General features: G+C 38.2%; 1 long non-coding RNA gene, 1 other non-coding gene and 1 pseudogene across 2 annotated transcripts; 2 read left to right on the top strand and 1 right to left on the bottom strand.

Moving 5' to 3' along the window:
- Positions 1 to 6,784: 6,784 nt before the first annotated feature.
- LOC120605635 (uncharacterized) lies at positions 6,785 to 6,903 on the top strand (annotated as a pseudogene).
- Positions 6,904 to 23,314: 16,411 nt separating this feature from the next.
- LOC120605564 (uncharacterized) lies at positions 23,315 to 58,106 on the top strand. Its single transcript, XR_005653654.1, has 3 exons — positions 23,315 to 23,385; positions 37,845 to 38,091; positions 58,050 to 58,106. It is a non-coding gene; the product is annotated as an uncharacterized LOC120605564 (long non-coding RNA).
- A 2,776-nt stretch (positions 58,107 to 60,882) lies between these two features.
- Positions 60,883 to 60,986, bottom strand: LOC120605626 (U6 spliceosomal RNA). The gene has a single exon (XR_005653670.1). It is a non-coding gene; the product is annotated as a U6 spliceosomal RNA (small nuclear RNA).
- Positions 60,987 to 72,089: the final 11,103 nt, after the last annotated feature.

The following is a 72,089-nucleotide window of genomic DNA, read 5'->3' as shown; positions in this document are numbered from 1 at the left end:
TTCATACATGTGACACCAAAAGTACAGGCAACAAAAGAAAAATGAAGGTAAATAGGACCTCATTAAAATTAAGAACTTTTGTGCTTCAAAGGACATGAAGAAAGCAAAAAGACAACCTACATAATGGAAGAAAATATTTGCTATTCATATCTTTGACAAAGATTGATATCCAGAATATATACAGAACTCCTGTAACTCAACAACCAAAATGAAAACAACCCAATTAAAAATGTCTAAAGGACTTGAATAGATATTTCTTCAAAGATACACACATGTCCAATAAGCATGTGAAAGGATGCTCAACATCATTAGTCAAAAGCAAATCAAATCACAATGAGATATTTATACCTATTAGGATGGCTGTCATCAAAAAAAAAAATCAGAAAATAACAAAAATAACAAATGTTGACGAGGATATAAAGAAGTTGGAACTCTTACACATTGTTGGTGGAAATGTAAAATGGTGCAGCCACTGTGGAAAATATTTTGGTAATCCTTCAAAATTTAAACCTACCATATGACAGCAATTTCACTCTTGCTTATGTAGCCAAAAGAGTTGAAAGTAGGGACTCCAACAGATATCTGTGTCCCATGCTCACAGCAGCATTATTCACAATAGCCAAAAAGGTGGAAACAACCCAAGTGTCCATTGATGGATGAATGCATAAACAAAATGTAGTATATGCATACAATGTAATATTACCCAGCCTTAAAAAGGAGTGAAGTTTGATACATGCTACAACATGGATGAATTTTGAAAACATTAACCTTAGTAACAAACAAATCAACAAACAAACAAAGAAAGATATTATATAATATCACTTGTATGAGGTACCCAGAATAGACAAATTCACCAAGACAGAAAGTAGAATAGAGGTTACCAGGAACCGAAGGAAATAGGAAAAGGGGAGTTATTTTTAATGGGTACAGAGTTTCTGTTGGGTATGATGAAAAGATTTTATAGGTAGATACTGGCGATGGTAACACAACACTGTAAATGTATTTGATGCCACTAAATTATATACTTTAAATGGTTAACATGATAAACATTATGTTATGCATATTTTACCAACATAAAAAGGTATTATAGTATAAAAGTACATGCTGAATTTGAGAACAGTGTATCTAGAGTAAAGGATCTATAGGGAAGTGACTGGAAATTAGACTAAGAAATGAGCTCAGATCACATCGTGAAGGGTTTTGATGCCATTCTAAGGAATCTAGACTTTCTTCCATAGTCAAGGAAGCACCACTGTAAGCTTCTAAAAAGCTTTCTAAATTTTGCAGGCTCTGAAGAGATTGCTGTCTGGAAAGATAAGCAGTGATGATGTGAGGACACTTTCAGAAACATGAAAGGTAACCACTTTCTCAGAGACCATGAAGCAAAGCTTAGGGAGGGTTAAATCTCTGCCCTTGGATTTGAGTTCTTTATCTCCTTCCAAGATTCTAAATCTGTCCATTCCCAGGAGAGTTATTAGCAAGCCTCTCAGTTTAGCTAGTTGGTGGTGGTTCTTGTCATTGCTATTCCTGACACTGGGATTGCTGATACTGGAGGTTGGTTTGTTTTACAATTGTTGCTGTCATACATAACTAAAGCAGGATGTGTGGATCCCCATTATTTTAATTAAGAAAGTGCCTCAGTAAGAGTCAGGCTCTTATTTTTGAGTTCAGCATCTTTGATCCTTAATCTTTGCTTTGGCACTTCCACACTGAGTAGTTTCTAGGGACCTAGCAACCCTCTATCCCTCCGGCACCTGCTACTTTCTCTGCTTATCAACTGTGATTAAAATGAGCAACTCAGCTTTCCAGTTTTGATCTTCTGTATCTCAAATTCTGTTAATACACCTGTTCAGTTAAGAATTCATATGTTCTATTATCGATGAAGGGATCTGAGTACTTAACAACAACAAAAAACCACCCGTGAAAACTATCCTAGGCCATGATCTTAGGGAACAGATGCTCCTGGTTTTTTGTTTCTAATTTTTTTTTAGCCAATATGATTTCTGTAACCTTACTTGGTAACATCATTTAAGATGTAAGGGAAGGAGTTCTGCTGCCCTAGACACCAATTCATGATTTACTACCCCCAATTCTAAACTTCACAAGACAACTCGGAATTCCTGATTATTGGCTAATCGAAGTGTTAAAACTTGTCATGTCTACAAGACTAGAAAAAGCAGACTGTAATTTAGTCTCAACATCATGTTTTGAGCCTGAGTAAGTAAACCTGATTATAGTATAGTCTCTCACCCAGCCAACAATGGTGAATAGTCAATATCACGGCTCATTTGTTTCCATATTTGAGAGTAAAAGCAGAAGTCAAACAGAAAACAAACCAGAAGATGGAGCTTATGGAGTCTGGTCCCATCTAGAGGACGTAAAGGATCTTTTAAAAACCTTTTTTTAAAAGACAAAACATTCAGGCTGGGTTGGGTGGTTTTCTCATTTAAGAGAGTAATCTGGAAACCTCCAAAGGAGGGTTTGCTGTATAGCTGTTGCCCTTGACCTCTTCTCACTTTTCATGATTTTATATCTTTTTCGCCTCTGATTCTCCAACAGTTTTTCTTTTCCCACATTCTTCCTACGTTTAGGATCTCTAACCCCATCCATGTAGAGTAAGATTCTCAAGCCTCCAATTCAGACTCCTCTTTTTCCTTCTTAACAGAACATCCTCCAAGAATTTTGAAGTTAGAAAGGTTGAAAGTTCTAAAGCAATCTTACAAAAAGTAAAAGTTGGTTAGATGCCAGTCTAAAAAATTTAATCTTATCAAACCAGTTTTTCCTTGGGCAATGAGAATTGCACAAGCGACAAGAAAATTCAGTAGCTAAAACTGTTGTATTTCATTCAGGTTGAAGAATATTTTTAATGCCTTTAGATATACAAATCAAAAGGAAAGTGGAAGGGAAAGCAATTTAACACCAGCTTTCCCTCACGCTATGTGGCAAAGTCAAGCTGTCTATCTGAGGAGCTGCAGTAACTCCAATTAATATAAAAAGCAAAACCTGTGGCAACCCAACACTTAAGTCACAAATGTAAATTCCCAGAAAGTCACCACCAGCTGCCTTCTGGTAATCAACCCTAAATAGCCTCTGTTTCTCTGTAATCTGTTAGGTAGTTTAAACTTTCTTACAATAATTTCTGAAATTTGAGTCGAGATATGAGTGGGTTGCATAGAAAGGTTGCCGTTCTTCAACACTTGATAAAAAGGAATCAGTGCGTCTCTCCATTTCACCTGGAACCTGGTCTTATTTGAAAAGGCAGGGGCGGCAAGGCCTACAGGTTAGCCTAGAATAAGAGCAGGAGGGGCTCATAGAGACCACGAAGTTGGACCCTCTTATTTTATAGATGGCAAAACCGAGGCTAGGAGGAGTTAAGTGACTTGTCTAAGGCCACCCCCCTAGTTTGGAGCATTTCTAAACAAGGACCCCAAGTGTTTTCCTTGGTGCTGAGATGCTTTGGGGTGAAACTCTGGATTTAACCTGCGTCCAGAACTGTATAACAAATCAGTGCATCACTTGAGGTCCCCCTCACAGCTAAGACAATGCCATGCAGCCCATTTCCAGAGGTGTCCCCCTGCTGTCTCCATCCCCTGAGTTCTTAGTCCCAACCCCACAGAGAAGGCAGTGGTGTATGCTGGGTTGAACTGACCCAGATCGCCTTTTCTCTCCACTGGAATGGGGTTAGAAAAAGCTGTTACAAAAAGGAATTCATATTCCTTACACTCCTGAGTTGATATACTCGTTACAATTGCATTATATTTTATAACATAGTGATCATATCTCTTGATTTTAGGCACCAGATCTGGAATCCCTCCCTTCTCCACTCCCAGAGCAGTGCAGACCTTTCTATTTTCCTTCTAAGACTGACCTAATGGCCCCATTTACTCTCCACCTTTGAGGGGAGAGTACCTTTGGTACCTTTGAGGAGGCCAGATTCCCTGCAGCAGCTTCAGACTGCTCAGCACATGCAGGTTACAGACCACCCGCTCGAGTCACTTACAGCTCCAAGAGCCAGAACTCCCCAGTATTTCAGGGGCTGGTTATCTCACTCTACAGTTCCGCTACCATAAACGTTGCCTTTCATTCTATACAGCTTTAAACAATAAAGCATCCTAACTCATCCTCTATCAGCACTTAGTAATTGACTGGAGCTAGGAAGCGCCCTCTGAGGCAACGAGAGAACACGCCTAAGCCCCAGTAGTCAGAGTTTCGGTTTGATTGTTGGAGCAGGAATAGGAAGCCAATGCCGAAATCCAGGAATGGAGATTGCAGGAGGAATAAGGAGAAGGGTCCTGGATGACTACTTTGGAGGAAGCGGAAGTCATTGTAATTTGCAGTTATCCGGTTTTGGAAATCACGTTTGAGGGTTGGTTGAGGTGGCACAAGAGCTAAAAATAACTTTGATGCAGATAAACAGTAATAGTAATCATAAGTAATAACATCATCATCATCCTCAGCACCATCATAATAGCTACCATTAACTAGAGCCAGGTACTTTCCCAAGCACTTTAAACATATTAGCTCATTTAATCCTCAAAGTCTCACTGAAGAAAGAGCTATTATTCTAAATGAGGAAACTGAGGCATAAAGAGGTGAATTATCAAAGGCCATTAGCTGATAAGATTTGGTCATTAGCCAGATTATAACCCAGGCAATGTGGTTCCAGACTTCACCAGTTTGCTTTACTGCTCTCGAGCAAGAGGCTGTAGGGCCTGCAGTGTACATTAGCATGAGTCGGACAGGCAGACAAGTGGGTGGGTGGGCGGGGCACCAGCAGATGCACTGAGTCCGTGAACATAGGTAGCTCAGCACTTAGGAGGCGCTAAATGTAATATGAGGGCACTGGGAGAAACAATCCCTCGGGAATTCTGGATGAAGACTTTTGAAGGGAAAAGACTTGGCATATGTTTGGTGAGTGCTCGCTCTGTGCCATAGTCAGTGCTTGGCATCGGGATTTTAAAAAGTTAGCAAGATAGACCCTTTCTCTACCTTTGTGAAGCCTGGGGGGCCATTTGTAACACAGCTACTTGAGGTAGAAAATACAGGGATTTATCAGAGCATGGGCAGGATATCTCAAGCCGATGAGGGAGATCCTTGGGGGCTTTTCACAGGAAGGAAGAGCCCACCGATGACTGAGACAAAGAATACTAAGTATATCAAAGGGGCAAGGGCAGGTGCCATGAGACCATGGGGCAAACAAGGCGTATAAACCAGATTGCTGAAAGATGAGTGGATTTAGCCAGGCGAGAGGTGGGGTCAAGTTCTGGGGAGATGGGAGTGGAGGATTGGGAAGGGGTGACGAGAAATTTGCCCTACAAATCATCAAATGAGGAAAAGCCCAAGTCTGAGTTTTCTCTAATGTCTAAGGCAAAAAAGCAATGCCACAGACCTTATTTTCCTAAGTAATTATATTTAGCCCCCTTGCTTTCCTTTTCTTACCCTCCATAGAAAAAAAATAATTTCAGAACTACTTAATACTTGTCAGAACTTCCCCATCTTCAGAGGATGGAAGGTAACAGGTCCTTCCCTTGCAGATAATTTTCTCTGTCTCTCGATGTTTTGTAATCAGATGTGGTAGCTCCAAATTCTCTTTATTCCAAACATAGCCAGGAAGCAATTTCTCAGACAGTTTAACTTTGATAGCAGGCAATTTTAATCCATTGTGAACATCAACCTGACATGGACTTGCTATCTTCATTATTTTAATTACTCTTTGGGGCCACTTTTCACCCTCCCCTCCTTTTCAGGAAGGAGTGAATAGAAATTGGCAGCTTTTAATCTTATCATGCCATGGACCAGATAATTTTTGGCTTAATAATGACATCATTTAGCTGCATACCTTAAGTAATGAAATTTGTTTGTGAAACTCTTTATCTTAACCAAGAAAAGAGAAAAAGTTACCTTTTTTGATGGGAGGTCACCCACCTCTGTCACATTGCTGTCTGTGCTGTTCTGAACAGCTGACAGTTTCTGTTAATTTGCTTTCGCTCCCCAGTTCAACTCCCCATATGGAAAGCTGGAGTGATTTTTGAATAACAGCAAGTAATATCTGATGTGGCAGCAACTGGCAACTCTGACATTGAGCTTGGCTGTGGCCATTACCCAGGGTTCCTCGCTTCTCCTTGAGAAGCAATTACAATTTCACAGGCTGGAATTAAAATTCCCTGTGGTATGCAATAGAGCAACTGACACTGTCAAAGTGATTTCAAGCTGCTAATCTCTTGCTGGGGTATGAGTGAAAATAGGGTTCCTCCTCATGGAAACGAAGCTCTGACAACTTTAAAACTTGGACGCTCTGATATATTTTAATTCGCACTGAGGTCAGCAGGCACTGCTTCCTCCCAGCAAAACTTGTTATAGCACTAGATTGTGGAAGATGGGTGTTTTCAAAATAATGGAGGTGAACTTGGGTTCATTCCCAGACGGAAGAAGAAGTGTTCAGCCTGGGAATGAAAATAACAAAAAAAGGCCCCGGCTCTTGCATGAATCAAATGAGGAGAGACAGAAATATGGACAACCTCTGAGATCTAAGCTGGGGACGCGAAGGGTAAATGCCCTTCATGGCAGATCTCCAATGTACTAAAATTTGGTCTGATCCTCCAAGGCCTTCGTGGAGATCCTCTTCTCACAACTCAGATGAGACAATCCCTGCTCTGCAAAGAACACAGAAGCAGTGTGCTATAACGGAAAGCTCAGAACTCTGGGCATTAGACCTGAATCAGATCCTGGCTTGTCTCAGCGAATGATCTTCCACAACAGAATTTAACCTCAAGACTCATTTTCCATCTATGGCCATACCACCCTGAACAAGCCTGATCCCATCTGATCTCTGAAGCTAAGCAGCATCGGGCCTGGTTAGTACTTGGATGGGAGACCACCTAGGAAGACCAGGTGCTGTAGGCATAAAAATATAAATACATACATACATACATATCTACCTACAAACATACATAAAAATAAAAAGATAAGGGATTGTAAGCTGACAGGGTCCCTGCAATCTGTGAGGTCAACCAAGGGTTGCCTCACTAAAAAAAAAGAAAAGAAAAGAAAAGAAAAGACTCACCTTCCTTCTCTGTCAAATGGGGTGCATAATACCTCCCTGGCAGGTTATGTGGAGCAGGTGTGAAAAGTGCTCTTCACAGTGGCCTATTCATAGTATGTGCTGATTTAATATGAGCTGCCAATAACAAATAAAAATGCTTTGTCCCATCATAAGGTTTCTCAAACCTCATGATTTTTGTCACAGCCAAGTACCTTCGCATCATTGTTTTCTTAATAGTTCGCTTCCAGTCACTCATTTTAGAAACTTAAATTTATCAATTTTAAAAGAAAACTTTATGTCATAAATGGAAAATCTGTATCACTTGCTATGCATGGAAGGTTGCCATTTTAAAAGTAAAAAATGAAAAATGTTAATAAATGCCACTTAGCATTGCTCGAAGAAGGCTTTGGGCTTGAGGCTTACAGGAGTCAGTTGAAAAACAAAACAGAAAAGAGGAGACAGAGAAATGGTAGTAGCATCACGGCCATACTTGCCCAGACTGAGCCTTTTCCTTCAGCTGAGGGCTGAGTCCCCCTTCCTCACGAGCTGCCCACCCTAGTCTGCATGTATGGGCCTGATTAATCTCCATTAGACGGTCCATTCCATTTCCTGTAGACTCCTTCTTACACTTGAAAGTAGAGAAAGACGTTATTTAGCAGGGAAGTGCATCCAAGGTCCTTGAGTTTAGTTCCTATAGTTTTTCTTTCACTTTACTCCCTGGACCCCGATTTGAGTTTACGCGTGAAAACACATGGATAAATTCATTTTTCTTTCTTTCTGGTGAAGAAACGTGCAGCACCTATGAATGAGAGTTGGCAATAATCCAGAAATATCCCTTCCACTCCTGGTTTTCTCAGTGGTCAGGGACCTTGGTGGGGCAGAGCCAAGAGACCCTGGTTTCGTTCCCTCTTTCCTGAGTACTGGGCTCCGTGACACAGGCCTCAACACTCAAACCTCTCATTCATTTGCATGTTGTTCAATTACACCCTAGGTTAGTTTGACTCTGACCAGTTTTTCTGAGAAAGATTATAAAGCAGGTCTTTTCTCTATAGCTACCAAATCAGTCTGTGTGATTTTGTCATCTTATTTTCCAGTTTAGTATTTTTCTTTTGAAAGTGATTTTCTATAATTTTCCCACTAAGCCCATGTTCATTTGCAAAATAACACTCTATTTTAGTTACATTTTTAAAACTGTATTTAATGAAAAGATTATCTACAGGCAAAAGTCCAAGGCTAGCTTTAGGGTGCCTACATCAGTATTCTGAGGGACAAAGGAGGATTCAGATGATAAGAAATTTAAATTTCTAAGGCACCCTTTCCATCCAGCTCATGTTATCACCTCTTGGCATGCTCCAGAAGCTCACACACTCCAGGTTACCAATGAAGACCAACCCCTTAGAATGTATCATCTGCTCATTCTCAATCATATTGCCTACAATCTGACCTCAAGATAAATCCAGAAGAAAATAATTAGCAAAGGAATGGAAGTATTTATGACATTGAATAAAAATTAGATTAAGGAGGGAAGAAAGATAATGAAATTGTCCTGTAAGAAGGCATACAAAGACAAAGAAATTGTTGAAATGAATTAACAAATGAAATGTAATTCTTGGATTCATTTTTTTATGTAGGATTATCACTTAACATCAGGCAGTGACTTGGGCCAGTGGTTTCCATGAGTACAGAAGTAGGACAGCTTTTATTTTTCAACTTCTTTTTGGCTGGCTTAGTGTCAAGACAGTGTCTGGACTTCAAAGAGGGCTTATTTGTTTTGGGGAAGGCATGTCTGCTGACAGTTATTGCCACCCTTACTCCACTGTCTGCCGGGTCTAATTGTTAAGTAGAATAATGATGTCAATGATAATCTACAATATATTAAAGTTTAGTCTGATTCTATAGATTTAATTCAATTAAAACTTCAACAGGAGGTTTCCCTGAGTAAAGACTCTAGAACTAAGATAATATAATCACACAAAAAATTCCCCTCTAAGGAATCAAAGAAGCTCCTGTGGGCAAAATGTTGGTAGGCTTATAAAATATAGTATCCTATAAATGTAAGGAGTCATTTGTTACCTTTTCCCTTGTTCATATACCATTTCCGCAGGTCGTGGAGATAACAGCTGTGTTTACAGCTGCAGTTCACCAATGCTTACAAGACAAACCCTGGCATTGCACCTCAAAATCTTTCCTCCTGATGGCTAGAATTTTACCTTTTATTTTTTTAATTAATCAATTTATTATTTTTTTAAATTTTATTTTTACTTTTATTTTTCCCCCTCCTCTCTCCCCTCTGGTAACCACTATCCACGTCCATTATCCACGTCCATGAGTCTCTGTTTGTTTGTCCTGTTCATTTATTGCTCTTAGTTTTATATCCCACATATAAGTGATATCGTGGTTTTCAGCTTTTTCTGTCTGGCTTATTTCGCTTAGTATGATTAGTTCAAGGTCCATCCATGTTGTCGCAAATGGCAGTATTTCATCTCTTCTTATGGCTGAGTAATATTCCATTGTATATATGCACCACAGCTTCTTTAGCCAGTCACCTATCGTAGTACACTTCGGTTGCTTCCATGTCCTGGCCACTGTGAATAATGCTGCTATGAACATTGTTGTGCAAGTATCTTTTTGGATATGAGTTTTCAAGTCTTTGGGGTAAATACCCAGTAGAAGGATTGCTGGATCATATGGTAGATCAATTCTTAGTTTTTTGAGAAACCTCCAAACTGTTTTCCATAGTGGCTGTACCAACTGGCAGTCCCACCAGCAATGTATGAGGGTTCCTATTTCTCCACATCCTCTCCAACATTTGTTATTACTTGTCCTGTTCATTATAGCTATTCTAACAGTTGTGAGATGGTATCTCATTGTGGTTTTGATTTGCATTTCCCTAACAGCTAGCGACATTGAGCATCTTTTCACACATTTTTTGGCCATTTGTATGTCCTCTAGGGAGAAGTGTCTGTTCAGGTCCTCTACCAATTTTTTTATGAGATCGTTTGTTTTTTGTTTTTTTATGAGTCATATGAGTTCTTTGTATATTTTGGATATTAGGCCCTTATCGGCGTCACTTGCAATTATACTTTCCCATTTGGATGGTTGTCTCTTTACCTTGTTGACGATGTCCTTTGCTGAGCAGAAGCTTTTTAGTTTGATATAGTCATATTCATTTATTTTTGTTTTTACTTCCCCTGCCTTTGAGGTCAAATTCATAAAATCCTCTTTAAGTCCAAGGTCCTTGAGTTTAGTTCCTATGTTTTCTTCTATGCATTTTATTGTTTCAGGTCTTATATTCAGGTCCTTAATCCATTTTGAGTTAATTTGGGTGTGTGGTGATAGACAACAGTGTAGTTTCATTCTTTTGCAGGTGGCTTTCCAGTTTTCCCAGCACCATTTATTGAAGAGGCTTTCCTTTCTCCACTGTAAGTTTTTGGCTTTTTTGTTGAAAATTATTTGCCTATATAAGCATGGGTTTACTTCTGGATTCTCAGTTCTGTTCCACTGGTCCATGTGTCTGTTTTGCTGCCATCATCATGCAATTTTGATTATTGTCACTTTGTAGTATAATTTGAAGTCGGTCAGACTGATGTCTCCAGCCTCATTCTTTTTTCTCAGGATGGTGTTGGCATTTTGGGGTCTTTTGTGGTTCCATACAAATCTGATGGATTTAGATGGGGATTGCATTAAATCTGTATTATGCTTTAGGTAATATGGACATTTTAACTATGTTGATTCTTCCAATCCATGAACAAGGAATATCTTTCCATTTCTTTGTATCTTCTCCGATTTCTTTTAATAGAGTCTTATAGTTTTTATTATATAGGTCCTTCACATTCATTAGATTTATTCCTAGGTATTTTATTCTTTGTGTTGCAATTGCAAAAGGAATTATTTTTCCACTTCTTTTTCTGACACTTCATTATTAGACTATAGGAATACTATGGGTTTTTGAACATTGATTTTGTATCCAGAGACTTTACTGTATTTGCTTATTATTTCTAGTAGTGTTCTTGTGGAGTCTTTAGGGTTTTCTATATAGAGAATCATGTCATCCACAAATAGTGACAGTTTGACTCTTCGTTTCTTATCTGGATGCCTTTTATATCTTTTTCTTGTCTGATTGCACTTACTAGGACCTCCAATTTTATATTGAATAACAGTGGCGATAGTGGACAGCCTTGTCTTGTTCCTGATCTTAGAGGGAAGGTTTTTAGTTTTTCACCATTAAGTATAATGTTGGCTGAGGGTTTGTCATAGATGGCCTTTATTATGTTAAGGTACTTTCCTTCTATACCAATTTTATTAAGTGTTTTGATCATAAATGGATGCTGTATCTTGTTGAAGGCTTTTTCTGCATCTATTGATATGATCATATAATTCTTATTTTTTAATTTGTTTATGTAATGTATCACATTAATCGATTTGTATATGTTGAACCATCCCTGTGCCCCTGGGATGAAGCCCACTCGATCTTGGTGTATAATCTTTTTAATAGGTTGCTGTATTTAGTTCGCTAGTATCTTATTTAGGATTTTTGCATCTGTGTTCATGAGAGATATTGGTCTGTAGTTTTCTTTTTTTGTATTATCTTTACCAAGTTTTGAAATCTGGGTAATATTGGCCTCATAAAATGAGTTGGGAAGTACCGCCTCCTCTTTGATTTTTGGGAAGAGTTTAAGGAGAATAGGTATTAAATCTTTGTTGAATGTTTGGTAGAATTCACTGGTGAAGCCATCTGATCCTGGACTTTTACTTTTTGGTAGGTTTTTGATGATTGTTTCAATTTCCATACTGCTGATCTGTCTATTTATATATTCTAGATCTTCTTGATTCAGTCTAGGAAGATTGTATTTTTCTAAGTACTGGTCTATTTCTTCTAGGTTATTAAATTGGCGTTATATACTTTTTCATAGTATTCTTGTATGATCCTTTGTTTTTCTGCAGTGTCTTTTGTAATTTCCCCTCTTTCATCCCTGATTTTGTTTATTTGTGTCCTTTCTCTTTTTCCTTTAGTGAGTCTAGCCAGGAGTTTGTCAATTTTATTAACCTTCTCAAAGAACCAGCTCTTTGTTGCATTTATTTTTTCTATTTTTTTTGTTTGTTTGTTTTTAATTTTATTTATTTCTGCTCTAATTTTGATTATTTCTTTCCTTCTGCTGACTCTAGGCTTCCTTTATTCTTCCTTTCCTAGTTTTTTAAGATGAAGTGTTAGGTTGTTTATTTGGGTTCGTTCTTGTTTTTGGAGGTAGGCCTGTAATGATAACAACTTTCTCTTTAGGACCGCTTTCGCCATGTCCCAAAAGTTTTGATATATTGTACTATCATTATCATTCATTTCTATGTATTTCTTGATCTCTCTTTTTATTTTTTTCTCTGACCCAGTTATTCTTCAGTAGTATCTTGTTTAATCTCCATGTATTTGTGGTTCTTCCTGCTTTTCTCTTACAGTTGATCTCTAGTTTCAAAACATTATGATCAGAGAATATGGTTGGTATGATTTCAACCCTCTTATATTTTTTGAGGCTATCTCTGTGTCCTACTATGTGGTCGATTCTTGAGAATGTTCCATGTGCACTAGAGAAGAATGTATTTTTAAGTTTAGGTGCCTTTCACATAACATTGAACTATTTTAGAGTGCACATTTCAGTGGCATTTAGTACATCTACAATGCTGTGCAACCACCACCTCTATATATTTCTAAAACTTTTCATCATGGAGATAGAAACCCTGTGCCCATTGAGCAATACTCTTCTTTCTCTCTTCTCCCAGCCCCTGGGAGCCTCTAACCTACTTTCTGTCTCTATGAATTTCCCCGTTCTATATTCCTCGCATAAGTGGAATCATAAATATTTGTCCTTTTGTGTCTGGTTTATTTCACTTACCATCATGTTTTCAATTCAATATGTAACGTATCAAAACTTTATAACTTTTATGGCTGAATAATATTCAATTGTATGTATATACCACAGTTTTTATTCATTTATCTGTTGATGGATATTTGGGCTGTTTCCCTTTTTGGCTATTGTGACTAGTTCTGCTATGAATTTGTATATGCCTGTATTTGTCTGAGTCCCTGTTTTCAATACTTTTGGGTATATACATAGGAAAGGAATTGCCAGGTCATATGCTAATTCTATGTTTAATTTTTTGAGGAACCATCAAGCTGCTTTCCTAGAATTCCACCTTTGGCAACTAATTCTGTTAGATTATGCATTTGTTTCCTTAGATCCTCAACAATTTGCTATAAAAATTTTCAAACATACTCAAATGTTTAGAGTACAATGAACTCCATGTACCTTATCTTCAATAGCCATCAGCCTTCTGCCATACCTATTTCATCCATTTCCCCCCACCTACTGCCCCACTTTTTAATTTTTGCTGGAGCATTTTAAAATAAATACCAGATATCATGTAATTCTGCACCCCCAGAAAAAAACCTTAAGTATACAGCTAACAATAGGGAGCAGCATCTTCTTATGTAATCCCCATAACAAAATTAACATTCATTCTTCAGTGTCAGCCAATACATAGTCTATGTTTACATTTCCACAATTGTCTTAAAATACTGTCTTGCCTCAGATTTGTGTGAATCAGCATCCAAACAAGATTCATTGATTAGTTTATATTGGAAGTATCATTTAAGTTGGTTTTCATCTCTTTTCCTTTTATCTGTCATTGACTTGTGAAAGAAACCACGTCAGATGTCTTATAGAATGTCCTCATTCTGAAATAGACTAATTTTACGATTCATCTTCTGTGAATGAATGCAGCATTGAACTGATGGAAAGCTTTAAAATAGCTTTGGCGATAATTTTCAACTTACCAATGGAGATTTGCTTTAAATCGCAGTTCATTTCTCTGGGCAAAAAATATATTTTAATAAGCTCTTAAAATTATTCAGATTCTCTAAAGTAACTTTCCTTAAACATTAGTTTTTGCATTTTATTGTCATAAGGAATAATACCAGCATTGGTGTTTGCTACTACTGTCTAACTATGAATTTTCGAAAGGAGAATTATCTGTGAGGTCATTTAATTTCTTTAATATTTATTCTTTCACCTACTTTCTAAAAGGATCCGAGGCTACTGGGTTTTTGTATCCTACCGTTATCACTTTCCCTGGCATTTACAAAATAATGAATTTACTTTTTTTATTTGTCATTAGCTTTTTCCTAAGAGGTTTCAATATCAGCAAATTTCTGATATCACGAGCCACAAAACATTAATTAAGAAAAAAGAGAAGCCATAAGTTCACTGCCTATTCACATGAGGAAAATACCAGGAGAGTGAGACCTAGGCTTACTGTCATTCATGAAGACAACTGCCAATCACTTTCTTTCTTCCTACTCTAGAATTGATTATAACCAGTCATATCCTATCAGAAAGGATTCAACAAAAAGAAATAATACAGATAAAGAGGAGAAAAGGAAAAATATTGGAAACATGGGAAATCCAATTTACTATTTAATTATAATAATTGCTTTTGACAATTTTTCAAAGAATTTGAAATAACACATGGCAGGATGAGAAGAATTTCTCAGCAGTTCTCAGTTCTTGCCACTAGCTAGAACCAACATTTATGAAACAGCTCTGGGAAAACATGTATTGTTTTTAATCAAAAGAGAGCAGAAAGAAACCAACATACGCTTTTTTCATTTTGCCAGGCACCGTGGAAGGCGCTTTCAGGAATCATGTCACTGAATATAATTAATAGTCTTTAGAGTATCAATATTTGGAAATAGTTCACTAATCTATACAGAGTTGAGATGGATCTGCTAATAATGAGACAAATTAAAGATGGGCATATTTTCTTTAAGGAAATCTCCAGGAATCCTTGATAAAATTTAGAGAAGAAACCCCGCAGTGGAGAGGAATTGAACTCCATAATGAAATACTACTACTTACAATGACCCAACTTTTGAAAAGTCTCATACATAATTAATCATTTTATCTGCATTCTTGAGTAACAACAAAACTGTCGTAAGCCAACTTCACCACCTAGTGACCAGCTCAGAAGTTTTTTAAAAACTGTTTTTTCCCATTAAAATTTCTCTCCCACTAAGGAGAGGGTCCTGCTCCCCTCTTGGCATATCCATCCTTCCTCCCTTCTTTCTTCCAGATATCTATCTATGTCTATTAAAGATATCTATTATGTCCTATGCTCTGTTAAGTCATTGAGGATGTGAAGGTGAAAGAGACACAATTTCATGCACAAGACACTAACAGTCTTTAGCCAGAAAGGAAGCTCTGTAAACTACCATTTGAGTGGCAAGGAAGGGGCAGTGGTGTTTAAAGAAAACGCTCTGTGCTCAAAAATGCTAGAAAAACAATGGTTTCACTTGTTTTGCATCTATCTATATTTTATATATGCTGACAATAAATAGCACAGTCCTTAATTCTAGAGTCGTGAAGATTGATAAGCAGCCAAATTCGAGACAACTTCAAAACGAGACATAGAACTAACAAGTGATGAACCAAGAAGGGGGAAAAAAAAACCTAATGGCATTTCTCAAGCAGGTTATCCCTAGAATATAAATGTTCCCTTCCATGATGCTTCTGACTCTTCTCACTTTGTTTTAAATTCACACCTTCTGCCTCGACTTCCTTGTTACTTTTGCAATGGCTACCTTCTTCTATTAGCTTTATCTTATCTTTTTCTTCTTTGGGTGGTGTATCATTCAGTACAGAAAAAGAGGAGGAGACCTTAAACAAGTTAGGGGGTAATTGTGTCACATACAAGAAGTCTGTAGATAGGCTGATAGGATGGGTTTCTATGCCTGCAGAAACCCAGTTTTTTTCTAGCTTTTTACTCCAATATTCTTAGTTTGTATTGATTACATCCTCTTGGTTGTGAGATGGCTGTCTAATCTCCAGTCTCCTATTTGTGTTTCAGGCAGGAATAAGGAGAAGGACAAAGGCCAAAAGCACCTCTAATTGAGTTGGCTCCTTTTAACGAGGTTTTACAGAATCCTCGCTTTTGACTTCCACTTATATCTCATTAGTCAGAAATTTATCACATGTTAACCATACTTGCAAGAAGCTGGGAAATGTAGTGTTTTAAAGCTGGACACATTGCCAGCAGAACAATATTGGTATTCCGTTTGTAAAGAATAAAGAGAAACTTGCACATTGTGCAGGCAACTAGCAGTGGATGCCAAAATTGTGTCCACCTTAAGTCACTCAGGCCATCCAGGACTGACGTGACTGTCCTTTCTCACAGTATTCCTTCATGTGAATACATCCTTGATCTGCACCATCTCCTTCATCCTTGTTTGATCTCATTGCTCAGGGCTTCATTGGGTCATGGCTCTGCCTATGGGAATCTCCTAGGGAACTTTAAAAATCCCACTGCCAGCTCACGCCCTAGACCATTCCCAGCAGAATCTCTAGCACACTGGTTCACAACTCTGGCACGAAGGAATCACCTGAGAAGTTTAAGAAATACTGATACCTGGTGCCACCTCCAGAGAAAATATCATTGGTCTGAGTGAAGTCTGGGCATTAGGATTCTTAAAAGCTTCCCCAGATGATTCTAATATGTAGCAGTTTGGGAACCACTGTGCTACGAGTAAGACCCAGCCATCAGTAGATTTTAACGCCAGCCCCCCACCCCCAGGTGATTCCAATCTGTGAGCAAGACTGGGAACCATTCTATCAAGACAGTCTCCTTTTTAGAAGAAAGCTTTGGGTTTGGGAGCATCTGTGGGTTGCCCTGCCTGTTTTTAACAGCTGGAATTTGGGTGTCTGTATCACTTGGACCTGTAGACAAACCGCAGAGAGGCAGCTATTCAGAGATAATGATGAAGAAAAAGGAATAATTTAATCTCTACAGGCTTATAAAGATTTGTGAAGAACTTTGTAAGGAAATTTCCATGCTTCAACATTTTTACATCTTCCATCCCTTGTCTGTGTGAGGGCCTTCTCGACAGCTGGGTGAGATTTGCATGTTTTAATTGTGGGCAGTGGGGCAAGAGGGTGCTGTGGGTAGGCTGAGGGAAAGGGAGTGACCCCTCTGGATTTAATAAATTTTCTTCCCAGGGATGGTCTGCTGGGTGTGTTGTTCAAACTCTTACTAGGGATTTTGTTTTCAGCAAATCTTTGTCTGTGGTCATACTATCCTGCTAATTCCAGAAGGGTGAAAGAGTGTGTTATGTTTACAACCTGCCTTCTTAGAATTTAAAACAAGGTCAGAACAAATATGAGATTACTTTTTCCACTTTTTTATAATTAATACCAATTAAAATTTTAATATTATCGCTTCGTATATGTTTGAGCTAAATAATTTCATCTGTGGCAGAATGTATTGTTTCAGAAGATTTGTTAGTGATTTTTAAATGTTTTTAAAGCATTTCCAGAGCTTGACCACTGACCTAAAAGCTTCCTTTAGGGACAGGCTAAGCTCAGGCCACTTTTGGGAAACACAGTCCATTCTATAGCAAAGACAAAAGAGAGTAAAACTGGAGACTCACTGATAATTACTATGAAAGGAAGTTTTGCAATTGAGAAGATAGATCTGGCTGTCAGTGTCAAGTATAAAGAGGAGCTTCCTGGACAGTTTCTCCAAATGTTACCTTGACGCACTCTATATGTGTTGGTTCTTCTTGGAATTCATCCAAAGGTTTTAGAGATTGAAGTATCAAAATGAGTTTGTGTAATAGATACCATTAAGAACCTATTTTGTACAGGTGCCATTCTCGGCCCTTTCTGCACATTATCTAATTTTTACAACAGCTTATTTTACAGAAAAACAATTGAGGCTTAGAGAAGTAAAGTGACTTGACTGAGGTCACATGGCTAGTAAGTGACAGAGCTGGGATTTAAAACCAGAGCGAAGACTGACTTTCAGGCCTGTAGCTCTCGGGAACCAGCCTTGTGGAAAGGTTGACACGTGGCCGTGTAGAACTGGTAGCTGTGCTTAAAGGCGGTCAGAAGAAGTCTCTGGAAGAGGAGGCAGGATCCACCAAGGGGTTGGAATGTGTCAGTTATCTGTCAAGGCCAGCTGCATCAAGTCTAAAGGTAGCCTGGAGTGTTTGGGACAAGTCCCCTCCTTTATCTGAATTTATGAAGGATTCGATAACCCCCCGTAACCTCCAATATTAGCAGAATCATAGTATATGAGTTGAAAAGTAGTGGATGACCAACTATTCCAACCCTCTTATTTTACAAATGAAAAACCAGAGGCCAAGAGGGATTCTCTGTCAGCCTTACAGTTTGATTGCATGTTCGGAAAACATCATAAATCTCTGCAGTTGTTCTGTGGTGACACTCAAAAGACTATCCTTGTCATTTTCAAATGGCGTCGGGTTTTGGATGTGGGACAGAAACCTGTGATTTACAAGCACGCCTCTTCACATTATAACCTCTTTCAGATTCATCATTGGCTACTGAAAATTTAAGGTCACCGCGGTGTTAAAGAAGTGTTAAACTATACAGTTAATGGAAGTAGGTTGTGCTAAATTGGCTATCTGCAAGCAGCTTTATGAGCCATAAAAGTCAACATCTTTCTTTCATTACCTTTAAAGTCTGTTTATGTAAAAGATAAGGGAAGGCCCAGCTCAGGATACTCATAGGGAATTAGTGGGAGGGTCCAGCAGGAAGGAATAACAGGAAGTCTGATCATAACATAAGTGACCAGACTGTTGAGAAAGCAGCCTACAGACAGGAGACCTAGCACTTTGTTTATTTTTTTAGAACTCACGTGTCATGCTAATGTGGGGCCAGGCTTAACACAGAGGACACAGTGAGGAAAGGACTTTGTGGCTGTGCTTCATTCTTCCTCAACTCTGTTTGGTTTAACAAACAGCTTTCCTTCTACAGAGGGCACACCACAGATTGGCACCATCAGCACCCAGACAAAATTGGAAAACGGGCTGGTTTCTATGCCATACATATTTTCAGGGTCTTATTTGTAAGTCTTCAGCATTTTTAGCCTTGCTCCCTGCTGAAGTCTGAATGTGGACCCACAATTCGTGTGTTGCATCTTAACCCCAAAAGGTGATGGTATTTGGAAGTAGAGCTTTTGGGCAGAGCCTTCATGAATGGGATTAGTGCTATTTTTTTCCAGCTTTATTGAGATAGAATCGACATATAACACTGTGTAACTTTAAAGTGTACAATGTGATGATTCAATACATGTATGTATTGCAAAATATTTACGACAAAGAGGTTAGTTAACACATCTTTCACCTCATATAAATATCATTTTGTTGTTTTTATGATGAGAACATTAAAGCTCTAATAGCAACTTTCAAGCATACTATTCAGTATTGTCAACTATAGGTACCACGCTCAGTACATTAGATCTCTGGAACTTATCCTTGTTATAACTGAAAGTTTGTACCTTTTGCCAGTATCTCCCCCTTTGACTTAGCTAGACCTCAGCACCTAGCAACTGCTATTCTACTATCTGTTTCTATGAGTTTCATGCTTTTAGATTCCACTTGTGAGTGAACATACAGTATTTATCTTTCTCTGTCTGACTGTAGGTTGCCTTTCCATTTTGATTGTTTCTTTTGCTATGCAGAAGCTTTTAGTTTGATGTAGTCCCACTTATTTATTTTTGCTTTTGTTGCCATCACTTTAGGTGTTGTATCCTAAAATTCATTACCAAGATTAATATGGAGGAGCTTCTTTCACATGTTTTCCTCTAGGAGAGTTATGGTTTCAAGTCTTACATTCAAGTCCATATCCATTTCAAGTTAATTTTTGTGAGCGGTGTAATACAGGGGTCCAATTTCATCCTTTTGCATGTAGGTGTCCAGTTTTCTCACCACCATTTATTGAAGACACTGTCCTTTTCTCATTATATAATCTTGGCTCCCTAGTCTAATATTAGTTGACTATATAAGAATGGGTTTATTTATGAGCTCTCAATTTTGTTACATTGGTCTGTATGTCTGTTTTTATGTTAGTACCATACTGTTTTGATGATTTTACCTTTGTCGTATACTTTAAAATAAAAAAAAAATTTGATGCTTCTAGCTCTGTTCTTTCTCAAGATTGCTTTAGATATTTGGAGTCTTTTGCAATTCCACACAAATTTTAGGATTTTTTTTTTATTTCTATGAAAAATGCCATTGGAATTTTAATAGAAATTTGATTAAATCTGTAGATGGTTTTGGATAGTATGGACATTTTAAGAGTATTAACTCTTCTAATCACCAACATGGCATAGTTTTTCATTTATTTATGTCTGTCTTCTTCAATTTCTTTTATTAATTTCTTATAGTTTTCAGTATATAGATCTTTTATTTCCTTGGATAAATTTAGTGCTAAGCATTTTGTTGTTTTGATGCCATTGGAAATGAGATTATTTTCTTAATTTCTTTTTCAGATAGTTCATTGTAGATATACAGAAATGCAAATGATTTTTTATGTTGCTTTTGTATCTTGCAGCTTTACGAAATTCCTTTATTAAGTCTAAAATTTCTTTTGTGGAGTCTTTAGGATTTTTATATACAAGATTATATTATCAGAAAACAGACCATTCTTACTTTCTGATTTGGATGGCTTTTATTACTTTGTTTTACCTAATTGCTGTGGAACGACTTCCAGTACTATGTTGAATAGGAATGTTGAGAGTGGGCAAGTTTGTCATGTTCCTGATATTAGAGGCAAAGCTTTCAACCTTTCACCATTGAGAATGATGTTAATTGTGGGTTTGTCATATACATCCTTTATTATGTTGAGGTATGTTCCTTTTGTAGCCAATTTGTTGAGAGTTTTTATTATGAATAGATATTTAATTTTGTTGAATGCTTTTTCTTCATCTATTGAGATGATCATATGATTTTTATCTTTTATTCTATTAATATACTATATCACATTTATTGATTGACATATGTCGAACCATCCTTGCATTCCAGAGATAAATCCTACTCGATCACGGTATATGTTCCTTTTAATGTGGTGTTGAATTTGGTTTGCTAGTGTTATGTTGAGAATTTTTGCATCTATATTCATCAGGAATATTTGCCTTAGTTTGCTTTTCTTATAGTGTCCCAATCTTAGCTTTGGTATCAGTTAATACTGGCCTTGTAAAATGAGTTTGGTAGTGTTTTCTCATTTTCAATTTTTTGGAAGAGTTTGAGAAGAACTGGTATTAATTCTTTTTTAAATGCTTGGTAGAATTTACTTGTGAAGCCATCTGTTCCAGGCTTTTCTTTTGGGAGTAATTTTTGATTACAGATTCAGTCTCCATACTTGTTATTAGTCTGTTCAGACTTTCTATTCTTTCTGATTCAGACTTGGTAGGTTATATGTTCCTAGGAATTTATCCCTTTTCTTTAAGTTGTCCAACGTTTTGGCATATAATTGTTCATAGTAATGTTTTATGATCCTTTGTATTTCTATGCTATCAGTTGTAATTTTATTTATTCAAATGCATTCTTTTATTCTTGGTAAGTATAGCTAAAGTTTTATGAATTTTATTTTTTCAAAAAAAATTAGTTTTTTATCATTTCTATTATTTTTGTATTCTCTGTTTCATTTATTTCTGCTCTGATCTTTGTTATCTACCTTCTCTGTTAACTTTGGACTTAGTTTGTTCTTGTTTTTTTTTAGTTATTTGAGATGTAAAGTTAGATTGTTTATGTGAGATCTTCCTTTTTTTTTAATGTAGGCATTTATCACTATAAACTTTCCTCAGCCCTGCTTTTGCTGCATCCTATAAGTTTTGGGATGTTGTGTTTTTATTTTTGTTTGTTTCATGAAATTTTTTAAATTTCCCTTTTAATTTCATCTTTGACCCAGCAGCTGTTCAGTTTTTATCTTTTATTCTATTAATATACTGTATCACATTTATTGATTGACATATGTTGAACCATCCTTGCATTCCAGGGATAAATCCTACTCGATCACGGTATATGTTCCTTTTAATGTGGTGTTGAATTTGGTTTGCTAGTGTTATGTTGAGAATTTTTGCATTATTTTTGCATTACAATGTGCTCTTTAATATCCACATTTAAAAAAAAATTTCCAGTTTTCCTTCTATTGTTTATTTCTAGTTTCATACCATTGTGGCTGGAAAAGATGTTTGGTATGATTTCAATCTTTTTAAATTTTCTGAAACTTGTTTTGTGACCTAACATATGATCTAAGCTGGAGAATGTTCTGTGTGCATTTGAAAAGAGTTGTATTCTGCTTGCTGTTGGACGGAATATTCTATGTATGTCTGTTAGGTCCATTTGATGTAAAATATAGTTCAAATCCAATGTTTCCATATTGATTTTCTTTCTCAATACTATCATTGTTAAAAGGGAAGTATTTAGGTTCCCTATTATTTTTGCATTGTTGCAAAACATTACTCTCTTCAGATGTTAGTTTTCGCTTAATATATTTAGCTGCTTTGATGTTCGATGTGTATATATTTACAATAGTTGTATTGCCTTGATGAATTGACCACTTTGTTATTATATAATGACCTTCTTCATCTCTTATGCCAGTTTTACTTAAAGACTATTTTGTCTAATATAAGTATAGTTACCTCTGCTCTCTTTGGTTTCTATTTGCATACAGTATCTTTTTCCATCCCCTCACTGTTAGCCTAATTGTGTCCTTGAGGGTGAAGTGACTCTCTTATAGGCAACGTATTTAAAATCAGTTCAGCCATTCTGTGCCTTTTGATTAGAGAATTTAGTACATTTTCGTTTAAAGTAATTACGACAGGCAATGACTTAACTATTGCCATCTTGTTAATTGTCTTGTGGATGTTTTATAGTTTTTGTTCTTTCCTTCCTTTCTTGGTGTCTTCTTTTGTAAACTGATAATATTCCATCGTGGTATACCTTGATTCCTTTCTCTTTATTTTCTGTCTTTAACTTACTATAGGTATTTGTTTTCTGTTTATGCTGTGGCTTGCTTGAAACATGTTACAGATGCAACAGTCCATTTTAAACTGATAACTTGAATTCGCATACAAAACTCTATCCTTTTACTCGCCTCACAATTTATGTTTTTGATGTCACAGTTTATATCGTTTTATATTGTATATTCATTGAGAAATTGTAGCAATAGCTATTTTTAATACTTTTTGTTTTCTAATTTTTATATTAGATTTAAATGGTTAACACACTTCTATATTACAGTCTTATAGTGTTCTGAATCTATGTACTTAACTTTACCAGTCTATTGTAAATTTTTATGTTTTTATGTTACTAGTTACTGCTATTTTGTTTCAGCTTGAAGATTCTTTTCAGCATTTTTTTCAGATCTGATGGTGATTGCCTGTCGCAATGACTTTACGTCATTGCCTGTCGTAATTACTTTAAACGAAAACTCCCTCAGCTTTTGTTCGTTAAGCAAAGTCCTTATCTCATCTTCATTTCTGAAAGACAACTTTGCAAGGTAAAATATTTTTGGTTGGGAGGTTTTGTTTTGTTTTGTTTTGTTTTGTATTCAACACTTTGAATATATCATCCCACTCTCTCCTGTCCTGCAAAACTTTCTGCTGAGAAATTCACTGATAACCTTATGGGGTTCCGTGTATGAAAGAATTTTTTCTCTTGCTCCCTTGAATTTTTTTTTTTTGTCTTTGACTTTGGACAGTTTTATTATAATGTCTTTTGAAGATCATTTTGGATTGAAATTTCGGAGTCACCTATTAGCTTCATAAACTTGGATGTCCTGTCCAAAGCTTTCCCTAGGTTTGGGGTTCTCAACCATTATTTCTTTAAATAAGATTTCTATCTCTTTCTCCCTCTCTTCTTCTGCTGGGACTCCAGTGATACATAGATTGTTTCTCTTAATGGTGTCCCACATGTTCCATAGGCTTTCTTTATTCTTCATTCTTTTTTATTTGTTCTTCTCTAACTGGATAATTCAAATGTTCTATCTTTGTGCTCACTGATTCTTTCTTCCACATGATTTAGTCTACTGACAAAGTTCTCTATTGAATTCTTCAGTGAAGTCATTGTATACTTCAGCTCCAAACTTTTATCTTTTTAAAAAATGTTTTCTCTTTGTTAAACTTCTCATTTTGTTCTTATATTGTTTTCCTAATTTCATTAAATTGTTTAATCTTTGCTCTTTTGTAGCTCTCTGAACATATTTAGAACAATGACCTTGAATTCTTTGTTGGACAGTTCCTCTATCTCTATTTCTTTGGCATCAGTTACTGGAAGTTTCCTGTGTTCCTTTGGTCAAATCATGTTTCTATGATTATTCACCAAAACATGACCCTGAGCTTGAACTTCTAGCCTCCATAACTGTGAGAAATAATTTTCTGTTCTTTATAAGCTACCCTGTCTATGGTATTTTATTTTAGCAGCCTGAATGGACTAAGACATTCCTACTTCTCCTCTATGTGAGTAGCACCCTAACTGAACCTGATGAGGTGTGGTTTGGACGTTTACTTGCAGAGGGAATGCAATTTCTTTACTTTCCTGTTAAATTATTTGTTTTTCGTTAGAAGCCTCCCACCTCAACAGGTAATTGGGGGAGGGGGAGAGAGTTATAGAAGAAAAGATAGGAAAATGGTTCCAATCCAGTCCAAACTAGTAATCTAGTAATAATGATATGCTAGCTAACATGTATCAAAAGTCAAGTATGTGCAAGATACTCTTCTAAGCATTTTACAAATGTCAACTCATTTAATAATCATAACACAATTATATAGTTGCTACACTATTAACCCCTAATTACAGAAGAAGAAACTGAGGTGCATAGAAATTATATGGTGAGCCTAAGGTCATGCATTGAGTAATTTGTGGAGTGGGAACCTCTTCGATGGCACAGATAAGTGATCAGTCTTAGATAGTTCCACTACTCCCCTCACTCTTTTTGAATGCGACATCTAGGAAGATGGGCTGTAGTGACAGAGAAGGGATTGACCCCTACATTTTTATGGTGACCTCTCTGTTCTCTCTGGTCTCTGCTGTTGAGTTGTTGTTCTCGGGTGCTACCTGGCCTGGGAACACCTGCATAGCATAAAAATGTGCTTTAGCCTTTCATCAGAAATTAAATACCATCTTTAAAAATCAACGTGACATGTAAGCATCGAGCTTATTATGCTCATAAATCTGTAGAACGTGTTTGGGGGAAATGTGACCTCCCAAATCTCTCTTTAGGCTAGGCTGGGGTAGTAGAGGACCTCATTTGGAATTCAAGGATGAGGAATATAGCCCTTCTCTTGTAGAATGCACCAGAAGGGACATGCTATTCAAATCCATTAGAATGGCCTGAGGGATTGGAAGTTCCAGGGAATAACATTTTAGAATACTGTAGTATTTGGTGCAGGAGATATAAATGTCTGCGAGTAGAAGATGGAAGTCAATTCCAGTGCTGGTGTGTATATAACAGGGCCCTCGGGCAAAGAAAGATAGACTACATGCATTCTTGATGATCAAATAGGAACAAAATTGCTAGAAATTGTTTCAATAACTTGCAGCGGGTTCCTTTGGAAAAAGCTCTGGCAGAAAAGGAGTGGCAGAGGAACCCCTTGAGAAGGACTGGTTTTACACCTCCAGGAATTTCTTCAGGGTCATTCAGAATGAACAATTACATGGTGTATTTTAGGTCTGTATGAAATATGAAAATATACAAAGAAAAGTACAAAGAGAATTTTACTGAAAAAGAAGAATTAAACGTTTAACTCATCATTCGTATACCCAAAGGTGGAAGCAGCCCAAAAATCCATCAACAAATAAATGGATAAACAAAATATGTTATATACATACAATGGAATATTATTCAGCCTTACAAAGCAAGGAAATTCTGACACATGCTACAACTTGGATGAAACATCAAGACACTATGACTATGCTAAGTGACATTAAGCAGTTTGTCAGTTATTATTCCCTTAAGGACATTATTTTAAGCCTGCTATAAGAAGACAGATATTATTGTATGATTCCACTTATATGAGGTATGTAGAGTATTCATATTCATAGGGACAGAAAGTAGAATGGTGGGTCTCATGGATGGAGGGTGGGGAAAATAGATAGTTGTTTGATGGGTATCGAGTTTCAGTTTTGCAAGTTGAAGTTCTGGAAATTGGTTTGTGACAATGTGATATACTTGACACTACTGAACTGGACACTTAGAAATGGTTAAGATGATAAATTTTATGGTATATGTACTTTACCACGATTAAAAATAAAAAGTATTTAACTCATCAATCCAAAATATGCAATAAGATTGTAAAATATGCCATTAAGATTGCAGTAACTTGTTACTATGGTGAAAGAAAATGCCTCCTAAAGTATCTTTGTAGTTCCTTTTTCTCAAACCACTTAAGTTCAATTAAATTGTAAAGCACATTTCATACCTCTCAATATTCTCTCCCAAGAACTTTTCTCTAACCAGTAATCATCTCAGCTTTCTTGACAAATCGAAACATCTTTATTGCAACTTTATTCTGCAGCCTCTTTCCCAGCCTCCCCCAACAAGAAAAAACAAACAAACAAACAAACAAACAAACAAAAAAACCAGTTCTTGGGCTACTGGTCAACCAGTTGGCTTATACTAGGACCACACTCATTTCTCTTATATCCTGCCACATTCCTGCAAAGTGCTTTTGTAAATCACATCATGGAGCACAAAGGCAATTGGGTGAGAGTGTGAGTGGTCAGCACCAATTAGGCAGGGCCAACTGTTGGGGCTCAGGAAATATTTGTTGCACTAATGAATGAAAGTGAGTGAGACTCAGGGATAAATCTCATGCCCACCGGAAGGATGGGAAGTAATACTGGTCTATAAAGAGGCCTATAGCATCCTCATAACTAATCACAAAGTGGTAGTCTTAATCACATAACAGAGTGTATATGGGCCTGTGCTGAGAACCACACTCTTAAACAATGAGGCACTCACACCAAAACTAACCCAAGGCCAACAACTCCTTACTGGCCTTTCCTGCCCTGTCAGCATATCTTTCATCTTCTCACAGGAAGTACCTGTAACAAAACTTTCTCCTCCTACCACTGTTTCCAAAAAGCTTTGAGTACCTCTGCCACGTGGTGTTCATCTCAGCGTCAAACTAAAGCAGCGAGTTCTCTTCTTTCTGGGAATAGCATGGCATTGGTTAGGGTTAGAGAGACGTTCCTACACTCAACACATGTTTAAGTTGGGGCTCAAAGCAGGTTTAAATGAACGTCTTCATGAGTTTAAGAGGAGGAAGTTGTTTTAAAGAGATGCTAGACAGTTCTGTTCATAAGGCTGTGATATTAGAATCCTAGGGCTGCGTAGCAAATCACTCCAAATTTTGTGGCGTAAAATAACAGAACTTAGTCTTTGTCAGTTCTAGTGGCCAGAAGTCTGAAATCAAGGTGTTGGTAGGGCCCCTACTTTCTCTGAAATCTCTAGGGGTGAAGCCTCCACACCTCTTCTGGCTTCTGTGGCTCCAGGCATTCTTTGACTTAGGGTTGCAGAATCCAATCTCTGCCTCTATTTTCATGTGGCATTTTCCTCTGTGCATCTGAGTCTCTCAGACCTCCCTCTGCTTTTTATAGAATATTTGTCATTGGATTTAGGGCCACTCCAAATTCAAGATAATTTGATCTTGAGATCCTTAACTTAATTACATCTGCAAAGATCTTTCTTTCAAATAAGATCACATTCACAGGTTCTGATGCTTAGGGCTTGGACATATCTTTTGGAAAGTCACAGTTCAACCCACTGCTAATAGAAATGTTTCAGCTGAGATGCTGGGTGAAAACCTAAAACCTCTTTGGAGCATTGCTCTCTAAGTCCTGCCCTGCATTTCTCTGTTCTCTGGGTCCCAGGTCTCCCCAGCCTGGGCCCAGGATCCTGGGAATCAAGTCTCATTCTTCCCCGTCACCCACCTCTTCAGTTTCCTACTACCTCCTGTTCTTCCTCCTCCAAGCCGAAAATACCCTTTTAAATACATGGCCCTCGAGAAGTGAAGAGTCTTGTCACGGTCATACAACAAATTAGCAGAGGCAGGGTTGGAGCTCAGAGTTCCAGATTCCTAATCCAATGTCCTTTCTGAAATAGTTATTTTAAAATCATATTGCTGTGGTTGTAAAGCATGGGAGTAGAGTTTTTGGATTGGAACATTAAGCTTCCTGCATTCCTGGCAACCTTTACAGGCTGTTTCCAAAGAAACTTATCAGCCTGTCAACATTCTCACCAGCCCCTCTTACCTTCCCAGCGTCATAGGCACGACAGAGTGCAGACAAACGCGCTTCTCACAACCTCCTCAGCCAATATCTATCTAGGCAATTTTTCATGTCTCATGTCCAAGGCATATGATGGCAGCAACTTTCAGGCAGCTGGGCCACGCATTAGCTCTGTGAACTATGCTGACAATTTTTATTTTAATCCTCCTTTATTCACAGTTTGATTTCATTTAGGATTGGCCTCACTTTCTGTTCAAATGCCAGGCCTGCGGCCCCACACTAACTGGCAGAACTATCTAGTCATCACTACAAAGAAAGAACTCTGCCCCCAGACTCTTGTAAAAGAGTTTGTCTTCTGTGTTAACTCAATCTTCCTGGGCAGCTCCCAGTCCTAAAGCAACAGTCCAGAGAGGGCGACAAGGAATTCCATCTTTACTTTCTGTTTCTTGCAACTACACTGGCTGGGAAATCATTTATTTTTTTCTTTCTCAGATCCAGTTTTTTCTCAGATCATGTTTTTGAAGAGGAGGAATAATAGACCACATCGTACATCTCTGAAATGATAGGCTCCTTGAAAAGAGTTTAAAAAGGTGATGAATATATGATTTTGAATCTGGCCTTCCAGTGCTTATGAAGTCAGAAAGTACTTTAGCACAGGACTCATCTCAGGTCAAACATGGAGGCATGAAGCTGATTATTCAGCCAACACTACAGAGAAATGTAGTATAGCAAACAGAAATGGGGCTGAAGAAGCTCATTTCCATTGCATTTTCAATTTGACATCTCAAGGTGATCAGCAAGAGCTACACCACAGCAAATAAGGGCCGGCCTGCAGCTCCCTGGCTGCTAAGTGAACACCCTGAAAACTATCCTTATTGTCTTGCCTGTATTCTCTGATTTATTTAATGTAAACGCACTTTAAATGTTTGCTTTTTTGTGAAGCTCATTTACATTTGGAAGTTGTTGTTTTTCAAATCAGAGAGGTTAAAGCCTAAGAAAAGCAGATGGAAACCTGTGGTCAAATTTGAGCTAACTGGGAAGCACAGATTTAAGGAATGACCAGAAGATAAAGTGAGTCGGATGCACACCAATTACCATGGGCCAATTAGACGCAGGTTGGAAGTGAGCAAGTATGAAATCAAGGTAGGAGTAAAGGACAAAAGCAAAAACGATGTTCAGGTCTTCTCTCCTCCCCAACAGAAGTCCAGAAGTCAGGGTATTCTCACCAACTTGTATCTCAAATTTAAATCATACCAGCCCTGTAAAAAAACGAGAGTGTATATGTTCCTGAAGCTTCCCACACTTTTCAAGTGTAAAAACTATCATCTCCTCAAAGTCTTTTCAGATTTCCTTTACCGTTTATTCCAAGTCAGCAGTTCCTCTTATGTACACTCATGAATGGGACTTTGTACCTCTTTTGTGTTATGTGGAGATGATGAAACTGCGGCTCAGAGAAATTAAGAAATTCGATAAAGCTCACATGGCTAGTAATGCTCAAAGCCAGGACTCAAAACGAGTAATTCCTACTCCATGTCCAGTGTCTTTTCTCTATTTTGGGGACAAAAAATAAATAATTTAAGTACGTAGAGCTGGATTTGCCAACATGACACCTATTTGGTGAAACAGTTAACAATGAGTCAAAATCAAGAAAAGAGTCTAGGCTCGGAATGTCGATTTGGGAGTCATCTACTTGAAAATTATGAGTCTGATGAGAAAATTCAGTGAGAGAGTAGTGAGGGAAGCACAAATGCTTGATGATAAACACTGAAGGAATTCTCTAATTTAGGGAATGAAGGACAAAATGTGGGCAGGCAGAGGGGATAGAAGGAGCAGTAAGAGAGGTGGAAAGAGAACCAGGAAAGGCTAGTGCTATGGAAACAAAGTTATGATAGAGTTATAAGAAAGAAATCGTGGTCAAGAGGATTTAATTGGAGACAATAGTTTTCAGGGGATAAGATCCAAGAAGAATCTGTCTGAATTAAAGTTAAAGAAACAATCGACCTTAGAGGTCTTCAGTCTAGACTTCTTTTCTGAGTCCTATACTTGTATTTTAAAGCCTTTACTTGACTTTTTATCATATATTCAAATGTCTTGAACTTTATTCTCCGTCCCTGTACCCCACTCCTCAAATCTGGTATTCTTTCATCACTCTTATTTCAGTGACAATGTCTGTTATTTATTCTCTTATCCAAAAGTAGCCCTTGGTAATATCTTCTTCCTCACCTACTGTATACAATCCAATGTCTTTCTAGCTGCAAGGGAGGCAGGGAAGTTGGCTGGAGTTGGCTTGGACCAGGACTTGGCAAATGCTTTTTGTAAAGGGCCAAATAGTAAATATTTGAGGCTTTTCAGGCCATATGTTCTGTGTTGCAGCTACTCAGATCTGTCTTTGGAGAGTGAAAGCGGCCACAGACAATAAATGAATGAGTAGACATGTCTGTTTTTCAATAAAATTTTATTTGTAAAATCAGGTGATGGGCTAGAGTTGGCCCAAGGGTAGTTTGCCAACCACTGGCTAGACAAAATGTCTCCTACTTCTAAGAGCACACTGTCCTTCCAAACGGTCATAATTCTATGAGCCAGAAGTCAGAGGGACTGGCTGTTGGTGGGCAATTAACAATGTCTGCCATGCATAGTCAGTGATATTTGCTTCTCAGAAGGGGAACTGCCCCTGCCTGAGACTAACGACTATGAACTATTGGAGGTCTTGTTGAATGATGGAAGCAGTACTTTCGATTTTTAATAAAGAATGTTGTCGAATGTTTTCTCTTCCTAACTGTTGCTGGTAGAAGTTGGTCACTAATCAGAGACTTTGGCAAAGGGACCCACTAATTCTACACATCATCAAATTATAAAATTTCTAAACTGATGCTCTGGCTCTTGAAACTTGATGGAAGGAAAAGTAGGATTGAAATAGCTGGAGGGAGCTGTGAGGCCAGAACACCTGTGCCAGAGCGTATGCTAATTTGTTTGGAAATATTTATCTATGCACACAGAGATGGTACACTTGATGAGTAACTGGATTTGTGCTACACTTACATGCTTTTTCTCCGCCTTTAATGCAATCAGTGCACATTATAGAGGCATGAATATGCAAATGTTGAGTAAAGCTTGAATTTTTTAATTAAAAAAGCTAAATCAGGGGAATTATAAGCACCCAATTTAACATTTTAAATATGAAATGAAATGTTCTCCTTCATTCTCACTCATTGCCATGGTTTTAGTTGATATTCAGCATGAGACTTGATTATTGTATGCCTATCTGTTTTTAAAGGAGTTGGCTTGGGTTTTGGTGAGATCAAGAGGACTAGGAGAGGGAGAGTGAAGGGTAAAACTGGGAGGAAAATAACTGTCTAAAGATTGACTTTTTTCCTGTCCTAGTTGATGTCGTTGGCACATGAAGCAGCTTATTGCTTGTGTATTTGTGAAGAGTACCAGCATATAAATACTCAGCTGGGAATTAAATTTCCAAAAGGAAGCATTTTCCCCACTCAATTTTCTCTTAATTCAGAAAAATTACTTTTAAATTGATGTAACACAGCAGCTTATAACAGTTACATTATCCTCCCCCAGGAATAAATGCAGGCTTTTCTCTGCTCCCTCTTCAAATTGGTAAACAAATGCTCTCTCTTCAGGCTTCACTCTTTCTGAAGAGGAAAGTGAGCCTCTGCTGGCTTGGGATTAAAGAATCCACATTGCAATCGTTGATAATTTATTAAACACTTCCTCATGTGGGATTCAGTACTGTCCATAATTAAATTACAAAGACCCATGCCAGGCTCTTTGGAGTTTAGAATCTTCTATGGTCTAAGCAGCTGGGTGATCTTGGCCAAGTGGCAGGTCATGATATTAATAGTAATTATACCTTATACTTCTGCAGCAGTTTATTCAAAGTACCTCTGCCTGTGTGTCCTCATTTAATCTGAAACCTACCTCTGGGCTTCAGGAGGAGAATGGGTCAGGCCTTTTCTAAGTCCTTTTTGGAGCAACCACTATGAATTCTATAAAGTGTTTAAATGGGGGAAAAAAGAAACTGTTAGATTAATGATAATTGCACCAAATTTAACTCTAATTGATATGCTAGTGTGAACAAGTAATAGGGAATCTAGTATGCAGTGACAAAACAATGCTTGGTCCATGCTTGCCAATAAGCTCTCAGAATCTATAAAGCCTTGCACTTAGGTTTCCTCATTTGGTCGCTTTGTATAAGGGCAATTTCTCCCGTAGTTTATTTTATTCCTAGTATTTCATACCAATTACTATCCCTAGAGTTCAAGGTAATCTGGAATGCTCCAAAAACTGAAATTTGCCAAAGGCTGAGGCCCTTCCGACAACAATGTGCTCAAGACTACAGAGAGCTCAAGAAATGACTGAATGATCTAATGAGTATGGGCATTAAATGCATAGCTACAGCAAAAGTTTCACCCATGTTTCTCTATTACATTGTCTTTTCTGAAATTAGAGAGCTAGCAAGATGTTACTTTGTAACACCAAGTTTAATCTAAATGTTGCTTTTATTTACACCCAAGTGAGGAAAATAATATATTTTTAAATATTTAAATAAATGTTATATTTCGAAATGATTCTAGATTTGTAGAAAATTGCAAAGAAAATACAGAGTTCCTCTCCATCCCTTACCCAGTTCCCTCAGCTGTTAACATCTTACATTATTAAGACACATTTGTCAAACCTAAGAAACCAACATTGATACATCGCTATTTACTGAATTCCAGACTTTATTTGGATTTCACCAGTTTTAGGAAAATATTTTTAAGTTCCAGATATCTGACTTTGTGTATAGGGGTCAGCTCAGCTATTTCAAATTCTATAAACCTGAGTTTATGGGATCAATGTTACTGAATCACAGAATGGCATGCTAGTAAAGAATTTGAGGACATAGGCGCTAATGCATTTTTTATAATCAAGGCAAATAAGCATTTGGTGGGTACTAAAATCACACAGGGCCAGCAAAACTTTAGTGACATAGAATGTTCTGCCCAAACAGCTCTGACTAGTGGCCACTCAGTCTTGGCTGCCCTTTTCCTGGTGAGAAAGAATCCTTGTACACACAGGCACATGTTCGTGACACATTGAAATGAAAAGTCCCTTATGTTGTCATGTGCAGAAAGATCCAAATTTTCATGATCCCCTTCATCTATTAAAGGAGAATTCTGTGGCCTGAGCCATTGCAGAACAGATAGGTGGGATTTACGAAAAGGGTGTGACTGAGGTGTATTTCCAGCTTTAAACACTGCAGCAGCGAAGTGAGTCATCCTAAGACTGACTGTTCAGGTTGCCTAGGAGTAGGCATTTTATTTGGGCCGTCTGTGCAGATATGAGTTAATCCCAGGTACGTGTAAGGTGGTGTGATCTTGCATGTCAACACAGCAAGAAGCGTAGGAAACACTCTGTCAACACACATAACCATTAGTCTGTCTACAGCTGATGCCTTTGAGCCATCTTATTGAGAATCAGGGCGACTCAAATACATTTCTCCTAGCAGTACAGATGGATACCAGGAAACCGAGCAGATGCATTGTAGCTAATCAGGCAGAGGCACAGCAGGGTAACTAAAAGCTAGGATTCACATGCCTTCATGAACCTTAATTAAAGAGCGCGGTGCCTCCTTTTGTTTTATCTGTTGCCAGTGTTTGGTCTCCTATTGTGACAGCTATTTTTTTTTTAATAGTAACCATCAATTTGCTGTGATAATCTAATGGGGAGACAGAAGAGTACCATGTCTTTGAAAGAGCAGTAATAGTTGTGGCTGCCCAAGAGTTAAGGAGCTGCTGCTCCTGCAGCTGCAAACCAACATTTGCAAAAGCCAAGTACAAGGGAGGTGGAGAGAGGGTAGCGGGGAGGAATCCGAGATACCTCAGAACTCATCTTGCACTGTCTTATGCAACAGCCAACAGAAACCAAATGTCCTTAAGGGAGAGAGCGCTAAATTATTGAGCAGGCTCTTAACAGCAGGCAAGTGGAAAAGGCATCTGCAGATTTGTGTTTCATGCCCCAGTAATAAATACAGTGTTGAGAGAAGAAATCTGTCGTAGTGAACGCATGGGGATGGGGACAGACTGCTAACAGGCTCTTCCATCTTACAGAGATTTGAGGCAAAGGTTTTTTGGCTGGGCCCAATGCCCTTCCGTGTGAGCTGGGGGAGGGAATGGGGTTGAGGAAGAGATACCTAACCTCATAAATAACTGGGTTTCCTGTAGTTGAGTGATTAAATCCCAAGGCAGTTCAAAAAAAGCCAAGGAGAAACTAGGCGCTGTGGAGAATGTATGAAATGTATCTTCTTGCAGGGTCTGGAGTAAGAAGTGTGTTGCCCCTCGGATCAAGCTTCTTGGGAGCAAGAACAATCTCTTATTTGCCTTCTCTTTCTCGTTCTCTAAGTAGTCCCTGGTGCAAAGTACTCTACTCAATAAATTTTTCTTGAGCCTAGTTTTGTAGACGCTTCTAAATGACACAGTCTCATATCTGTCATTGGGAGGCAATGAAAAGAGACATTGTATCCTAACAATTTGCATATAAAGATAGTTGAATATCCTTGGAAAAAGCATGGGATTAGGAATCAGAGGTCCTAGGGTCTATCTATAGTCTGCCTTTTAAATTCAAAAGATTGTTTGCTAAGATACTTAACCTCTCTCTGCGCCAGTGTCTCAAGATGATCTATTTGATAGTGACAAAGGGTGCTAATCGGCTAGGCAAACTGCTCTAGGCTGCGTTACTCCTTTACATCTTCATCACTCCTAAATCTAGATAAATTCATATTTTTAGAAGACTGTTTCACATCCCTCCTTTCCTCACCCCCCAGAGCAATGAACTGCAATCGTGGAGATTAGATAGACCAGAATCATTCAGAAATGAAGATATTTAGAGTGTCTTGGTGGTGGGCCTAAGTGAAGGTCAGCCCTGTTTTAAAACCCTTTAATGCAGCGCCCCAACTCTGGCTCTTCAGAGGAACTATGCTCGCTCACTCGTCACTAAAAACATTCAATCAAAGTGGCCCAGGCTCAGTGACCTCATTCACTCATCCTGCCGTGCCTGCTTGACCTCAGCTCCCTGCTCCTGTCCCCTGGTCCTGGGACCATCTGGCTTCATATTCTGGATGGTGATATTGACCTCAGGTCTGCTATGTTTTGGTGACTCATTGGACATTTCCCAGCATGCTTCTCTGTAGAACACAATAGATCCAAGATGGTGATAGAAATGAGTCTTGACATGTGTGAGTTGATGCCTGGTGTTTAGTCAATTACAATTAGTAAGTTATTAAGTCAGGCCAGAGACAGAAACATAATTCGGTCTCATTGTAATCTCGAATCTCACAAGAAAACAGCTGACCAGCCCCCATTCGCCCACTATGGACTTTCTTCTAGTGGAAAAGCACTGAGGAAGAAACTATTCTGTGACCCCCTTCTCCTCGTTTGCTAATAGATTTTTCTTGAAAGCAAATATCTTTCGAAAAGTACAAAATGCTTTATTGTCATTAGTTGCTTGTGAACCACAGAGGATGGGGCTCATAAAAGAACTTCGATACTGAATATGAGTGAAGATTGGACATTTTCCTTTAAATTAAACCTTGAAACGTATAATTTGTTGTTCTTGAATTTTTGACCTACATAGCGGATTGCACTGTAGAGTGAAAAGTATGGATGTAGATTGGCCATTTCTACTGGAGGTGACAATTCTCTAGCCTGAGGACCCTTGGATTCTGGGGGCCTTCAGTCGACAGCTCATGTGTTAATTTAGGTTTATGGTGCAGATATGTCCCAAACAACTTCGTATTTGCTAAAAACACTTCAGGGGTCTGAGCACAAGTTTGGGTTCATGTTTGCTATATCCCTGCACACACTGCCATTATGTACCTCTAAAGGGCTAATGTTTATTGGTTCTCAGTTCTCAGCAGAATATCTTGGAGAAATACACCCCTGTGCACTCTCAGCAGACCCGTAATGGTATTTCTAACATTGCTAGGGATTTGTGTTCATTGTCTACTGGTAACTCAGCATTTGAGGCTAAATGAGCCTCATTGAATTTGCTCCAGGGCATTTGGAAAAGCACTGGAGTTGATATAGCCCTTGCATTTTTGTTACTCATCCTTATGATTCAGCCAAAAGCAAAAGTTGAACCCCCATTGTGTAGGTGCTGACCATCATCCTGGAAGCTCAGGACAACTACACAGAATGGTTCACTTCTGAGAACAGTGTAAATGGCACAGAGAGAAGCTAAAAAGTGAAAGCGACAGAAACAAGTTAACACACCCACAACCAACTATCTTACTGTTGTACTGATCAGAAATAACCTTCCCAGCAGATTGATGCAGGTGGTATTTTAACTGCTCCTAGGGTATAACTGCTGCAGTGTTCCATCTGAAACCCATGTCTATCCGAGTCCATTGTCTTTCTAATTCATTAGATGCTTTTTTTAAACAGTTGGTTAGTTAGATTTTAGCTGCACACACTCTAAGCTAGTGAATAACATTACCGTCCACTAGTTGAGGCCTCAGGATCCAGCTCACAGAATTTTGACAACATAACGGAGATAGAATGAGAAGCAGGCTCGTGATTCTCTTTAGTCCTCTCTCTCCTACCCACCCCTACCCATCTCTCACATGTATTCTTTATTTTAAACGCGTATGTGTGACAAAGAATATTAATGTGACCATTGGAATGACGTGCATAGAATGCATTTGGGGCACAGGCCTCTTAACCCCTCTTGCCCTTCCTGCTGCTTGCCTCTATTCCACATTTATGTTTATCTACCCCATCCTGACCAGACACAACCCAGCCTCTTGGGAAATCAAGACCTCTGAGGCTATGATCTAACTGTGTCCTCAGGGTTGTGATCCTTTGGCATTTTTCTTTCTTAATTGATTGGAAGTCCTTTTCCCACTTATCACCAGAGCCGTTTCACTGCCCCCTCCCCTTTTTACGGGTTGCTCTGGAATGCTTCAGAACTCAGGCAACTGTCCTTGGCACCCCCTTTGAACTTCTATAAGGACAGCACCATCCAGAGTTGTTTTAAGCATTTCTCAGTAGCTTTAAGGACAAGCAGACAAAATGGTTTGGAAAATCCAGGACAGGGCTGATTAGGGGGAACTTTGCTATGGGACGCGCATGGTGCTTGCCTTCCCCTGCTCGGCTGCTGATAGTACTTGGAATGCTTGAGAGTGCCCTAAATGGTTGTCTGAGAACTTCTCCCTTATGATAACTAAACTGTTTCTCTTCCCAGATCCTGTCTCATGAGCAAAATTATAATTCTTAGACATCTCCTTTATAAATATCTTGAATTCAAGGGTCTCCCAAGAGTTTCTGGGCACGTAACAGAATCTTGGGGATCCAAGCTGTGGCAGGTGGGTTAACTATTAGAACTGCTTAAGTAGTTAAGATTCTGAAATGGAAATGAGTTGGGTGTCTCAGGAGGCAGTATGTTAGCTCCTCATGGCAGAAGAAGTTAAAGCAGAGGCCAGTGAGGACTCTGTGGAGAAGATAGAAATATCTAATGGGCACAGGTGGCAGGCAGCCTCTGAGCTGGCCTTTATGACCCCACCTCTCGGTACACGGGCCCTGTGTAATTCACCCCTCTTAAGTGTAGGATGGATCTAGTGACTTCTAATAAATAGAAAAAGTGATGGGATATTACTTCTGATGTTAGTTTGCAAAATACTGTGACTTCTGTTTTGTTCATGCTTCTTCTCTTGCCCTCTGCTTTGCTTGCTTGATGAAGTCAGCTGCCTTATTGCGAGCTGCTATACGCAGACGCTCACATGGTGAAGAATGGCGTAAGGCCTCTGGCTAACAGCTTATGAGGAACTGAGGCCCACAGTTCAACAGCCCAGAAGAACTGACTCCTGTCAACAGTTTCTCAAGTGGGCAAGGAAGCAAATCCTTCCCCAGTCCAGCCTTCAGATGACCGTAGCTCCTGCCGACACTGGGACTGCAGCCCGTGAGATGCCCCGAAGCAGAGGAGCCAGGTGAGCTGCACCAAGATTTCTGACCTACAGAACTGGGAGGTAACAAATATTGTCATTTCAAGCCACTAAGTTTTGGAGTAATTTGTTATGTAGCAGCAGGTAACTAATCCAGCACGTTGAACAGTTGACCTCTGATATCCCTCCCAGACATAGGATTTTATGAGTTTTCGGAGGTTAAAAAACGAGACTTAAAGGTATGGACTATATTGATGTCTAAGCTGTTCTTTCTTTCTTTTTCTCTTCTCTTCTTATTAAACCCAGTAAATAGTTGTGCTTATCTGTTGGGATTCATTTTTCCTTGTATTCAGGCTTGTCTGCTAGCTGAAGCCTTATTAGGCAGGCCGGAAAAACTAATTCAGCCAGGAGTCTTTGAAAATCCTAGGAAGTCTACCAGGAAAAGGAAGATACCATCTGGTTGCTAATGCATGTTTTTTGCATGTGAAATAAGAGCAATCACAGCTCAAATAAGCAATTCTGAGGTGTCATTGATTGCTGTGGGTCTGAGCAGTTCTTTCTAATCTAACCTATTATTTTCACCTTTAGCACCAGGGCCCATCAGTGCTGGTAGTGAATGGTTCCTTTGGTCATCTATTTGAGGAGTTGCCACAATTGCTTTCTGCATAGATATATTTGTGACCTAAATGCTATCGGTTCAATAAAAGAATTACAGTGCTTTATTGTGGGTTGAAGAAGCCCAGGCAAGGTTTTGCCACAGCAGTTCTGAAGATCTATTACTCTGCCAGACCAGCTCACTTCAGTTAATGTTTTGTATTAAGGTTTCTAGTCTTCATTCCTAGAAACAGAGAGGCAAGTGACATGCTAACGCTTGACATTGTTGAAAAAAATAAAAGATGTAGTTTGAAATGTAAGTGATTTAAATAAAAGAAAAATCTCAGCATGGTGAACAGAATTGCCATTCTTTCTCCACCAGGCACACAAGCAGATTTCACAATGCTTGAGCATTGGTGTATTTTAAACCAACAAAATGGCCTAGAAGACAGATCCTAAGGAATTCGATCGTGTGAAAAAAATCGTCCTGTGCTCTCAGCATATCAAGTACCTAGAATATATTAGAAAAAAAGCACAAGTGCCTGTTTATGCTTCTAAATAGTGTTCTGATTGTAAATTTGTTACAAGAGATTTATCTCAGGAGCTGTTTTTCTCTGGAGGTGAAGGTGGAGAGAGAACAAGAGAAATTGAGGGGATTCTGATGTGTGGCGAGTACAGCTGTCACCTTTAATATCTATCTCATCCCAGTGGCTTGATGTCATGGATAATTTCAGCCACTGAGTGTGTGCTCAGCATGGTGGTTCTTACATTCCACTTACATGCAAGTTTCCATTTGCAAAGATTTTCACAAAATAGTTTATTATATATTTCCCGTAAGAGACCAAAGAAGATAGATCCAAGAATACAGCTGAGGAAATGGAAACCCAGAGGTTAAGTCTTTTTTTTTTTTAATTGTGATAAACTCTAACATATAACATAAAATGGACTATTTTAGCCATCTTACAGTGTGTGATTTGGTAGCATTAAGTCCATTCATAATGTTGTGCAACCATTACCACCACCTAGTTTAGAACCTTTCATCACCCTGAGATGAATCCCCTTATCCATTAAGCAGGCACTCCCCATTCCTTCTGCTTTCTCTCTCAGTGGATTTGACTATTTAGTATATTTCACATAAATGGAATTATATAATATGTGGCCTTTTGTGTCTGCTTCTATCAGTATTTCATTCTTTTTTAACGGCTGAATAATATTCCATTGTATGGACATACCAAATTTTGTTTAACCACTCATTGGTTGATGGACACGGGTTAAATGCTTTTAAAATTAATTAATGACAACATTAATATAAAGTATTTTAAGTATCTACGACCAACTAATAAATGACTGTACTAATAATAATGATCATTGAGTGCTAACTTTCAAAAATACAGTACTTTCTTAGCCTTCATGTAATAGGAATAGACTTCTTTTTCTGAAAGCAAGATTCTTCTTTATCTTCTAAAATGCTCAAACAGAAAGATATTTGAAAAATGTGATTTTTTTGACCAAGTGGATCTACTGAATGCTATAGGACATTTTTCTGGTTCTAGTGTTGGCAGGCTAGAGTTCCTTTGGGGAAAAGTTGGTTTCGGTAGCATGATTTGGGAGAGCCTTTCAGGAGGTCTCAGGAGGGAGGTCCAAGAGCTCTCTCTAATATGCGTATGTGGATGTGGATTCTTGGTTCCTGTGACATTCTGGCTAGAATTTTGTTGATATTCATGAGTGATTGGACTTTGAGCAGGCAAATGATCATTCCCTATTGGAGACATGCTATGTGTTTGGGGTTTTTGTTACTCCAGTCTCTCATCATTACTCCCAGTATTACTGCTGCACCCAACACAATTAAGCTTGGAGAATGGGTTGGAATGTAGGATGGGAGAGAAACTACAGGCAGAGCTCCTGGCAGTGGGTCTGAGATGGAGAGGTTGGGTTGGATGGACAGAGGTATTTCTAACCCACAGTTACATGAGGACAAGGGCTATTCTGGTGTGTCATCAGAAACCTTGTGTTTAAACACAAGCTGATTTGGGAACGTCCGAGGGTAAGTAGGTGTCACAGACAAGAGGAATGGGGGTATATTTTGTTCTATAGTTTCTGCAGATCTTTGTCAGTTTTAGTCAACTCTAAACTCGGTCTCATATATTTGGAGACTTATATTAGAGTCTTCTTTCAAGATACTTCTCAAACTCTGAAAGTTGCATTAGAGGAGGGGGTAAAAATGCCAGCTGCTTCTTAAACTGGGGAAGTGGGAACACAGGTGTTAGGAATTCTATGATTCTTTATACATTCTGTAGGTTTTATAAAAAAATCATATACATCTTCTGATTTTACAACAAATTATTAAAAATTTAAGCCAAGTAGTTACAATTAAAATGGATAATAATAGCTTTTTGTTTTTGAAAAGCAGCCCATGCCCTTAATTAGATCACTATGTGTTCCACACAGCATCTGTTTTCATGGTGCTTGCTGGAAAGTCTAAATGAGTGATATTGAATAATAATGCCCTGCGTCCTCTACCACTGAAGATCCCAGATGTGGTCTGCCAGTACCACTCCAGTTTCTGGTATTGGAACTTCTCCCTGGCCCACCTCTGTAGTTCTTATGTCAAGATCCCAAATTGGCTTGTGTCTTCAAGGGAACATCATGTGGCTCAAAGTCGAAGTGACTCACAAACCTGAACATAATTTATCTACCTATGCAGGATGGTTTTTTGAGGGAAGCTGCGTTGTCTTGCTAGCAATATTATCATAGTGCCTTAGTCATGATGATGGTAGCACATCCTGAAGTAAATGCACATATTAAATATGACTATAAGTGTAAAAGGAAACTGACATAGAATCTAGAACATGGTTAGTGTTCAATACATGATCATTCATTTTGAAAGCATTGGAAAAGGTCTATGTTGGGAGCATAGACTATTTTCCAGATATAAATGACTGAGCATAAGCTGGACTTTTTAGCACTGCCTGCCAAACATTTGTATTTTTCTTTGAGACATGACCTAAAAGGTTTAGGCTGATTCTATGCGAGTTCTGCACACCTCTCATGGTGGAGCTTTAGGATGGAGGTATAGAGTTTGGTGAGATATTTCAAGTGGTTCTAGAGTCCAGTTCTCCATAGAAAAAACTTAAATCCTTTCCAACATCTCTGCTAAGTGAGCATCGATCTGTTTGAATATCTTATTCAGCAGGATCTCACTACTCTTATTTCCGAAATGAAACATTTGCCTCATTTGTGCTTTATGCACAGTAATTATGCCATTATTCCTCATAATTCTCAATCAGATCAAGTGCATGATGGTTCAATTGTATTAATTATAAATTGTTAGAGGAAAGTTGCCCATAAATTCTTACCTCTTGCATTAGTTTCCTAGGGCTGCAGTAACAAAGTAGCAGAAACTGGATGGCTTAAAAACAACGTACATGTATTACCTTACATGTCTAGAGGCCGGACATCTGAAATGAGGGTGCTAGCAAGGCCATGCTCTCTCTGAAGGCTCTAGGGGAGTAGTCGTCCTTGGCTTCTAGTAGACCTTGGCGTTCCTTGGCTTGTAGATGCATCACTTCGATCTCTGCCTCTGAAGTCACATGGCATTCTCCCTTCATGTGTCCGTGTGTCTGTGTCTCTTCTCCTCTTCTTCCAAGGACGCCAGTCATTAGGATTAAGGGACCATGCCACCCCAGGATGACCTCATCCTCACTTAACTAGCGACATCTGCAACAACCTTATCTCCAAAGGTCACATTCTGAGGTACTAGGGGTTAGGACTTCCACATGTCTTTTGGGAGGAGTGCAACCCATAACACCACTCAGTCTATTTTTTCCATGTTCAAAAAATGGGATTCAGCCCTGCTGAGTCTCTAGAGAGAAAATTTCTCAAGGAGTGTTAAGAACTTGGGAGCTGTGAGGATATCACTTGGCATTCTTATACCCAGTGGTATTATGGGAGGTTTTATAAAAGGATACAACATTGCAGATCAAAAGATTGCTCTCTGAGTGTTACAATTTTATTCCCTACGAGTTCTTATTAGATTTTCTTTGGTTCAGTTTGAGTTGCAGTGCTGCTATGTTTCTCAATCTTTTCAAACCCATATAATACTTTTTTACTTTATCCTCTCTATATATCCCCACCAAGAAACCAATTTTATTGAACTTTGCTTTTGGAGATTTTGTCAATAAACATTAGATCAATTCTGTGTGCTTAGCCAGATACACATGTCTGGTGTCTGTATTCTGAGGCCTTCCTCTGAGAGGGAGCATACTCCTCTCCGCCCCCTTCAGAGTCGCTGCAATAATAATATGCTCCTGTGGTTTAGCGTGGAGCGAGCGCAGAGCTTGCTGAAGAACTGCTCATAATGCTTTTTCAGCAACTCAACACAGCGTTCTGTCCCATGTCTGAGGACAGGCACTCCTCGACAAGTTTAGTTAGAGTTGCTACTTTATAAGAGGTGACCGGGGGTCAGAGAGAGAGAGAAGGAGTTGACTAGGAAATAGGGATGAGGACAGGAGATTGCCTTAGTCACCAGGGTTGTCTGAATGGCTCCTGGAGGTACCTGAGATGAGAGACACTGATCAATCTAACATCCCAATTTGCCAGGTAGTTCCATAGTAGAATTCCTGGTCTCCAGGTGAATTGGAAAGAGATAGTTTCAAACGTGGGTAGCATGGGGACACTGATAATTGAGAAGGTCTAGAGACAGACATCATTCATCTGATGGTTCAAGCAGAAGTTTTAGGGTAATACTGATTATGGTATATCCACCTTCCTTGTTTGTGAGACAAAAAATACCACTTTCGGTTGAATGTAGCTTATCAATTATTGTCTACACTAGCAGTCTCCAACCTTTTTGGCACCAGGAACCAGTGCTCCTATGAGAATCTAATGTCTGATCATCTGAGGTAGAGCTGAGGCGGTGATGCTAGCACTGGGGAGTGGCTACAAACACAGATGAAGCTTCTCTCACTTACCTGCTGCTCACCTCCTGCTGTGTGGCCTGGTTCCTAACAGGCCACAGACCAGTACTGGTCCATGGCCCAGGGATTGGGGACCCCTGGTCAATACTATTTATCTTCCTTTATTAATGAAGCTAAATGTTTTTTAATGGTTATCGAAATCGTAATTGTGAATTAATGAGTAAAATCTATGGTTATTGAAATAGTTTCAGCTAACACTGGTGGGAGAAAATTTAAAAACAACGTATTACTATTATAATTTCACAGTTTTGCTAACTCCTGAGAACATCTTCCTTTAAGAGGGCTCTGCCCACTTCTCAGCTCTGCACTTAGAGGTGGTTCACCCACTGCTCGGAGAGTCAGGTGTTTCCCTCTTTCAGTGAAGTGAGTCTTTTGCTATAAGGAGAAGGAATGAGAAGAAGAAGATGAGTAAGGCAGGAAGGATAGGAGAACTGGGGTATACATTTCTCTTTTTCCATTTAAATCCTGGGAAGAAAGCATTGCCCAAACCCTCAGGGTCCCTAGAAGAACAAGGAAGTTCACGCCTGAAGAATTAAAAATTTGCTCTGTTCTTAACACACTTTCCAGCTTTGGAAGCCATGATGGTAGATTGGGTGCACATGGTGAGCCTCCAAGTGCCCCAGAAGCTGCAAAGCCTCAGAACGGATTCCTCCACTTTCCATTGCATCGCTTTTGCTTTTGTGATTAGCAAGATTTAGAGCCCTCCGATATTTCTCATCTACTAGAAGAAAATAGTGTGCTAGACAGAACTGTGAAATCAGGATTTATCCTATATTAAAATATAGGAACCAACCTGTCAAATTCTCTGAGAACTAATGAGAGCAAAATTATCATAATGTGGTCTCCAGATAAAAATGTATACAGATACAGTACGAAAGCAAGAAATGTTTATTGTAGAATATTTTGAACATGGAGAAAAGCTCTAAAAAGAAAACAAAACTACTTCTAATTCTAGTATCTTGTAATAACCATTGTAATTTTGACAAATATCGTTCATAAATATACACGCACTCCCAATTTGAATTATATTGCTCATACTGTTTGGAACATTTCCCCCTTAACAATATTGTTAATGTTTTATTAAGGTGTTAATTATTCCTCTAAAACTGATTTTAAATGACTACATAATATTTCATTGTATGGTTGTGACATAATTTGCCTAATCTTCTAATTATAGGACATTTAGCTTGTCTCCATTTTTTCACCATGATAATACTATAATCTGCATTCTCGTATGGAACTGTCAGTGCACATCCTTATCAAATAATTGCTTTGTTGTGTTCATTTTCCTATTTTTTGCTATTTTGACACGTGTATTTAGCAATAGCAATTTTAAGTTGTACTCATGTATTATCTTAAGGAAGATCATGGGGTTTTTGTTTGTTTGTTTGTTTGTTTGTTTTTGGTCCCATCTATGAAGTAAGTGTATTTTCTCTTTTAAAAGCACTTCTTAAATTTAAGTAACTAGAATAAATTTAAAAATTATTATATTCAACTACAAAACACACTTGAGCATTGGACTTGTGTATCAGTCGGCTTGGGCTGCCATAACAAAATACCATAGACTAGTGGCTTAAACAACAGATACTTATTTTCTCACAGTCCTGGAGGCTAGAAGTTTAAGATCAAGGTTCTGGCCAATTCAGAGTCTGGTGAAGACTCTCTCCCTGGCTTTCAGACAGCCATCTTTTTGGTATGTTCTCACATGGCCTTTTCTTGGTGTGCACACAGGAGAGAAAGTGAACTCCTCGGTGTTTTTTCTTATGAGGACACTAATCCTTTTGGATCAGGGCCCCACACTTATGACCTCATTTAACCTTAATTACTTCCTTAGAGAGCCCCATTTCTAACTACAGCCACACTGGGGGTTAGGACTTCAACGTATGAATGGCAGTGGACACAAACATTTAGTCCTGAGTATTCTGCCCCTGGATCTCAAAAATTCATATCCTTATCACATGAAAAATACATACATTCATCCCAATGGCCTCCAAAGTCTTAACTCGTTCCAGGATCAACTCTATTTGCATAATAAGTTGTTACAAATTTACCGGCTTAACATAACATATTTCTTAGCTTATTGTTTCTGTAGGGCAGGAGTCCAGGCACAGCTTCACTATTTCCCCTGCTCAGGGCATCACACAGCTGCAACCAAGATGTCATCTGAGCTGCATTCCATTCTTGAGCTCAGAATTACCTTCCAAGCTCTCATGTTGGTTGGCTGAATTCAGTTCCTTGAAGTTATAGGACTGAGATCCTTGTTTTCTTGCTGGCTGTTGGCTATGGCTTGCTCTCAGCTCCACAAGGCCACCCAATGTTCTTTGCCACCTGATCCTTTCACTTCTTTCAGCAGAAAAATCTCTCTTTATGACTTTCACCTGATTAATTCAGGTCCGTCAAAGATAATCTCCCTTTTATTTACCTTGAACTCAACTGATTTGGGACCTTAATTGCATCTGCAAAATTACTTCACCTTTGCAATATTCTATTAGCTAGAAACAAATCACAGTTTCCACTCGCACTTATGGGAAGGGGAGTGTACAAGGGCATGATGTACGGGGGCCACCTTAGAGTGCATCTGCCGCAACTTATAAAGTTATACCTGATCAATCAGTTTTAGATATTACTGAGTTCCTTTCTTGATGCATAGTATTTCAGCTCTATACCTGTCTTCCTCTCTTCTCCCCTCCTCTCTCACTTTAGCTATATCACTTTTAAAAATATTAAATCCATGTATGAAGCCTTCGTTACTATGTTATGGAAATTTATGGTGGACATCTGTCATATTCTGTAACTGCACAGTCTCCTTTGAACACTGTTGCTGTTTGTGAGGAATCATCTTCCTAATGTTTGCTTGTGTTTCTCCACTATCTTTTAGCTTCTTTCGTTGCTGTCAAGATGCCCGTTATAGACTAAATTTTCCAAAATTCATATGTGAGAGCTTTATGCTCCAGCGTGCTAGTACTTGGAGTCATGGCTTTTAGGAGGTAATTAAAATTAAATGGGCTCATAAGAAAAGGAAGAGAGAGAGCTCTCTCTCTCTTTTCATGCACATAGAAATGAGAACGCAGCAAGAAGGTGGATGTCTGCAAGCCAGGAAGAGAGCTCTCACTAGATCCTGACCACACTAGCATGATGATCTTGGACTTCCAGCCTCCAGAACTGTGGGAAAATAAATCTCTGTCGTTTAAGCCACACAGTCGATAGATTTTGTTATGGCAGCCCAAGAAGACTAACACAGTACCTAATGCTGCTCTGACTCCTGCTCCTTTGTATATAACCTAGGTTTATCCTCTATAAGTGTTTAAGTCTGTTCTTTTTCTGGGCGGGGCAGGCAATGGCAAGATGGAGCTGGGGCATTAGGTATGTAGATTTTCTCCCAGGTGAAGAGAACAGGATAAAGATGGGCACAGAGTCGGGTTCAGGTTTACCAGGTGGGACCAAGGTGGTATCAGAGGCCCTGGATGTGATTGTTCAATAATCAAACTTCTAGGTCTGTTCTTTGTTTCTAGTGTTCTGACATATGCTAGCGTATCTTAATGTGGGTCATTTTTAAAAATATTCACTCAATTGATATTTTCAATTTGGAGATTCAGCTCCATTTACTTCAGATCTAGAATTTTTTCTTATATTATTATAATTTTCTCTCTAATATTTTCTGTTTTCTTTTTTTAGAACTACTATTATTTAGGTGTTGAACAATCTTGTTTAACCTTTAATTTTCTTGCCTTTTCCTCCATTATCATTTTTTTTAAAAGTCTGTTTTATCTTCCAATTACGTTATTGAATTTACAAGTTTGGCTCTCATATTTTTAACTTCCAAGAGCTCTTAAATGCTGATTATTATATTTATTGTTAAATAGTGTCTTATTTTGTTAATGTAATAACCTTGAAGTTTTCTTCTACTTTCTGCATTGGTTTTATTTCTTCTGAGATTTTTGTGGTGAGGGTGGAGGATATTTGTTTACTGTTTTCTCCATTTTTAAGGTTTTCTTCAATAGAGGTTGAGAAGAAGACCAGGGTCAACTCATTTCCATACAGAATTACAGTTTCCAGTGTTTTTCTCCTATCTCATATGTACTCCCTTCATGCTGAAACTGTTGTCTTCAAAACCTGAGTTTTTCTGACCTGCAAAATGGCTTATTTCTTAGCATTGTCGTCCCTATCAACACTTAAGTTCGAATCCTCCCTTCTCTACAAAGTATTTACAATTCCTCCATTTTCTATCTTTTTATGTTATTGTTTCTGTTACAGATATCCTCTAGTCTCGTTAAACAGAGCCTTTGTGTTTCTACATCATTGTCGTTTTGGGTGGTTTGAGGGGTTCTTTTTAGGATAAGGGCCCACAAACACGTCTCCTCTGCTATCTTGAATCCAAGAACACTCGAACTCATTTTAGAATGTTTTTCTACTTCCCTATGGAGAAGAATAGGCATTTTGAGTCCCTTTTCAAGAGAATAGAATTTAAAGCCAGGAGACGGCCTTTGTACATCACAAAGAGAATCACTGGATATATAAGAAACCTAGAAAAACTCAAATCCCATCTAGGACTTTTCTGAAATGCAGAAAATGGATAAATGGTCTATTTGAATTATGGAATTTCCTGTTTGATAATGCCTGTTGCTTGTAACCAGTTGGACAAAATTAGATTTCACAGAAACATTATGTTTTGATTACAATGTTAGAATTCTACAGTAAGACATACGGTGTGATTTGAAGTCCTCTGTCAGAGTGAATTTTTGTTAAGCCATACTTGTTCAGCCTTTAGAAAAACAGAAAACTTGGCAACACTCTCTGGCCAGGATGAAGCAGTGTGGGAATAACCATGTCAGATTTAAATTGAGGGTAGTAGAATGCTGCCACTTTTTAAAAAATAATCAAGGTGAAGGCTAGCGTTTCCCACTGATTATAGGGAATGATCTAGGGCTTGGCTTTGGGCTTTTCCAGAGTACAAAATGGTGTTCTGGTTCTGTGCTCTCAAGGTTAGTGAAGGAATAATATTTTTGAAAAAGCTTAGTTATTTTGTGTTTGCTATTTACTGAACTCAAAAGAGTATGGTTTGCATTAGCAGGACTTCTGCAAATTGGTGGAAGGGATTTAAAACAATTCTCTGACTTGTATGAAAAATGATCCCGCAATTCCTGATTCCTCAGAGTTCCTTGTGGGAGTCATGGTACAAAATGATCTTTTATGTGCCCGGTTGGAACTGTGAGCCAAGCAACATCTGCATTTTTTTTAATAAACATTTTCTTGTAGAACTGAATTTTTCTTGTTCAGCCTTTTTCTTAATGCTAAGTAGATTGATTCATCATATACACACTAGTACTTAGAGAATTGTCAACAGATTTAAAATACCTATTTGAGGAGATTCTGTGGTGATTACTGTGTAACTGTTTCGGAGTCAGGGTTCTCTGCTTTCCCTCCAAACATTGTTTTGTGTTACAGGAAAATTCCCAGTAGCCTACCTTACAGGTGCACCTGGGCAAGACAGCTTTTTCCTAGAGGCAGACCCTCTGGTATGATTTTAAACACTAAGAAAATGTCCCTACTTCTCTAAATAGTTTATTGACAATATTATTCCCTGATAAAGCCTTTTATTCTACATATAGAGATAAATTCTACACTTTAGCACTCTTGGGAGAGGTACCACGTCGACGTAAACTTCTAAAGGCACAGATGTCCCAGACCTGACTCTAAATGCACATCTCAGCATGGAAGTGACAGAGAGGAAGAACTGGAGATGTCAATAAAACAGGAGGAAAGGGCTTAGTTAAAAGAAGGATTTTTATAGTGAGACAGGCAATATGATGTGAAAACCACAAACTAGTTAGCTGTCGGACTCAGCTTTTAGAACCCCGAAGCCAGAAAGTTTGCAGAGACTAAGGAAAGCAAACTTTTCCTACTCTTAGATTTTGCTGAGGGCAAAAGCCTTGCAGATGGACTAGGACTGGGAAACTCTGCTGTCGCACGTGGTGAAAACACAGATGAGAAAGTAGCAAGCGGGCCCCTGGAGTGTGGTTTCCCAGAAGACCAGGCGAACTCTGAACTCTGCTTCCTCTGCTGCCTGCCCAGAACTCGTTCCTTGATATACCCGGTCCTGGGAACAGGATCCCTCATCTTGACAACGTGGCTCTGGTCAGGAAAAATGTGAGTCACATTCCTAGAAGTATTTGCTCACCAAGAGCTTCTAACACTTAGTAAGATAGTATTTATTTCTTTGAGAGGGTGAAAGGGGCAAAAAAAAAAAAAATTCAACTTCTCTAAAAGTTAAGTGAGGACAGTTGTTAAAAGTAATGCATCAGAAGCAGAACCCTAGCTTCTTTGTAACCCAGAAGAGATTCTGGGTCATGACATTCTCCAGCTTAAAATGTTGTCGAAAGACTCCCCTTATTTACAACGGTGTTTCTTTATCTATACGAGGTTGTTTTTCTTTTTTTAAAAAAGTCTTCTCTGCACAATGTGTGCACATGCATGCACGCTGTACACTATTTACTTTTTTCTTTCATCTGAAGAAACTCGACCTACAGGACAAATCCCAATTCCATAAGCTTTTGTCTAGATCTTTCAGAATTTAGTCTCAAGATACTTCTTCTCCATTAAGAAATGATTCTTGGAGGTAAGATTGTTCTCGGAGAGTATGTTGAGTTCTAAACCGAAGTGATGTGTAATAGTCTCCAGACACTATGTAAGGGAAGATATCATGAAGCAATGTGCAAAGTGCTGAAGTGGGCACTCAGTTTTGTAATTTAACTTGTTTTGTAACTTTAATGGTATAACTCTGGGGGGAAAACATCATTTGGGTTTGGTTTTTGTTTTTGTTTTTTTTTTTGTGGGGCGGGGAGAGTCATAATTTCCTCATCTGCATAACTAAGGGTGGTTCAGTGATCTCTCATTTCTCTTACCTCTGAGCTTCTAGACTTTATGATTCCAGGTTATCACTACTTCATGTGGGGCCAGCCCCACTGCCAGGAATCATTTATTAGGCTACCTACAGTGTGAGGGATTCATAGAGGATCCCAAACCACAGACTGTGGGACCCTGACCACCTCATTGGGAGGCAGATCCAGGGTGTTCTGAGTACAGACAGCTCTGCTTAAACAGTGTCTGCCTCTAATTCTCCCCTCTTCTGGGTCCCTGTTCTTTGAGCTCCTTACTGAAGAGTACCTACTGACTTATCACTGGGTAGACACAGCATTTGCATACTCCCTGCTGCATTCATTTCCTTTTTATGTGTGGGTTTCTTTAAAATTTATTTTTTTATTACAGTTGACATACAACATTATATTGGTTCAAATGTATAACATAACGACTAGACATTTATATACCCCAATAAGTCTGGTACCCACCTGGCACCATACATAGTTATTACAATGTTATTGACTCTATTCCCTATGCTGTACTTTTCATCTGTGACTATTTTTATAACTGGCAATTTGTACCTCTTAATCCCTTCACCTTTCTTACCACCCCCTTAACCATCCTGCATTCACTTCCTTTGAGAAGTGGATTTCCTCCCTCTGACTCACGTATCTACCTGGCCCTTCTAAGTCATGTCCACTCTTGGCAGAGATGTCTTGCGTGCCCAACTCATGTTGCCTTGCTCCCCTTGGCTGCTGGCTGCTCTGGCTGCCCTTATCTCATTATGACACAGAGACACAGCCTGAGGATGACTATCCCTTCTTAAGGGCATCTCTCTTTAGTCTGCTTGGACTGCCAGAACAGAACTTCACAGACTGAGTGGCTTAAAAAACAAACATTTATTTCTCACAGTTCTGGAGGCTGGTAGTCTGAAATCAAGGTGCCAACATGGTTAGGTTGTGGTCGGGTATCAGCAGGCTCCCTCCCTGGCTTGCAGATGGCCACCTTCTCACTGTGAGCTCACATGGCGGAGAGAGCAGGAAATCTAGTCCCCTCCTATTCTCATCATGGGGGGCCCCACCCTCATGATCTCATTCATCTAAGCCTAATTTACCTCCAAAGGCTCTATCTCCAAACATCATCACATTGGGACTTCAACATGTGGGTTCGGGAGTGACACAAACACACTCTTCTCTGACCATGGGATGAAAAGAGATAAGAAGTGACTGTTAAAGGAAAAGATAGAGAATTTGGGGCAGGGATAGAAGATGAAGAGAAGTAAGGAGCCTGAGAGTCTTTGAATTTTCATTCATCAACTCTTTCCGCTGTTTCTAATTTTAACTTTAAAGAACCTTTCTTGACCCTCATCCAAGTACCCTGATAAACATGTAACTTTCACACTAAAGCACCTTCTAACTTATGAGAAGAGGTTTTCTGGGAAAATGTTGTGCTTTGTTTTGAAACAAATGGAGTGGAGTTGGTGACAGCAATTGAATAGAAATCTTTAAATTATCCTCCTCCAGGTCATATATACCCTTTGCCTCAAAGAATCACATACAATATCATACATTGTCTGGCAATGTGCTGGCTGGAGACAAGAGTCTCATAGATAACAAGAATGTAATCTCCGAATAATCCCATTTTTAGCCTCAACAGGGCAGAGTGTTTCCACGCAGTTGCCTTTCAGAAGAAGGTCAAGATGAGCAGAGACCACAAAGCACATTTCAAGAAGGATATTAGATTTCATTGAGTCCAAGAGCTCAGAAGTGAGTTATTAGAGTTTCGTTTACTATACCCTCTGGCTATACTCTTAATTAGGTGGAACTGATAAGCTTGATAAATTCTGAACTATTGCTTTCTGTTTGCCAATAACAAAATATTACTGTGTAGGATGTTAGTTATTTTCTGCATCAAACCCTCTCTATTTTCCTGAAGATATCATTAGTTTCCATTTCAATGGACCTTTTGTTTAGAGGAAGAAGAATGTCCCTTTTACCTTCTTTTTCAATCAGAGTACCTTGGTGACTAACATACAATTTCTTTAGTCTTTCCTCTGAACCCCATTCCCTATGCTTCCTTCTTTTCAGGGCTCCAGAGTCTTACTTTCTTAGGTAATAATTAGATCAAGCAAAGGACTCAGACACAGGTTATTTCCAACTCTCATTAGCATTTCTTAGCTTACATTTTCTTCCTTCTTCCTTCCTTCCTTCAACTGTGAATTAAGCAAATGCTATTGTCACATATCTCATACTTGTAAACATTATATTCCCATTTTAAAATAGTGAGAAGCTATACGGGCAGTATTTTAAGGACCTGCAAACCACTAGCAGTAACAGCAATAACAACAACAACAACAAAAATATGTTTATGTTTATGAAGCAATTGCATCCATAGGTTTATATATACATAAACAAACATGATATACTGGAATATTTTCTTAGTGATGTCCTGAGACCATAATTATATCTTAATGAAATATTTAGTCATATTTTAACAAGTTTAAAAATAATTATTTTACTGTTCTTTTTGTAATGGAAACTTAGAAGTCTAAGAGTTCAATTAATTATCTCAGAGTTGAGAAAGTTTTGAATGTAGAAGGAATTTTTTCCCAGAGTGTTGTTGAATGTATATATAAGTCTAGGTTCCATTGCTACAGGCTCGAAAGGTATCTTCTTGCTAACCCCCTCATCCAAAAATATCTAGGAAGAATATTCCAAGTGATCACACTTAGGAAATGAACCAGATGTTTGAGAGGTAAAGGGAAGCATCTAGAGTTTAGAAATGCACAGCAAATGATATTGCCAAGAATATCTGTGGGAAGGAATAAGTCAGCTATTCTTTAAACTACTCAAGGTGAGGTTCATGAGTCGTCATAAGTTACCTTCAAAAGAGAAGAACGTGAAATAATAGGCAAAAGTCCTCTTTCATTTCACAGAATAAGATTGCTTTTAGGAAGAATCTATTTAGGAAAATTTTTTTTGCATAAGATTTTTCCTTTTGGAATTTATATCAGAAATATGACTTCTGGACCGCCTTTAGTTTCAGGATATTTTCTGTGGTAGCACCATGTTTTCCTGTGGCTGGGCCACTTTGAGGTAAGTATAAGAGAAGGTTGAGGTGGAGACTATAGGGGAAGAAAAAAAATTAAGGTTTAGAAACGGCAAGTCTGTGGGAAAATACAAAAGACTGTATAAATTTATTTTTCTCTTCTAAGTTCTTCAAAAGACCTTTAAAATTGTATAAAACAATAATTATAGCACTGTATCTTTGGGTTTATGATATATATACAGCAAGCCCTCAAATAACATTGTTATATTTAATATTGTTCTGTTATAACATTGATGAGATACCGTAGGAACTTCACGCTTATTTGTATCAATTAGCCTATGGTAAAATTGGTTTCATTATATATACGTCGTTGTTTTGCTTAAAATTGCAGAACTGATCAATAACTTTAAATGAGGACTTACTGTACATGTAATATGTGTGGGAATGATAACAAAAGAGTGAGGAAATAGAGCTATACTGAAGCAAATTTCTATATTTTACCAGCATTAAGTCAGAATCAAACTGAGGTAGATTGTTATAATTTAAAATTCATATTGTAATTCCTGGAGCAACCAGGAAATAGCTTAAGAAAAGAAAGAGTTTAAAAGGGGCGGGGGATTAAAATAGCACACTAGAAAATATCTATGCAACACAAAATAAAGTAGTGAAAGAGAAACAGGAACAGAAATAACACATAGAAAACAAACAGCAAAGTAGCATATGTAAATTCAACCAAATCAACTATTACAGTAAAGGCAAAGATTTCCAGTGGTTTCTTAGACACCGTTACCTTCCATAAAAAAAGAAAATTGATAAATGAGACTTCATTAAAATTAAAACCTTTGCTATTCAAAAGACATCATTGAGAAAATTAAAAGACAGGTCACAGATTAAAAGAAAATATTTGCACATCTGATAAAGGACTTGTACCCAGAATACACACATGTACACATACATACACACACATAAACAGACACACAGAAATTATATATATATATATATACATATGTGTGTATATATATATATATATATATATACTTACGTATATAAGTATATAATATGTATTACTGCGAATCATATATTTATGATAGCTGATAGAGGACTTGTATATGGACAATATATTTTTAAATTCTCTTACAAACTAAATAATAAGAAAACAGCCCAATTAAAAATCGGCAGAAGATTTATGAGTAGTCATTTTACCAAGGAAGGTATTCAAGTTTAATAAGTACTTGAAAAGGTGCTCAACATTACTAGTGGGAAAATACAGTTAAAACTACAGTAAGAAACCTCTACACACCCACTCAAATGGCTCTAACCAAAAGGTCTAACAATACCAAGTGTTGATGAGGATATAGAGAAATTGGAACTCCAAAACATTGCTGCCAGGTATGTAAAATGGTACAGCTGCTTGAGAAAATGACTCGGCCTTTTCTTAAAAGGCTAAACGTAGACTTTACAACTCAGCAATAACACTCTCAGGTATTTACCCATGAGAAATGAAAACATATGCCCACACAAAGACTTGAATGTAAACATTTATAACATTGTTATTTATAATAGCCCCAAACTGGAGACAAACCAAATGTACAATCACTGGTGAATTGATAGACAAAATATGGTATATCCATTTAATTCAGCAATAAAAAAAAGAATGAACTACTGATAAACATTTCAATGTGAATGAACTTTAAGAATATTATCCTAAGTGGAAAAAGCCAGGCAGCAAAGTCTACATGGTTCGATTTATACGAAATGTCCAAAAAGGGCAAATCTACAATGGCAGAAAACAACAGGTCAGTGGTTGCCTGAGACTGGGGCTGGGAATGAGGAGTGGTAATAGCCAGGCACAAGGGAACTTTTTAGAATGTCCTAGAACTGGGTCATGGTGATGGTGTGATTATTACACAATGATACAACCATGCTGAACATCATCAAATTTTACATTTACAGGGGATGAATTTTATATGTTATACCTGAACAAAGCTATTAAAAAATACCTTAAGGTTGGATATTCATGGAGGGGGCTACTTGGTAGAACTATCAAGAAAATTTCTAGGCAACCTACAGAATGGGTAAAAATATTTACAAATCATATATCTGATAAGGGGTTTATATCCAAAATATATAAAGAACTAATACAACTCAATAGCAAAACAAAGCAAACAAGCCAATTAAAAACTGAGCAGGGAAACTGAATAGACATTTTTTTCAAAGAAGACATACATATGGCCAACAGGTATATGAAAAGGGGCTCAGCATCACTCATCATCAGCAGAATGCGAATCAAAACCACAGTGAGATACCACCTCACACTGTCGGAATGGCTATTGTCAAAAATACAAGAAAGAACAAGTGTTGAGAATGGAGAAAAGGGAACACTTGTGCCCTGTTGGTGGGAATGTAAATGGTACAGCCACGATGGAAAACAGTATGGAGTTTCCTCTAGAAATGAAAAATAGAACTACCTTATGACCTAGCAATCCCACTTCTGGGTATGTATCTAAAGGAAATGAAACAAGATTTTGAACAGATAGTCGCACCTCAATGTTCACTACGGCATTATTCACAATAGCCAAGATATGGATATGGAAATTATATATATATACACATATATATATAAAATTATATATATATATAATTTCCATATATATGTATATATGTATATATGTATGTATGTATATATATATATGTGTGTGTATGAATATATATATGTATGTATATATATACACACACACACATATGTATTATTCAGCCATGAGAAAGAAAGAAATCCTGTTGTTTGCAACAACATGGATGGTCCTTGAGGGCATTATTGCTAAGTGAAATAAGTCAGAGAAGACAAATACTGTATGATATCACTTACATGTGGAATCTAAAAATGCTGAATTTATAGAAACAGAATGGAGTGGTGACTGCAGGTAGCTGTGGGTGGGGGGAATGGAAAGATATTGGTCAAAGGGTACAAATTTCCAGTTATAAGATGAATAAGTTCTGAAGAACTAATGTACAGCAGTAGTTATAGTTAATAATACTGTACTGTATGCTTGAAAGTTGCTAAAAGTATAGATCTTAAATGTACTCACCACAAGAAAAAAGATAATTTTGTGACATGATGGAGGTGTTACTTAATGCTACCGTGGTAATCATTTCATAATATGTAAGTGTATATAATTGTATCAAGTCAACACTGCACAACTGAAACTTACACAATGTGATGTGTCAACTATATCTCAATAAACCTGGGGAAAAAAAAGGAAATTTCTAATCCCTCTTTCTCTGTTAGTTATTTTTTAAAATGCTAGGCTTATCTGAGGTTTGTTCTGGCATCAGCCTTTACACTGGAGTAAGTGGTACAGCTGGCCAAAAGTGTTTCAATACATTGTGTAACTGGATAATTGGTACTAATGCAAATGAAATGTATTTAATTCCAACAGTAAATTTTCTTACAGAATATTTATCAGCTACCCCCAATATTTTATGAATTTCATTGTAGATTTTTAGAAATGACCTTTTCTATTTTGTAGGAGAATATATTTAATGGATAATAGGAGAATTAGGTCTATAGACTATAACTATTATCTTGTGCTTCTCTGAACTGGTTGAATCATTGTGGGCTAGCCGAGAAAAGATGTATTGTTAGAAACAAAAGTAATCGGCCTTTCTTTGTGATTCTTTAATGGGATCTTGCATTAATGTATATTAATGTGTCTAAATTGGTGTCATTTTTATAACCAGCGGAATTTTAGAAACTGAACCTAAAGAATACTATCACTTTCATTGTTTTATAAAAGTAAAATTGAGGAGAATGGTCGATTATAATGTGGCTAGTTTGCATCTGTGGTAATTACATTTTGTTTGGCCCATATCATCAAGAATAACGAGGTTCTAGATATATTCCCATTAGTATCTTGATGACACTTCCAATGCATGAAATATATACATATATTCTCTGCCTTGTCTTCTCTCACTCCAGTGCACCCAAACATATCATTTGATATCATAATATCATGTCTGATTTTTTAAAAATACACATGGCAGAAATTATGCCCCGATGTATCACTTTCTATGACTCTAAGTTTATTAAAACAATGTCGCTCATAAGTTTCTGTTACTCAAACCAATTTTGACTCTTTAAAGTAAATACAGCCAGAATTTGTCTCAGATTTTTTTAAATAGTAAAGTTGGCAAATCTTTGCCCTAGGAGGCCATTTAAAAACAATTGGGAGTCTTTCAAGGCCAAATTTGATGATTAAGATGTTTTATAGGTTGGGGAATATAATTTTGAATTGAAAACAGAATATCCCAATTCAGTATTGAGATATAGACCTATGTGATTAACGAACTGGTAGTATCTATAGATATCAAAGTATTTTTTCTTTATGGAGATGAGTTTTCTAAAGATGTTGAATGGAGGAAATCTGTTAGTCTAATAGTTAGCTACCCTATAATTCTTGGGAATCATACATATCATATGGTCAAACTGTGTTAAAATTTGGACACCTGATGATTTTTTTTTTTTTTCAGAATTCTTGGAGAGTTGGTGTTTTAGAGCTCCCTGTCTGTGTGTGACTGAAGATCCTGCTTCTCCTCCTCCAGTCCATTTTTCTATTTGGCATCGTTTATCTTTTAACATGGTGTTAGTGTCTTCACTTTAAAATTTTAATTGTTCTCCAAATTTAAAAACTTATAAACTATTGGTCTATTAATCTGAGGGTTTTTTTTCTGTGTATAATGTCCTGTTTCACTTTTAAAAAATTTATATGGTGTGTCATCGGACAAGGGAAATCCAATGAGTTTCAAGTGTATGCTAATTGGTCATAGTGTCATATATATATATATGATATACATACATATATATACACATATATATATACATATATATATATATATATATATATATATATATATATATATAGTATGTTCACCGCCCATAGTTAGATTTCTTTCTGTTACCACATATTTGACCCCTTTTACCCCCTCTACCTCCTCCCTCCTCCCACATCCCCTACCCTCTGGTAACGACTAGTTTCCTGCCCACGTCCATGAGTCTCTGTTTGTCCTGTTTGTTGCTTTTAGGTTTATATCCCACATATTAGTGATATTGTGTGGTTTTCAACTTTTTCTGTCTGGCTTATTTTATTTAGCATGATTCTCTCAAGATCCATCCATGTTGTCACAAATCGGAGTATTTCATCTCTTCTTATAGCTGAGTACTATTCCATTGTATTTATATCCCACAGCTTCTTTATCCCGTCATCTACTGGAGGACGATTTGGTTGTTTCCATGTCCTGGCCACCGTGAATAATGCTGCTGTGAACATCGGTGTGCAAATATCTTTTTGGATAAATATTTTTAATTCTTTGGGGTAAACACCTAGTAGAGGAATTGCTGGATCATATGGTAGATCAATTCTTAGTTTTTTGAGGAACCTCCATACTGTCTTCCATAGTTGCTGTACCAATTTACAGCTCTGCCAGCAGTGTATGAGGGTTTATTTTTCTCTGCATCCTCTCCAGCACTTGTTATTACTTGTCCTATTGATAATAGTCATTCTAGCAGGTGAGACGGTAGCTCATTGTGGTTTTGATTTGCATTTCCCTAATAGCTAGTGAAGTTGAGCATCCTTACATGTTTGCTGGCCATTTGTCTTCTTGGGAGAAGTATCTGTTCAGATCCTCTGCCCATTTTTTAATTGGATTGTTTGTTAATTTTGTTGTTACTGAGTTGTATTTGTTCTTTGTATATTTTGGATTAGGCCCTTATCAGAGGCATCGCTTGCAAATATATTTTCCCATTCGGATGGTTGTCTCTTTGCTTTGTTGATGATTTCTTGTGCTGTGCAGAAGCTTTTTAGTTTGATGTAGTCCCATCCATTTATTTTTGCTTTTACTTCCCTTGCCTTTGAGGTCAAATTCATAAAATCCTCTTTAAGTCCAAGGTCCTTGAGTTTAGTTCCTATGTTTTCTTCTATGCATTTTATTGTTTCACATCTTATATTCTTGCCCTTACTTTATTTTTGAGTTAATTTTGATGTATGGTGATAGACAACAGTCTAGTTTCATTCTTTTGCAGGTTGCTATCCAGTTTTCCCAGCATCATTTATTGAAGAGGCTTTCCTTTCTCCATTCTATATTTTTGGCTCCTTTGTCAAAGTTATTTGCCCATGTAAACTTGGGTTTACTTCTGGACTCTCAATTCTGTTCCACTGGTCTGTGTGTCTGTTTTGCTTCCAATACCATGCCGTTTTGATGATTGTTGCTTTGTAGTACAATTTAAAGTCGGGCAGAGTGGTGCCTCCAGCCTCGTTCTTTTTTCTCAGGCTGGCTTTGGCAATTCGGGGTCTTTGGTGCTAGCATACGAATCTGTTGATTTTTTGTTCTATTTCTTTAAAAAGTGCTAATGGGATTTTGATGGGGATTGCATTAAATCTGTATAATGCTTTAGGTAATAATATCATTTTAACTATGTTGATTCTTCCAATCTAAGAACATGGAATATCTTTCCATTTCTTTGTGTCTTCTTCATTTTTTTAAAATAGGTTCTTGGAGTTTTCATTATTCACATGTTTCATTAGATTAATTCCTAGGCATTTTGTTCTTTTTGTTGCAATTGCAGAAGGAATTTTTTTTCTCATTTCTTTTTCTGACAATTCATTATTAGAGTATAGGAATGCTGTGAATTTTTGAATGTTGATTTTGTATCCTGAAACTTTACTGTATTTGCTTATTATTTCTAGTAGTGTTCTTGTGGAATCTTTAGGGTTTTCGATCTAGAGAATGATGTCATCCACAAATAGTGACAGTTTGACTTCTTCATTTCCTGTTTGGAAGCCTTTTATATCTTTCTCTTGCCTGACTGCACTGCTAGGACTTCCAGTGTTAAAATGGTGATAGTGGACAGCCTTGTCTTGTTCTTGATCTTAGGCCTTTATTATGTTGAGGCACTTTCCTTCTATACTTACTTTATTAAGTGTTTTGATCATGAATGGATGCTATATCTTGTCAAAGGCTTTTTTTGCATCTACTGATAAAATCATATGATTCTTATTCTTTAATTTGTTTATGTGGTGTATCACATTAATCGATTTGTACATATTGAACCATCCCTGTGCCCCTGGCATGAAACCCACATGATCATGGTGTATAATCTTTTTAATATGTTGCTGTATTCAGTTCGCTAATATTTTATTTAGGATCTTTGCATTTGTGTTCATGAGAGATATTGGTCTGCAGTTTTCTTTTTTTGTGTTATCTTTACCAGGTTTTGGTGTCAGGGTAATATTGTCCTCATAAAATGAGTTAGGAAGTCTTACTTCTTCTTCGAGTTTTTGGAAGAGTTTGATGAGAATAGATATTTTAAAATATGGAACACTTCATGAATTTATGTGTTATCCTTGCGCAGGGGCCATGCTAACCTCTGTGTCATTCCAATTTTAGTATATGAGCTGTCGAAGTGAGCTTATTAACCTAAGTTTTAAGTAAAGTCATTCTTACACACGTCCCCAGTCTAACATTTCTCAAATGTCTCTTCAAATCACCATCAGCAAGGGGAGAAGAGTGGTTTCACGTGGACTCAGCACCACCACTCTGCCTTCCTTCCTTCCAGCTGTGACCCTCTCTTATCAGCCCATCTCTGCTGAGCTCTCCCTCTCTGGGGTTCTCAGAGGGTCTCCCAGGGCCAGGCTGTGGTGTCCAGGAGGTCTGCCTTCTCTTCATGTTTCTGAGGGAGTTTTTCCTATAACACTCATTTATTTTCGCATCTCTGGCCCTCAATGTCTTTCTCCAGCTGGAGGTGCCTGTCTCTCTGAGAGGAAGGGTCCACTACAGAGGGACCAGGCCCTTAGTGATACATTTTTGCCTCTTTCCCATAAGGCCCCTCCTCCATGGCACACAGAAACTCCGAGAGGGGTACGGATGGGGTATGAATTTGAACCTTATATTGTATGCTACCTCCTCCACCTTTTTGTCACTCAGGCTCGGTCACTCACTCTAGCCAACTTCACCACGTTTTTTCTTGACTTGGTGACTTTCTGTCAGCAGCTATTGTTCCTTTGTTATCTGTCAGCTCCAGTCCTGACCCACCTCACCTCCAGAGTCCACCAGTCATCTCCTTGGGTGTTGATCCCGAATGAGGACAGAGTTTCTGTTCTTTCTATGGGGTTCCTGAGCCCCTTTATAAAGCAGAGTCTGTGATTGGGTAACTGTTCAACTGTCCCTAAACACTCTGTAGCAGTTAAGGAGACATTGACCTGATGCACAGTGGACCCCAAGTATGGGGGGGTGGATATTAACTCTGCTCAGCCATGATATTGTCGTCATCTCTCATATAAGGACGTATATGTTCTGACTCCTGTCTGCCTCTCCACGCTCCTCCCTTTCCATCCACTAGCCAACATGAACTACATGCAAGTCTCCAATAGGTCATATACTCTGCTCTTCATTCATCCCCGCCCCCCAAAAAATTTTTTGAGCATTACTGTGTTTTGAGTTCATGAAACAGAATGTAACAGATGAAGGTTCTGGAGGTAGAATGAAGGAGCTTATATTCTGGGGGTGGTGGGAGGAGGAGGCATAGAAATAACAATCACATAAACAAGAAAATATCATATGGGAATGGATACCATATAGAAAATAAAGCACATTGATATGCTAGAGAGTGTCTGCAGGGCTCTTTACTCTGGAGACTAGGGAAGTCCTCTCTGAGGAAGTGACATTTAATTTGAAATCTGAAAGACATCAGCTCACCTTGAGCACCTCTTGGACCAGAACAAGGCGTTTATATTTTATTCTAAAAATAGGGGAAGCCATTGGAGAATATTAAGCACGGTAATGATGTGGTATGATTTGCTGCTGGATGATGGATTTTAGGAAGTATGAGTAGGAACAGGAAGACAAGTATATTAGTTTGCTAGGGCATAACAAAATACTACAGAATAGGTGACTTAAACAACAGAAATTTATTTCTTGCAGTTCTGGAGGCTGGAAGTTTGAGACCAAGGCTTAGGCAGGGCTGGTGTCTCCTGAGGCCTCTCTCTTTGGCTTGCCAACACCACCTTCTTGCTGTGTCCTCACATGGTCTGTCTTCCTTGCCTGTGCATCCCTGGTGTATCTTTGTGTATCCTAAACTCCTCTTATAAGGACACCAGTCAAATTGGATTAGGGCTCACTCTAAAGGCCTTGTTTTAACTTAACCACTTAATTAAGGCCCTATCTCCAAATACAATCATATTTTGATGTACTAGGGGTTATGGCTTCCACATAGGAATTTGATGAGGGGAGCGGAGGACACAATTTAGCCCATAACAACAAGTTAGAAGGCTGCTGCACAGTCTAGAGGAGAGAAGACAGAACTTCTACTAGAAGGTCATGTGGAGATAAAAATAAATGGATTTGGAATATATTTTGGAGTAAAGTCAAAAGAACTTAATGATTAGATGTGGGCAGTGAGGGAAAGAAATGGGATCAAGGGTGGCTCCTAGGCTCCAGCTGGAGCCACTGAGTAGACTAGGTGCCATGTGTTGAGAAGTGGGTTGCTAGACCTCTGAGCAGAGTGTTTTCCTGTGTCAGGAATTCTCATTAAAACGCACCAACAATCTACTCACTCCAAAACCCGCTCGGATTCCCCTCTCTTCCTTCTCATTCTGGCTAACTCCTACTCTTTCTTTAAAACCTCAGCTCGAGAGTTAGCTCCTCAAGGAAGTCTTATCATCCCTTCTACCCAGAGACATACTGGGTGAGAGTATGTACCCTTCCTTACCTTTCCTAGCACTAAGTGTTCATGCCTGTACACTCACAACAATGTCTTGTCCTGGCTGGTCTGTCTCCTCCATTCGATCATGAGGACAGCAAGCACTCTGGCTTATTCATCACTGTATTTCAGGGCCTAGAGCAGTGTCTGTCTGCACATGGTCCACAACAAATATTTATTTAAATGAAATGAAACGAAATGACTTGCGAGGTTTTCGCGGTCACCATTATGCTTCCCAGCTGCCATTCAGCAATGGTAAGTTTTGATATTTAGAAAAGTTTTCCATTTCTGTCTTTTCAGCACTGACCATGGCAATGCCTTTTAAGCTGCTGGTGATGTCCATTTAAATGAGTGTATATTTAAGATGGCAACATCTGGGGGTTTGGAATGCGTAGAACAAATGGTGCTCATTGCCACATCTCAGATCCCATCTCAGATGCTTTGAAGGCTTCTCTCGTCCTCGCGTTAGCTGTATTGTTTTAGCAAAATTTTCAATCACAATTTTCTCAACCGTATTGGGATTTTGCAAGTACGTTACTTTCATTTGTTTTCACAAGTACCTTCAGTACAACAGTAAGAAATGCTCGTGTGATCTCTTTTCAAATGGTGCCTCTCTTAACATCTCCTGAATTATTATTTATTATGATGCTAAATTCCTACAGTGTAACGCAGGCGGTTACAGACCTTCAGAAGATCAAGCCTTTCTCTTGGCCTACACAGATTTTATACAGACAATCCCTGACTCAGGATGGTTCCACTTTCAATTTTTTGACTTCACGGTGGTGCGCAAGCAATATGAATTCAGCGGAAACCATACTTCGAATTTTGATCTTTTCCCAGGCTGGGATATGCACTAGCTGCTCTCTCATGATGCCGGGCGGCGGCAGCGAGCACAGCTGCCCATCAGCCCTGTGGTCGCAAGGGTCAACAACTAAAACTCTACAGTACATTCATTGTGTTAGATGGTTTTGCCCGACTATTGGCTAACACAAGTGTCATGAACACGTTTAAGGTAGTAGTCTGTGCTATGCTATGATGGTTGGTAGGTTAGGTGTATTAAATGTATTTTCGACTTATGATATTTTCAACTTCCAATGGGTTTATCAGGATGTTAGCCCATTGTAAATCAAGGAGCATCAATAATTTGAATGCAGTGATATGAGCACCAACATAGAAATCTCCCAGTACTCCAGGTTAAACTCGGGAGATAATGAGAGTGAAACTTGAAACTAGAGGATCATCACTCAATTACCAAAAATCTAATCAAAAACTATCAAAAACATCTCTTACACATACATGAGGTTATAACGAAAACCCATGCTTGTGGGTGTCTCTTCTTTGGACTTTCTCTTTCTGCCTCTTCCTCCTTTCTACATTTTTCTCTCTATATTCCCACCTTACCTTTTCCACCTGTTTTTTCTCTGTTCACTCACTTGCTAGCCCCTGTCTGTCCCTACTGAGGAAAAAAATTGAGGAAATAATTACTATACATATGTTATACATCATATATGCATATGTGGTTTGTACACATATCATTTAAATGCACATATTTCTTATTACAAAACCTCATAGTTCAAGTTTTTAATTTTAAAATGAGTAAGCTAAATATTTTCTATTTCTCTTTTGAAGGTTTTTTTTTTTCCTTTTTGCATATTTTTTTATTGGTATGTGAGTCCTATTTATTTTTCTTTCTAAGAATCAATTTCCCCTGCCTGCCTTACCCAAGCTACATCCCTGCCTCGGGCTGAGCATGAAGAGGGGTGACAATGAGATGAGATGAGCTGAGGCGGGGCTGGGGGGCAGGGAAACCAGGTCACAGTGAGTGGGTTCCCTTTCACCTTTGCATATTTCCTAGCTAGAGCTTTGGACCAAAAGCTTTATTTAAAACATGAGCTGTGTTTTCCTCAATAAATATCAAAAGCCATCTTTCCCATTACAAAGGTGCTTTGCTCTCACAGAGTCTCATTTTTCAGGGGCCGCTTGAGTTGCCAGCTCAGAGCACAGTGCTGGGGGTGGGGGATGGGGGGGAGGGGAGCCTTCCCCAAGCCACACTCCTTCTTGTCAGTGCAAATGAACCAGAAAATTCTCTGAAGCGACAGGACCCAGCAGATAGATAGAGGCTTGATTTCTTTTGTGTTCATGTGTGTTATGCATAAGAAATCATTATTTTTCCATGGACTGAGGTCATTTTCTTCCCCCTTTTACTATAGGCCTATAAATTTAATTATTTGGTCACTGCTGCTTTAATTAAAAAGTCTTACTTATCTTTAGAGGTTTCCTTTTTAAATTTCTAGAGATTAGGATTATTCATAGCATGTCAGCTCTTTTTATGTCCCCATACTATATGGTTTCTATAATGATATAAAATGAATTACTGAGATACTAGAAGCTAATCATATTCTGCATTTCTCTCCTAATAATCTCAGATTACATTAATCATAAATGTCAGCAGTGTCTCTAGATGACTTCTTGACTTTTGACAAAAAGCCTTCATTTTGGCCCTTTAAATTCCAAGGTCAAGGAGAATGTAACATTCAGAATAATTATTAGCGTTATTTTACCTTGACATTTCATCCCTGCTTCCAGTTTAACATTCCACCCAGGCAATGAAGACGAATGTCATCTTTCGATTCACTGGAGGGAATTACCCCAATTAAACCTGACTTAAAGGCTATTGGAAACGCTGTATTAATTTGCTGTTCTTCTTTAAAATAGAAAATATTTCATGAAGGAGAAGAATTTTCATTAAAAGCATTAAGGGTTTACCATGACACGAACAAACAATTTTTGAATTGACTTTTTTTCTCCCCAGGCTAGAATAATAATCACAGAGCGCCTTGGCCAGGCCAGGGTCTCCCTGTCAATGGGCATTCCATCGGGACGAGCCTCCTTTCCCTTTTAGCTCAAAGGTCATCGTTAGTTTTGTCACATCAAAAACGATTAGAAATGTCTTTTAGAAATCCTGGCCTTTCCATGTCATAGGGCTTCCTGTCTGTACGACCTCTTGATTATAACTTCCTTTCCCCAAAACTTTCTCCCATCCCCCACCCTCACACTTTTTAAAAAGTCTCAGGCTAAGATTGTTGGAGCATGTTCTAAAAAAGTCTCATCCTACATTTGCTATTTAAGAGCTACTTTCTAGAACATAAGCACCGTGAAGACAGAGACCTTATCTGATTTAATCTATGCCGGCACCTAAGACAGATTCGAGCAAGTATTTTTTTTTTTTTTAATTAAAAATTTTTAGGTGACATTGATGAATAAAATCAAATAGGTTTCAAGTGTACAATTCAGTAATATGTCATATGTATATTGCACTGATGAACTGTCATATGTTCGTCATCCAAAGTTAAATTTCCTTCTGCCATCAAATATTTGACCCCTCTTAACCCTATCTATTTCCCCCGCTCACCCTTCCCACTGGTAACCACTAATACCCTGCAGTCTGGCCTGACTCTTGGTTTCAATCTCTTATAGTTGTCATTTCATACAGCCACCTGCCACTTGACACTCCTTGATGTCTTCACTTGCATAAAGTTACTATTGCCTTATAGTTGGGCTTGTCCTAACATCATGTTCATTACAGCAAGGGATGTTTCTTTCCTAATGCTACTATCTCAAATACACAAACAAAATAGCTTGTTCTAACATGCAAAAAAGTAATAATAGCCATCATGGGCATTTAACAAATGTTGACATTAAGCGGTACTTGCTGCATATTTTTAGAGAACTGAATATGCAGATACAGACACATTCCCTTCCTAGATTCCTTCTTGGTACCATTCCCTCATTATTTCCTCTGCTTGGAGGGAAGCACTAAGCCGAAGTTGGTCTTTTTCCTTCAATACATGTTTTTATAGTTTGACTGTGCATTTAGGTGTCCATAAATTATATACCACATCATTTTGTGTTTTAAAATTTTATATAATTTAAATTTCATATATTATGCCAGATATATCTGTTATAGGTTGTATCCTGTCCCCCTTAAATTCATATGTTGAAGTCCTGACCCCTAGTACCTCAGAATGGGACCTTATTTAGCTAAAGAGCCATTGCAGGTATAATTAGTGGAGTTACAGTATGGTCATACTGTAGTAGGATGAGTCCCTGTGACTGGTGTCCTTCTAGAAAGAATGTCATGGGAAGAGACAGAAACACCTAAGAGGGAAGATGATGTAAAGACATCATCACAAGGCAAGAAACTGCTGATATACCAGGAACTAGGAGAGAGGCATGAGATAGATTCTTCCTCAGGACTCAGAAAGAATCCACCGTGCTTACATCTTGATCTTGGACTCCCAGCCTCCAAAACTATGCGATGATACATTTCTGTCATTTAAGCCACTTAGTTCGTGGTACTTTGTTACAGCAGCCCTAGCAAACTATTACAGTATCCTTCTGCAAATCTGCTTTCGTTAGGCTCATAGATAATGCTTTCTAGATTTAATCATGTTGAAGAAAGCTGCTCACCACCGCCATCTTAAATATCAAATGTAGGAGGATTTTTAAAAGAACATAGCCCAATAACACATGCAGCTCTTATTCATTCTTTCATTAAATAATAATGATAATAAAAAAACTGAGCGCCAACTATGTGCTAAGCCCCGGGGAGAAAGCAGGTAAGGTTAGTGAGCTAGGGAGAAGGTCTTTTAGAACCATCTTCTGGACCCAGGAGAAAAGAAGTTTCATTATGGTAGCCTGAGCAGACTATACAGCCCCTTTTAATGGCTGGGGCACCTCTTCTCATCACCATCTAAAGGCAAAGACTCTATCTCTTATCTCTGGGGGTGCTAGAAACTCATGGTTCTGCATCTAGGAACTTGGGAAACCCAGTGAAATAAAGGGAAGTGACCTGAGCTTTGGACATATGCCAGCAGGAAAGGGCAATGGATAATGTGTTTGATGGCATGAGTGTCTAAGCCAGTGGCTTCTAGGGAAAAGGCAGAGGCTATTGCTTGGCAGTGTTTTTCCAAATGGAATGCTCATTTTCTATTGCAGCCGTTCTCACACTTCAGCCATCAGAGTCCCATGGAGGGCTTGTTAAAACACAGATTCTGGGCCCCACTCCCAGGGTTTCTGATTCAAAAGATCTGGGCGAGGCCCAAAAATCTGCATTCTAACAAATTCCCAGGTGATGCTAAGGCTGCTGGAGTAGGAAACACACTTTAAGAACCATTGGTATTTTGCATTTCATGACTCTCATTGTAGTTTCTCTGTGTAGTTTGTATTTCCTTTTTTATTCAATGAGTTAACTTTCAGCAAGATTAAAAAAATTGTATCATGTCCAGGGTTGCAAAATTTTTGCTCAGATTAGTTTTCTTTTTAAGTTTCTGGTGGGGGGTTAAATTTCAGTGTCCCAGGAAAAGCATTTTATGTTAGTTTCTTAGTTTCCAGCTCCCACAGCATGCTGGGAAGATGGGTTCAAACCCCACACCTATACATATTACAAGCTTGGGCTTTTATTTCTCACTGGTGATTTTTCCCTTTCCCATCTAAGTTTCCTGATAAATGGCAGGCTTTCTTAAGCTTTTTTACTGCTGCTCTGAGCCTGTGTGGAGGTTTGTCAGCCCCTGTTATGGACTGAATTATATCCCCCCAAATTCATATATTAAAGCCTAATACCCAACATCCTAGAATGTGATTGTATTTGGAGATAAGGCTTTTAAAGAGGTAATTAAGATTAAATGAGGTCCTAAGGGTGGGACCCTGATTGCATGGGACTGGAGTCTTTATAAGAAGAGGAAGAGACGCCAGGGATTTTCACATAGAGGAAAGGCCATATGAGTACACAGGGAGAAAGTGGCCGTCTGTAAGCCAGGAAGAGAGGCCTCAGGGGAAACTAAATCTGCTGGGACCTTAATCTTGGACTTCCAGCTTCTGGACCCAGGAGAAAAGAAGTTTCATTATGGTAGCCTGAGCAGACTATACAGCCCCTTTTAATGGCTGGGGCACCTCTTCTCTCAGGACTTATCTTCTCATCACCATCTAAAGGCAAAGACTCTATCTCTTATCTCTGGGGGCGCTAGAAACTCATGGTTCTGCATCTAGGAACTTGGGAAATCCAGTGAAAACCCTTCAGGCTGCTTCTCGTCAGCTCGTACTCATTTCTCTAGCTTTGATTTGTTTCATTCCTGCCACCTGGTGGTTTCCCATATTTCCCTTGAAGTTCAGCAATCCTTCTGCATTTTTAAATGTTAAATTTTATCCAATATTTGGGTGTCTTTGTAACTGGAGGAATTTAGGCCATATCAAGTTCATCTGCCATGTTGCTAGAAGTTCAATGTTACATTCTTAAATTCATTTAACACTTCCTTGCATCCAATTTGATTCACATTACTCCAGTGGTTTTCATAAGACAGTATTATCAGGTTACAGGTGGAAAACTAAAGGTCAGGGAGTGTAAGTGATTTTTCTCAATGTTGCATAGCTGATAAATAATGGAACTTGTCCTGAAACCTACAAGGGCCCCTTCCATGTCACCCTGGCACCTATTACAGCCAGAGTGCAATGGCAGCCTTTCTATAAAGTACGAGTGATATTCTAGTTCTATAGGAGAGAGATTTATTTAAAAAGCCATAAAACATGCTTGGAGACTCTCCAAATTTTAGAAAATACTGCTAAAATTCTTCCAAGTAAAGCTGTGAGATGCTGTCAGAAACATCCACATTTGACTGTTTCCCTTCCATAGCTCTAAAAGCATCTTTCAGGAATCTGAGAAAACTTTCTCTTCCACACTATCCATGCCATCAATCCTAAGAGACAGATTTTATCTCTGTTTATGCCTGAAATTTAGCAGAAATTCTCTCTGTTTTCTTCTAGTAGATTCTGGTGCCAGCATCCAAAGGATTTTCCTCTCTAGGATATAATCTTGGAACCCTTTAGAATGTGGTGTGTATTATAGGATGCGGAGTATGGACATATGACTTACCCATTGGGATATAGATTCCAGGTGCTCAGCTTATAGGTAGATTTTAAGGTGAGTTTTCTTCTTTTACCGATGGGCTTAGATACAAAGTAGGTCCTTTCTGGAGAGGAACTTTTCCTCATTGAGACAGCATTCTCTCCTGACCTAGCTCCCTATTTGCTACTCTGCATTCTATAATTAGGATCTTTTGATCTCTCTTCATCCCTCACCCCCAGCCTAGGTCAAGCAAATTACATGCTATTCTTCCACCTGTGGAATCTGGAAGACTCCTCTAGTTTGTTTAGACTCTCTTGACTCCTGCCCTAGATTCATCTCATTTCCATTCACCTCCATTCTTTTTTGTCTTAATCTCATGTACACTTCTTGCCAACACCCTTAAGTCACTACCTTTCCTGAAACTCATTTCCTGGCTGTTCTCAAGAGAGTGGCAATGGTTTTGCTTTGATTCCTGTAACTGCTTGTCTTTCTCTCTTAACATTAGCTGCTGGAGGGCCTCCAGTGAAATTTGTGGCCCAGCTTTTGTAACCAGGTCTTATCACATGTATTTTGCATATTAAAGTTACAGACATCTTTCTTCTATTGCCTACCCTCATGTAATTCTGTTCTGATTTCATCACCAGCTTTTTGCATTCTGTCAAAATGAATTTTGTCAGATTGGTAGGCAAAAGTTTCCATATTAAAAAAACTTTCCTGAATGAATAACAAAGGTCATTAGATTTTGCTTATTTTTTTAAAATGTAACATTTGATTTTTATTTATTTGTTTTGTTTTCTTTTTTATTTCTTTTTAAAATTTAACTATAGTTGGCATACAATATTATATTAATTTCAGGTATATGATATACTGATTCAATATTTATATACCTTACAATGTGGTCATCACACTGTCTTATAACCATCTGTCATCATGCAAAGTTATCAAAATATTGACTATTTTCCCTTTCACCTTTTTCGTCCAACAGCCACCTCCCTCTACTCTGGCAATATTATTTTGATCTGTTTTTATGAGTCTGTTTTTGTTTTTTGTTCATTTGTTGTTGTTGTTGTTGTTTTAGACTCCACATGTAAGTGAAGTCATACAGTATTTGTCTTTCTCTGTCTGACTTATTTCACTTAGCATAATACTCTCTGGGTCTATCCATGTCATTATAAATGGCAAGATTTCATTCCTTTTTATGGCCGAGTAATATTCCATTGTGTGTATATGTGTGTGTGTATATATCACATCTTCTTTATCCATTCATCTATTGATGGACACCTAGGTTGTTTCCATAGCTTGGCTATTGTAAGTAATGCTGCAGTTAACATAGGGGTACATATATCTTTTCGAATTAGTGTTTTTGTTTTCTCCGGCTACATACCCAGAGGTGGAATTGCTGGGTCAAGTGGTAGGTCTGTTTTTAATATTCTATATTTTTGAGGACTCATCATACTGTTTTTCATAGTGGCTGCACCAAGTTACAATCCTACCAACAGTGTACAAGGATTCCCCTTTCTTCATATTCTGGCCAACGTTTGTCATTTGTTAACTTTTTTGACAATAGCCATTTTGACAAATGTGAGGCAGTATCATCTTGTGTTTTGATTTGCATTTCCCTGGTGATTAGTGATGTTGAGCATCTTTTCATATGTCTGTTGGCCATCTTTATCTCTTCTTTGGAGAAATGTCTATTCATGTCCTTCACCCATTTTTTGATCAGATTGTTCATTTTGTTGTATTTTTTGTTTGTTTCCATTGTATAAGTTCTTTATATATTTTAGATATTAACTCCTTATTGGATATATAATTTGTGAATATCTCCTCCCATTCAGTAGGTTGTCTTTTCATTTTGTTGATGGTTTCCTTTGCTATGCAGAGGCTTTTTAGTTTGATGTAGTCCCATTTGTTGATT

Source organism: Pteropus medius, unplaced genomic scaffold (genome assembly GCF_902729225.1).
Source record: "Pteropus medius unplaced genomic scaffold, Ma_sr-lr_union100, whole genome shotgun sequence".
NCBI lineage: Eukaryota > Metazoa > Chordata > Mammalia > Chiroptera > Pteropodidae > Pteropus > Pteropus medius.
Note: the sequence above shows the minus strand (reverse complement) of the source record. Positions and strands in the feature narration are given on the sequence as shown.